This window comes from Falco rusticolus, chromosome 4 (assembly GCF_015220075.1).
Source record: "Falco rusticolus isolate bFalRus1 chromosome 4, bFalRus1.pri, whole genome shotgun sequence".
Classification (NCBI taxonomy): domain Eukaryota; kingdom Metazoa; phylum Chordata; class Aves; order Falconiformes; family Falconidae; genus Falco; species Falco rusticolus.
Genome location: NC_051190.1, coordinates 110,902,740 through 110,974,828, shown reverse-complemented (window position 1 = coordinate 110,974,828; position 72,089 = coordinate 110,902,740). Strand labels below are relative to the sequence as shown.

Below are 72,089 nucleotides of genomic sequence, written 5' to 3'. Positions count from 1 at the left end.
GTTAGCAGAGCTCTGCATTTCACAGGGAAAGTCATCGCACGAGCCATTCACAGTGCGTCATGTCCCGTGCACCAGAGCAATCTGGTATCCCCATCAGCCACCAACAGCTTGGACACTTGCTGTGTTAGTTCAATGTTAAAACTGAGGTTAGATCAGTGTTCTTATTGCTCCTAAAAAAGCCTCTTGTTCTCCTATTTTTTCCCCCCCTTAAACTTTCTTTTCAGTGTACTTAACTAAGTTTTTACTTTTATGACTGTTTGCCAGTGCAAAAAGCCAGTCAAATGTGAGTCATGATGCTAGTGCAGCTAGTTTGTCGTGATGGAGTAGCATGGTTAAAAAAAAATTAAGGTTTCAAAAGAAATAATAGTGCATCTTCCTTGTAGGGGAAAACAAAAAAACCCCCAAAACTACAACACAGAAACACATCTGACAATAGATTAGATTTGTGTCTGGAAATACCTTTTATCTACTCACAGAGTTGTCTCCCAACTCTTTCTGAAGAGTAATAAATTTAAATTGATCTGGGACAGCTTGACTAATTATACAATCAAACTTGCATCTGTACTCTGTATTTCTCAGCTGAACTAATTTGAAAGCAAAATAGGAATCAAAGAAGTGACCGTTGTGCATAGGAAAGAACAAATAGAGTTTAAATCTTATTTGCACTGCAGGTGTTTTGAGGTATTGATTTAAGTGATCAACAATCTATATTTGTTTTAGGGCAAAATGACATATTCTGTGACATGTCACAGGTCAGATTCTTCTGCTGTGATTTCTAACCTCAGTTTTAAATACTGTCAGCATCATCTAGATTTTTTTTAAAAAAAGGAGAAACTCATCACCATGCCAATTGAACAAAAACTGCTGTATGATTTAAATACCTATAGCTTCATCATTTACCCAGTTTTATGCTTTCATTTTGCTAAGCATGAGGTTGGTGATTAAACTGGTGCATAATTATTAGCAACAGAGGGCCTGTTGTCAGATCTTACAGTTTTCTGACCAGGTGCAGGCTTCTCGGATTCAGCCGGAGCCTGTCTGTCAGTTTTATGAACAATCCAGCAAAATAAGTGACTGATTTCCTGTTATCATCGCAGAGGCAGTTTTCAGCAGATTAACACAGTGAACCTCCGTTTCTGAATAGTGTAATGAACGTTCTGATGTTTGCAAAAGCAATTTTTTTATATATAGACAAGTGTATAAAGTGTGAGTGTAAAAGCATGAACAATCTGATCCTGGTATCTGTCTCTCTAGCTCCTTATCTGTATCCTTTTATTAACGTCCAACTATTTCACTCTAATGTCAAAGTCAATCAAACACTTTGTGATAATGCAAACAGAACAGAAGCGTGGCCTGCTAAATTAATCCGGTGTGATGAGGACTTCAAAAGATTAAATTTCTTTGCTCTGTTTCTCCAGCACACTTTCATGTTCAAAACCCAGATGGCTGGTTTACCAAGTGTTTGTCCAAATCTCAAGTTTAGGTAGGATAATGTAGACTGTGCATTGAAAAACCGAGTTTTTGCATCAGCTCGCTGCAAGGCCAAGCTCGTTTTGGATTCTGAGTGTCTTTGTGGGGCTCGAATCTCATGTCTCTGCTGGTGCTGAGGTGATGGCTGGCTGACTGAACGGGTGGATGCAGGAGCTTGCCCTGTAGAGCAGGCAGAGCCCGGGCTGATGCTTTGTGTCATTCCTGACGAGGGGCTTGCTGACACCCTTCTCTTCTGAGTACATCCACCCTCTGTTTTTTGTACTAGCTGCTGCTGCAGTAGTTTACCATGGGCGTAGGAACCAATGTAGAGCAGGAGCCCTGCGGCGCAGTGTGGTGGCAGGGTACATCCCTGGGCACATCCCTGCGCTCAGGCTCTGACCTCTGAAAACTGCCCACGCTCCTCCTTGGCTGGGCGGTGCAGGAGCCATACTCTGTGCGTGCAGCACCGTGCCCAGCAAAAATGTGGCATCGTGACTTGAGACGTAGCAGGTGCATATGACTTCTGACCTGGAGCTCCTTTGTGTCCTGTCAGGTAACAGCAGACAGCCCTTGCTCCAGAGAGCGGTCACCAGTGTGGGAAACTGCACCCAGCTGGGTGACCACACAGCAAAGAGAGGATTCAAGCTGTAACCTCGGTCTGGACAAACTGTTTTTAGAAGATGAGGCTCTGTTCTGCATTCTTCAGTGTACCTTCTCTTTTGCCACTTTCACAATATAATTCACTATGTAGTTTTGCTATATCAGTCTAAATATACGTATAGAATAAGCATCTAATCTAAAAATAAAGACAGTTCAGCGAGAGGAGAAACATTTTGTCAATGTGCTTTTAAAGTGCTATTCTGCCGCATAAAAAGTACCATGTTGGAGAAAACAATCCGTAAACACTGTTTTCCTCTTTCACTATATTGTACTGTAAATTTGTTAGTGGGCTTGACATTTTTACCCCTCCCTGAAAATATTCATCTGCTGTACCAGTACTGGAGCTTTCAGCTTTTGATGCTGAGGCTTTCAAGTGCATCCTATTTGTCTGTGCAATAGAAACAACTAACCAGAAACTCATACACAATAATTATACACTAACAAGCCTGTTTATTCTTAATCTTTGTTCAAAACATGTGCCCTGTTACTCACAATTTTATAAACATTTTAAAAACGTCATAAAAGCAGCCTGATTGCACTTAATGCCTATATGCAACAGTATCAAAGCGTGGGCCACCTTCTCCATCACTGGAGGGAAGCACAGCGCTGGCAAAGGTGAGTAAGACCCTATGTAAAAGCCAAGCCTTGCAAGTGTTGAGGGAGAACATGACTGGACTGAAAAAAAACGAGATGTAAAGACAACTTTAAATATTGATAAAAGGGGAGGAAAAAGTTGAAAATTATATATTTATTAAATGGATTAATATTTTATAAACAATGACTTAGATTCTGATGGAGGTAATTTTAAAACTCGTATTTATTGATCAGCCCAACTTTTTTCTTGAAAAACAATGTCACATTGTTAGTTTTGTGGTGTTGTCCTAATATCACAACTTTTTAACTGCCGGTACTATTGGAAACTAGTATTTGCATTTAAACAAGCCTTCCTTCTCCGGCAGGAACAGGAAACCTTCCCGGTAAGAGTGCTTTTGCACGGCTGTAGCCCTTTGTGAGTCTCAGGTATCTTTGCAAGCCCAAAAGAAATTAAGTCACAAAACCGGGACTTGCACGTGGATCTGGACCTGGGAACGTGGAAATGGGTTTTGCTTCTAAACGAAATGCCTATAGCACCTTGATCAGGGAAATATATGTCAGCTACGATTTCTACTTCAGCTCGTCAGCAACAAAAAGATGGATGAGCAGTCTAGTCTGGGAGCTGGGAGAGATTTATACCTTCTGGTGTTCTCTTAAATACTCATGTTTGTAGTGCTTCATAATTTTTCATATAATATCCTTGCAACATCCCTCTGAAGCCTAGAAGAGTCATGAGTCTCACTTTACCAATGGGAATCTGAAAATAGGGAAGCTAAACCCCTGTGATTTGCATCAGGCAGCTTGCTTAAGGGCACAGAGGAGGTTTGGGGTGAAATGGGGAGGGAAGATCAGCTGTCCTAAACCCCAGGCTAATGCCCATGTAACTGGGCCATCTTGTCTCCCTGGGAAACTGCTGGATCTGGCCTTTGGCTCTAATTCATTCATATTACAGCCAATAATATTCACCTCTAACCCAGCAGCCTCTCCTGGCCTACGCTGAGAAGACAGGCTAAACATTTTAAAAGCCCTGGAAGAGTCTGCCCTGGCATAAGAAGCTTCGTGATCTGCTCACAGGTAGCTAATCCTCAACGTAGCTCCATGAAGAGGGTGAAGGAGAGGAAAGTATTGGTTCATTAGAACGGGAAACTGGGTGCTCCAGTTTTCTTCAATTCTGTCTGAAGCTGGAAGGTTACAGACTCAAGGCTAACTTCTCTTTAAAGCCGGTGAAGAGAGGTGAACCTCTAACTTGGACGGCCCGCACCCTCTGCTGCCTTTCTCCATGTGGCTTTCCTGGCTCACTGCGTGGCTGGGACGGGGTCCTGCAGCACAGACATCTCGGTAGCTGAGTTCGGTGTCTACACGAGTCACGGTGCCGGTGGTTGACGTCTCTTCTTTGACTGAGAACTCAAAGTGCAGTTTTCTAATTCCCCTACCCTCAGGGCTCCATCAACAGCAGGCAGGCCGGTGTCCTGACTCTTGGGAACACGGACATCGCACCTTGCCACAAACACCTGCATTACACTGGTGGTGGAACGGGAAAGTGAAGGCATTGCCTTGCATGTGCCTGAGCTGAGAGAGCAGAACCTTCACTTGAGTGTTGCCAAACTTCTGATTGCTGACCAGCACCGTAATCCTCACACTACAGCATTTTCTTTCCAAGGGTTACTTGATGCGCACAAAGAAAATCTGTAAATACTTTAAACCAACTGTTGAAAAAACTGTACCAGGTGCTGGAGCCAAAAATAGCTGGCTCTTAAGACAGGATGACTATTATTTGTATTTCAAGGCTAACATTATAAACAGAAGATTTTGGTCATTTCTTGCCTAACAAATCTGCCTTCATCTTCATTTCTTCTATGGTTATGTCTTGAGAAAGGAAAGGAGGGGAAAGCGGGAAGAAGGAGGGATAGAAGAGGTTTGCTGTTGGCTTGAACAATTTTAAAGGATGTTTTCACTTCCTCTGCTTGTTTGCTTCTAAGAAGAGATGAAACATAAACAGTCCACTTACTTTTACTGACTTGAGCCAAAATACCAGGGTAATTGTACCTGAAAGCAGAAGGGGTGACTTCACACAGTTTTGCAGGCAGACACACCTGCTCCAAGCAAGAATCCATTCCTGACCTACTTCACTCAACACCAAGTTTTAAAGAGCTGATTAGAGCAATACTTTATTTCAAATATGTCAGCTAGTCAAGGCTAAGTTTGCCCTTTCTAGTGGTATTTTTTTGAGAGGTAGGGCGATACTCACAGGTATTATCAGAGGTATGTTTTCTTCTCACTTTAAGCCAAAAAAAAAGAAAAAAGAAAAAAAGTCCTTTTCAAAACAAAAAGGCAGGTGGCAATTTTTTCTGAAAGACACCATCAAAGAAACAAGAAATTCAGTTTTTATCTCTTAATGCCAGAAAGCGAGTGAGGTTCCATTTGGGTCAGATGTATGAACTCCCTGACTGGCACAACAAACAGAAATATTCGATGGATTTGTAATTTACCCTAGAAACTGACTGCTCTGATTGAAAATAATGATGTCTGACTGTGCAGGGTCAGTGAGTTGGCCTTTGTTAATGCACAGCTAACCAAGATCTACCATGCACAGATGCTGGAAAACCAATTAGCTATTCTAAGAAGCACTGACAGATAAAATGTCCCGATTAATCACACAGAATATGCGTATTCCCTTATTTCTGAAACTCCTGTTTGAAAATGATCACTAATAGTGCTGAATGAATGCATTTAGTTGCTGAATATCCCAGCAGGGTTTTTTTAGAGCCAGATATAATTTGAATATCATTTGATGTACGAATCCTTAGGAAAGAACATAGCTATGCATATAAACTGATGTCAAATATATTTATGCATATGAAATGTGTATGTGTAAGCAACAAATGAGGCTTGCTTACTCTGCTGTATATCATAAAAATCTGAAGATTATTAAATTAGAATGGCTACATTATGCTAATTTATTTTTTATTAGCAGCTTACTAGAACATTTTACTGCCGAATGTACTGTTGTTTTCCTATATGTTATTAAAGCAGACATACTAGTATGCTAATGCATTAGTGTTTCAATAATTTAAACAATAGAGTTTTATCTACCCTTCAGATGACTTGTTGAACTAAAATTTTATTTGTAAGAAGACTTATGTTACTCTTTCAGTACAAGGATACTAAATGCAATAAAGTCTCTTATTTTTCTCCACAGAATCAACAGGAAGCACATGGGAAATATTTCCCCAAAGTGAAATCACGTTCAGTGTTTGGTGAAGTGTGTTTATTTATGAAGCTAAAAGTGAGAGAGATCAAGAAGAACAGGTAGACGAGAGGCTGACAACCAGCCAAGGTAGCTCGGGAAGATGCGCACACAGTGCACATCTGGGTACAGCATTTGAGGATCCCTTTTAAATGATCTTTTTGCCCAGAGAAGACAGACAATACAGGCCACCAGAAAGACTGCCCATCCTAAGGAGGGAAGGCACCTATTAACCATTCATCCATACACCAACACTTCCCACTTTGTCTCAGCCTTCCCTCTCCGGCACACGTCCTTTCTCAAGTCAGGAGGAAATTAAAACCAGTTGCGGCAGCCCCTGGGAAGGTGAACTTCCATTCCTCTGCTGCTCACGAGTTCCTGACGCGACTGGAGGGAAGCAGCACCTGCACTGTCCTGCTTTCTGCTGTACCTCCTCACGGGCTCTCTGAAAGGGTCACCCAGAGAGCAGGGGCTGCACTTGGTGTCAGGCTTGGACCAAGCTTCAGAGAGACACTGTTTGGGTTGCAGATTTTTGCTCTCCAGCCACTTGCTTGGGATCAAAGTAGGTAGGGGACAGCTAAGACAACGATGCAGAGAGCTCCAGTGGAAACATGTTGATTAAGACCAGACACCTGTGTTTTCTTCTCTTTTCTCATGCCGAGGATTTGGCCATTCATGCATTTTTCTGTGGACATCGCTGAAGCACCCCATTTCTCTCCTTTATTTGAGCTGAACCTGGCGGCGCTGGGCTGCCATCCAGCAAACAGCTCATGAACACTCACTAAAAATACATGCTGGTATCATTATATCCAAAACCATCTGTCCTGCAGAGACTGTTGTGCAACAGAGTTTTCAGGCTGCCAGTTGCTGCAACCTTGGAACCAAACTGTTGACATTAAGAAGTAGATTGAAGGGTAACATTCAGTCCAGGGAAGAAAGCACATGGGGAGCCTGTGGTTCCTACCATAGCCTCCCATTCCACAGGTCTCTCAGAGGAGCATGGAGGCCAGGACGGGGAGCAAGTAGATATAAAAAAACTTAAACCTACCTCCCTTCCATTCTTGCAGGCTGCCTTTCAAGGCCAGCCACTGAGGATACGTTGAGGGGGACACCCAGCGTGCAATGGTAAGAGTGAAAGGACACCCATCGTGCAAAGCTAAGAGTGAAAGCAGGTTCCTGCAGCACCAGGACCTCAGCCTTGTCTTCATTCATCTTGCAGGTAGATGGCAGGATGCCACTGCTCATGCTCTGTGTGTCTTAATGAAGTGTCACAGAACTTGGTTGGGGTAAACATTGCTATAATGTAAACAGCTCTCCATCCTGGAAGGGGAGGTGTTTTGCAAGCGTAGCTGTTTTTCAAGCTATTTTTTAACTATGTGGGTGTCCGAGCTATGAGGAGGATGAAAAAAAAACCCTGAGAATTTAAGCAGGTGCACATGTGCCTCTGTGCCTGGTAATGGTTTTAAGATGTTCATGAAGTGATCCTTATTTTTGTTCAATGAAGGCCTGTTCTTCGTATTTTTGCTATATAAAACAATACACAACATGAGAGAAAATGTATTCAATTATGCCTCACTCTGCCTTAACATGAAATTGCTTAGTATTATCTCTAATAAACATAAAAATGAGGAAGGAAAGTACAGATTGCTCTGTGCAAGGTCTAATTTTTTGTGTGTGCATTATATTAACTATCTCTGCCCAATTTTGTGATAATAAAGCAAATAAGGAAAAAGCCTCAGCTGAAAACCCCAGCATATAATCAGCAATTACAAGTGGGTAGTGCTTCATTTTAGGGGTTTTTATGGTCATTATAAATGGTAAGAGTCTTGTTTAAATATTTGAATATAATTTCCCAGAATCAGTTAGGTACCCCCATTGTAATGGAGGTACTGATGGAGATGTCCGTGCACTTACCACCCTGTTTTTTGAGATTGTGGCCTCTGAAATCTGTAATGTTAGTTTATCATCTGCCTCCTGCTTTCAGCCGCAGGTGGATAATGAGATCCCAGGGTGGCATCACTAAAGGGGAGATCAGTTGACCTGTAGGAGCAGTGATACTTCTCCTATGGGGAGACTATAGCTTTATCTACATCTCCCCAGACTTCGATTTAGCAAGAGACCTGAAGGATGTGACTTACTCAAAATTACTCCCTTCCTTAAAAATGGGGGAGAAGGTTTGACTAACCCACACTGAACTAAAACAAGGAGATTCGTGTGCTGCAAAAACAGAAATAATAAAGTTTCCTCCCTGTTTCACATTTACGTTTTCTAAGACTTAACAGACCACATAGAGGTTTATAGACACTTTTAGCCTAAAAAAGAACTGATAAAGAAGTTCTCTGAAGTCTGAATGGAATATAATTGCAACTGACGACCACGTATGTTCTAAGAAAAGACTAGTACGCAGGGCTGGATCGGTCCTCAGACTCACAGAGCATTAACAAACCTGTCCAGATTCTGAAGGAGCTGAACCACACCTTTAAATTGCTACCAGTTAACACTGTGGGAATGGATCACTTCCTTAAATATCATAGCCTTTCTTAACCATGCCTTAAGCATTTAAGAGGCAGTACTATTAGTCACAAAATAATTATTTGTTAATTGATTTGGTAAAATTCTCGGCCAGGAGGTAATTAAAATGCTTGATTGGGCTAGGGAAAAAGTGCAGTTTCTTTCTACAAAATGTGGAAGTGTTACAAAGAAAAAAATATTTTTATTCTTGGTCAAAGATAAAGAGTAAAGATGTCAAAAAGGATCTGAAAAAGCCTGAAGAACTAGCTTGTGCACAGTAGGGAATCATGGTACTTTCATGCATCCAGGAGAAATTTTACACTGTTTGTGCTAAAGTGTGCATATATAAGCCCACACCTGTGCAGCGTGCAAGACTAGACAAGGTTTAGGCAAATTTAATATGACTAAAGTTGGTTTTGCCTTTGTATTATTGATAGAGTCTAATTGATTTTACCCTATATTGACTTTGTACCTTTGTATCTTGGCTGTATTTTTGCTTGCACCTAAGCATTTGCAACACCAAACATCCTGAATTGAAGCTGAAAAAGGCCATCTGCCTTCCGGGCTGGAGAACACCTCTGGCTCACCTCATCCTCTGTATGCTTCATGAAGTCTGGTACTGCTCTGGAAGTGTCCCTTCCTGGGGGTTTCGACCACCTACTTTTCAAACAAATTCTTCCTGGTGAGCACCAGTTCAATGATCATTTTGCTCACATTAGCCGTTCTGCTGAACACTGCTGCGGCAGGGGTAAGGGAGGCTTTCTCTGTAGGGGGGGCTGCAAAAAAAAAAAAGAAAAAAAAAGTTAATCAAGCAGAGCCAAAGGGAAGAAGTAAAAAGTGTAACTGGATTGTGCCCATGCACCGAAACATTTAGCACAAAAGCTGAAAAAAATCTGCGCATTGACTGAAAAGACTCATACCTGCAATGTATTTGGAACTGGCAAAAATTTCCAGCTGCTCCTCATAAAACGTTTTTGTTGGTGGTTTATAATCTGCGCATTCACTTCCTGCATGACAAAACCAGAGACATGCATATGAGAAACACACAGGCATTAAGCTGTCTGGGTTAAATTCATCCTTTGTGTAATTCCATCAACGTTTCTCTGTTGGATTTGGACCCTCAACATTCACAGTAAAATCTGGATTGAGTTGAACTTGCATGAACCAAGCCAAATTTGTAATTACAAGGCCTGGCAAGGAGTGTGTCTCTTTCCCACTTATTCTGTATTTGCCATTGTTAACAGCGAGTGATTGCCTCCGTTATTCTCACGCCAGCCTTGAATCTACAGAGAATTCAGGGAGATGAGGAGCTTGATCTGAGAGAAATTGAAAACATAAGGCTCAAATTAAAGCACTCTGCAAATAAAGTGAATATTTTTAACTATCAAAATGCAGGAAGCAGTGGGTGGCAGATATTTTTCCTCCTTTTAATTTGACAGTTTAGAATATCACCTATTGTTTTGTGAAGGAAATTGGTACATTTAGATTAAATCTTGAATTATATACCACACAACAGTCTTAGATGTGGCTTTGCCTTTTATTACAAAGTGCTTCTATTAAGAGTTACTCCTCTTACTGCTTCTTTTTTTTTTTCCCCATGATTCCTGTGTCCACACCCTTTCTGCAAACATCATTTTATACATTTCACTGCATGTACATTTGATATTAGATGCAAAAAATGTTTTTATAATTTATAGGCTGGTTTTGGTTTCTTCTTCTTTGTTTATCTACTGCATGTTATTCTCACAGGGCTAGCAGCATTTTCCCTTTCTTACATGCCTGCGCTATGAGAGTGTTGATAATCAGGATGTAGGCTTTAGCATCCAGCATTCACAGTTCTTATAATGAAATTTGTAAGGGTGAGTGCCCCATTGTAGCCCCACTTTCCAGGGAGGGCTAAACCATCTTGGGGTCTCGGGAATCACTGAAACCCATTCCGTGGCTTTATTCCTTTCCCCAGGATGCTGTATCACCTCGTTGGGGTGGTAGATTGCTGGTCTCCAGCAGCTCACTGCTTCAACAGCCAATAACTTCATGGTTACCGGCTTCTTTTTCCGATAAGACTTACAACATTCTGCTGGTGTCGCACTGGACACTCCAGCTCAGCAAGCCTTGGCACAAACATTACTGAGCCTGGTGTCAGTGCTGACCTCTGATTTCTTGTTTCAGGCTCTCTGCAAACTCAGGGAGATAGCCCCATGCCAGTTACACTCAGTTTTACCCTAGAAATAGGTAGTAAGGGCAGAAGTACGTCCTAAGGTCTGACCTCTTGTGTATGACAGGCTGTAGGACTCTCAGAAGTTGATTTATGTTTGATCTAGACTACTGGTTTTTGAACATTGTCTTTGTTTAAAAGTTGCCATCGCTAGAAAATGTGCTTTGAAGATTCTTTTCTACCAAAACCATATTTTGCATTTCGTTTCCATTGTAAGTATCTCCAGCCTTAACTTTCATCTACTTGCTTTTCTTTGCTAAACTGAATAACCCATTAGCAAAGTTGTATTCCCTCGTAGGTACTTACAAACTCATCAAATTACCTTTCAACCTTTTCTTTCATTAACTGAATAGATTGAGTTCCTGCAGCGTTACTAACAGATGCTTCCTCTTGTTCCTTAATCTTTTTTTCAGGGCTGCCTTGATCCCTCTCAGTTATCAATGTCCTTTCCAGGACATGATATTCCAGTCATGATTACATCGATGTTCAGGGAAAAAGCGGGACCAGCTCTTGGTCTTTTTAGGAGATCTAGGGCTCCTTTTTTGGCCACAGAACTGAACTGAGAACATATGTTCCTTCCTGGGAGTTATGTTCCTGCTTGGATGAGTTCTCATACTCGAGGGACGCTGTTTCTCCAGAGTCCTCAGGGATGCCCTCCTTCCTTTCTTTCTAGACTTATGAACACCAGCTAGCTGGTCTTAATACCATGTCTTTTCTTCTGTCCACCTTGCCACGTGGTAAAATTTGGCTAAGCATTGAATGTTTACTTTTACGTTCCCCATTTTATGCATCTTCCTGCTTTCTAGGTATATGTGGGAGAAAGCCTGTGTGTATTTTTTCATGTGCGGTAATATCATACATCAGCCCTGATGCAGCATAAAGCACCATAAATCTGTCTGCATCAGCCATCTATCATCTTCATTATATACTTCTCACCCAGCCTTTGTTATCTACAGATCTCAATGATGACTTTATGCTTCCTTCTGCAGCTCAGGCAAAAAAGTTAATTGATGTAGGACTGGTTCCCCACTGAACCTCACTGAAAACACACATCTTTACAGCGACGTTCTGCTATGTAACCGCTTCCCAGTTTTAATCCATTTAGTGTGTGCAGTGTTGGTTCAAAGCAATCCTAATCAACCATTTCTGCAATATATGGTACTGACTGCATAAAATGTCTTGTAGAAGCCGCCCAAATATAGTGACACCATTACCTCCATCAGCCGACTTGTAATCTCATCAGAGAAAGATATCAAGTTAGTTTGACAGGATCTATTTGCCAAAAACCTCCACTGAGTGATGATAATTATACTGCCTCCCATTTATTCCTTATTAATTGGGTCCTGTATCAGCCATTCCTTTATTTTGCTTAGGAGTGATGTTTGTCAGTCTGAGAATCTTGTAATTACCTGAGTTGTATCATTTGTTCTCTCTTAATTATTATTTTTTTTTTTAAAAAATACTGCCGGTATGTTACTTTTTCTCATCTTCTGGAACCTCCCCAACGTTACAAGAGTTATTGAAAAATCAGCACTGATGGTCTGGAGGGGTTTTCACATAGGCCCTTTTAAACTCTTATATGCTCATTTTGAGAATTAGTCTATAAATATGTCTAAAATCAGTAGCTTTTCTTTGACGTCCTTCTGATGCACTGTTGGAGTGAAAATTGTTTCATGATTTGCTTATGAAATGATCACATCATCTGATCCTTGGCCAAATAAACAACAGTTATTTATTGAACATGTCTGCCTTTTCTGGATTATTTTTGGCAATTTTATAATTTCCAGTTCCACTGTTAAGATTCCTTTTACTCCCTTTATGTTCAAAATGTCTTTCTGACTGTGGCGTATGATACGCGGACTCCGAGAGCAGATCGAAGACATGAAGACACTTGAAAACACCTTGAAGACACTTTATTAAAATCAAGTAAGCTTTTTATACCTTTACAGGGGGCTGACATGTCAGCCTGTAACTATGCTCAGCAATTTTCCACTCTTGGCTCTTTTTTCTATTGCAGACACAGCCACTTAGCAACTCCCTTTATCTACAAGGCCACAAGCTCTGCAGACTACTCCGTATCTTAAAGTTTCTCTTCCTGCTCCCATGGCTTCTTTCCAACAAGCATAACTGTGTCTCTCTCCCAAGGTTGGTTTTCGCTCACTAACGCCATCGAGCTAGCTCGAGAAATACCCGCATCTGACTATTATTAGCCCTATTTACCATAGAGTTGCATCCTTTTGCTTCACTTACCAGTTTTCTTGTATTAAAGTTCCTGGCTCATAATCTATATTCAAATCTACATAATCATCCATTGTCTTACTTTCGTTTGGGTTTTTTTTTTTTCCCCTGCCCTTAATTGTGACCTGCACTTATATAATAAGCAAGAATTGGTTTGTAGCTGGTGTGGTCTTGAACATCTCCAAACAGTGATTCACATTTGTCCCATTTATCCTTTCATGCCCAATGATTTGGACTCATGAGGGCTAGCAACTTCCTTAAAAAGTAATCCCAATGAATAAATAAAATAATAAATGAAATAAACCCCAAGACTTCTGAAAATGGTAAGCTTCCAAGAAGTGCCACCTGTCAGAGATGACCAGAACAGAGAGAAGCTGTTTAGACAGGACTACTCTGTTGTAGGGATGAGAAAACAGTTTAGCTGTGTTTTGGCACCTTGTCTCATGGCCAGTGAATGGTCCTTGATCACTGCAGTTGCTAACACAGATGTGGCCACTTCTTCTGTGTGGCCATATGTCATTTTCCTGCATGTTCCCACCTCCACAAATCGTGGGCAATCAGCTCTCAAAGATGAGCTCAGTGGATCTCAAAAGGCCTGACTTATTCATAGGGACACATCCAAGCTAGCTAATGTCTGAGGAGAAACTCTACAGTGACCATGTCCTCACTGTTCCAGTATGGCAGCCAGAATTTATCTCCAGAAATGTATGTACAACTTTAAATAGAAGACTTGTTTTTTTTAAAGGCTTACTGTTTGTTTTTTTTTTTTTTCTCTCTATCTGTTTGTAAAATAAGCTTAACGTTGAGACTTAAATCTGATGTGGTTTCTCTGTCAGGTGGGTCCTTCTTGGTGATGACAACAATATTTATACTACCGACATAAAAGCAGAGACAAAAAGCAACAGGGAAGATTGCTGCCTTCTTTCCCCTTTCCTGGGGCAGATTCATCAGTGTTTCATGGAAGTGTCTGTGTAGGTGATTTTATACTTTAATAAAAGTTATGTGGATCCAGGCTGAACCCCAAGGAAGACAGCACCTTCCTGGGAACTGCTAATTAGGCCCAGGCACAAACTTCTGCTGACATAAATGATGCAATAACTGGTTTAGTTTTAAGAATGAAAAACAAACCCATTCGATTGTGTTAGAATTGTTCAAAGAGCCTGGGATTTCAGACAGAGTCAAAAATGACTACAGAACCCAAACAAAAAACCAAGGAAAGCTGGACCAGGTGCTAGCAGTTGACTGCCCAGACACCATGGCTTGGATGGGTGCGTTGAGATGCTGTCTGTTGTGTCGCAGCTCACTAATATTAGAGTCTGAAAACAATGAGAAGAAAATTATTTTCATCCTTACTCTCACACAGATATTTTTCAACTGTCTTCTATGATAATTTTTTAAACCATTGCAAACTGCATGCGTTATGCTTTTAAAAAAAACCTTGCAAAATAGGTAATTCACGTAAGAGATGTAAGACTGACATCCAGACACTTTCCAAGGGAGAATTATTTCTTTTACAGCGTGCTCTGCAGTAGCACTATTTCTTTTCATTTAGTGGACACAACTTCTTCCCTATGGAACTGGATTTTTGAGAAGAGTAAGCACACCAGCAGTGCTGAGGCCAGCTGAGAGGGATTCTGGAATCACCAACAGGCACCACTCTTACACTAGACCTACCACAATGTAAACCTGGTCATCTAGAAACCTGAAATCACAGGGAAATTGCAGAATGCCCTCAGAGCTGCAGGGAAGAGGCAGCTCCTCATTTGAAGTGACTTAGGTTTAGTCTGTTCAATGTTCATGCTTGCAGAGACACGCAACACAATGTGATGCTGGTGCCCACCCTGATGTCAGGAGTAGTTTTAATTTAGCAAACTAAAAATGCAAAAGTTATACTGTCCCAGTTCCACCTAAACTGAAGTTGAGGTGGGGTGTGGGTGCCTAAGTCACTGGGTGAGGTTTGGAGGCTGTGTGATTCCTGGGGGACCACTCGCTCAGGCAGCAACAGCTTCAGGAGGTGTGCGCGGAGTCTCTAGTCCATGAGAATGTAGTACAGCAGGGGGTGACTGCTGAACTCCCACAGAAGACACTGCAAATTTATTTGCTCACAAGGGACTGCTCAGTCACTTTGTTTTAATGGGACAATGGGTCTGTGTTTTTCCCCGGCAGATTAAACCACTCAGAGTCAGCGTTCCCACTCCTGCCAGGGCTCTCTTTGCCAAGGGTGTTCATCTCCCTGGTTTTAGTCACTCCTCTGCCAAGTACAAGACCAGTGCTTTCCAACAGGGCACTGCAGAGGTGGATTCATGGCTGTTGATGAGATGCTTGGATACTTTGGTAACGAGGAGCACAGAGAAGCCAACAGACAAATACGGTTTCAGTGAAACACACCCAGAGTGAGTCTGACCTGTAGTAGCACTGTTATATCAGCAAAGCTGCTGATAAATGAGACTTTGGGAGTCCATCATGGGAATAATATGTCCGTAAAAGCTGCACAAGACTAAAAAACCTCCCCAGTCATATAGTGATGCCACACTGTAATGAGGTTGCCACTTTGGATGGATCTTATTCAGTAGGTAACTGGACTTGGGTTATATGACACTTCTTCAATCTACCTAGAAGGGCAGGGACCAATTCTACAAATGTATGATGTTTAGAAAACATGTAGAATGGGGCAGTCAGTGTGCAAGAGTCTCCTTTTTGTTTGTTTCCCATACTGTACTTTTATCATCCATCTCATGACTTGGTGGGCATGTTAAGATCTTCTGGAGGCAGAAACATGCTGAAAACACTGGTTTCAAACGCAGTAAATGCTAAGATTAAAGGTTCACCTGCAAATATATCAGAGACTCTTTTTTAAACATAGCTGATGGCAGCCCTGCCCCTGATATGAGCTGAGCAGGTGGCCACACTAATTAAATAGGCTAGCATGTCCTGTTGCAACACATTTAACACTCTTGCCATTAGTAGTTATATAGCCTGGGTGGCAGATGAATTAGTTTGGTCTTTTCCAGCAGTGAAAGCAGCTATAACCCCAAGATAAGCCAATGTTACCAAAGGTTTTCCTGTGTGCTTCAAACTATGTGGTTGGTTTAGGGGAGATTTTGGGGTTTTGTCCCTGTATTAAAAAAAAAAAGAAAAGGTTTAAATCTAAACCCTGGGAATATAAACTCAATAATAATATCATCACAAAAATGCAAAAGTAATGTTATATTAACTTTGCACTGCAAGGTCAGTACATTAAAAGCTGATGTACTAATTCGTCACGATGCAATAGCACTGCTGAGTTTGAGAAAGTTACAGTAGGGATTGGTTTGATCTAACACCTTTAAATAGTGGATCGTCTTTTGAATGTGATCTGCGTGGCAAAAAAAATAATTTTCTGGAAACTTCTGAGAAATGGGGAATTGCTCTGAACAATTAAGAGCATAAGAAAAATACAGAACAGATAGCCAAGAAAATGCCAGAAAATCTTTGCAATATATTTAGTGATTATGTCAATTCTTACAACTAGAGAACTTTTGGCTGGTTTTAAAAATATCTACCAGGTCTGCTATGAAACAAACAAATAACATTTGGGGAATTGCACTGTGCAGTTGAGATTTTATTTCTCAAGAACAACACTTTAGTGGTTCCATCTGAACATACTGAAGTGTGCAAAAGATCACAGGTTTGGCCATTTCTTGTATATCCAGAAACAGATGTACAGATAATTTCACAGACACGCATACTTTATATGGTTGCAGGCAAGTATTGTGGGGATGGGTCCCTTAGAAAAATCTGATCTGTGGGTATCTTGGGTGACTTTCCTCCTCCTCAATGAAATATGCAGTTCTGCACTGACTTTTTATTCTATGTGACTATTTATTTGACCACTTTGATACCTGTGTAGAAATTATTATTGTGCCAATGTATTTGTTGTGAATGAGTGCTGACTCTTCAGCAGTGAGGTGACATTCTTCCATTGCCAGGCGGGCAGGAAATTGCTGGGGGGGTGTGTGCAAAGTGCTGGCAAATGACAGCTTAATCACATCAATTGCTTCAAACGCACATGGGCAGCAAATGGGAATGAAAGGACCAAGCCTATATAAACAACAACAGTGCTATCTCACATCCAGACCTTTCAAGATTGAAAGGGTGGACACTCTGTGTAGCAAGGCTGTGCTTTGCCAGGTGCATTTTGCAGAGCAAAGGCTAAAAGCTGTACCAAGATCTTCTCCCGTGAAGCTATTGCTTGAAGCTTCAAAAAATCTGAGGAGGGTCAACACCTGATCTACTCTCTTCTCTGTAGTCCACTCTTCCAGCTATCAGCACAGCCCTGGTGTTGTACGTGTAGCACATCTGGCAGCATGCTGCCCTTGGCTTCCAGCCTGTAGCTGATCCCTTCATCTGACCCATGCTGATGCTTCCCAGAATTTGGTTCCTATTCAAGCATCACAGCTCTTGTAAAGCCCTTTGTCTTTTCCTGCTTTGGGTGGAGGTTAGTGTAATGCATAAAGGGAGCCAAAAGTTTCTAAGTCTGTTCCTTCTCTCATGGGAGAGTGTAGAAAGAAAGGCATTTCCGCACGATCTTAAACTCAAACAAATATAATGGGTAACTCCGTATTTCCTTCTGCAGTCTCTTAGTAGGCAACAATTAGTAGGTGAGGCTACGGACAGCACAGCAGTAGGATGAGGGGGACCATATCACATCTTGCTTAATTGCTTCTATTTGCATAAATAATATCACTGCTAATTTTAGTAAAATAATGTATGATATTAGTAAATAAGAACATACTGTCAAAATGCAAGCAAAGAAAAAGGAGTAAATGGACTTAAATCAGGCAGAATCCATTTTCAGTCATGTTTGTTGAAGGCGTATTTTCTTTTATTTCAACAGGACCTTTACTTAGTGCCTGACAGAAGGTTGTGTGAGTGGATTAAGAGACAATAAGAACTAAAATATGAAATAGATAGTTTTAGTAGTGTGGAGAACTTTAGAAGGTATGTTTCAATACTAGAGTTTGTAATCCATATTCTTGTTATGCTTGTCATATACAACAAAAGCCTGCCCTTAGTGTTACAGCTGTCGTGATCTTTTGCTCCAAACTGCACCAGTGTGCAAGGAAAAAACCCCACAGAATAATGGATAAACATTTCTTTCCTGATGTCAGAATTATTGAATTAGTGGCTGAATATGGAGTTTATTTGATGGAACTCATCCAGTTAGCAGGAGTGAAAGGTGTTAGCTAGGACACAGTCAAGCTGCATAAGGCCAGTGCACAGTTAAGGCCATTTGGACATTTTTTGGGGGGAGTGTATCAAGACATTTCCATGTGTCGCTGCCCTGTGAGACCAGTACAGTTGGTACGACACTATCTTAAGTGTATGACCCTTTCCTAAATCCTAGGCCTGTAGTATTTCAAATGTGCATGTCAGGGTATAAACAAAGGATGAGTTCTAGTATGGAGAACTGTTGTGGTCCTCTGTGGCATCCAAGCACTTGCAATGGCAAAGGATTCCCGGTCACCAGTGTGCAGGTTGTTCTTCAGTTTCTTTGACTGTGCATGACTGGGTAGTCTATGATGCCTATATTTTAAGATGACAGGGAGAGAGGAGCATCTCCTGGTGAGTTCGCAGTTGTCCAGTTGTGATGGACATCTATCTTAGGTGAATTGCTCTGCAGCCACCAGTTTTTGCTTTTTTTTTCCTTCTTTTTTTCCCCTCTTTTTTTTTTTTTTTTTTTTTTTTACCATATGGAGACCCTGGACCAATTCTTAAAGCAAACGCCCACTCTTTGGATAGCTAAAGCCAGCAGATGCAAATCCCATCCTGTATTACTCTGAAATTAATCAGTCACCCCTGTCTCCAAGTTTAGATCTGCTTTTAAAATGTGCTGCAACTTTGGCATCCAAGGTTTCCCGTGCTGCGTGCCATGACAAGTAATAAAGCATTCAACACATATAAAATTATGAAACCATACAGGAGAAAGTTAACTCTCAGCTGTGTCGATGTTGCAGGACAGGAAGCAAAAGTGATTCTGATTGTGCTTGGACTGTGAATCTGCTAGGAAAGAAGATGGGATTTTTTTAATATCCACATTTTAAGCAGAAGGATATTTTTCAGCTCCAGTGCTTTGAATGTAGATGAATTCACTTCTGTACACATTATCAGTAAGTGGTAATATTCTGCGAATAAACACACATAGCAGGGTTTTTCAGAAGCCTTTGCAGATGTCTTTCTTCTGTCTGCCTCTGATTTACTCCCTGCAGGTAAGATGTGTGACAGTTCTCCATGTAAGTGTGATTGGATTTCTTCAGTCCTTGGCACAATCCCATCAGGCAAGCCTTTGTTTTTTCAGTTTCAGGCAGAGTCACTCAACACAATCTCACAGTGTAGCCTTTCTGGACTTCTCTCACTTTCCCTCCTAATTCCCTCTTCACCAGGACTGAAGTCAAGACGTACACTGAAGCTGAGAGTGGTTAATTCTAGTAATTCTGGTTGCCTTTAAGTCATGACAGCTTTGGCAACTTCGTCATCTTATACACATGAAAAACCACTTTCTTTCAGTGTGGAAAATTTTTGTTTCTGATATAAAGCTTGATTCATTTGCTTTAAGCCACTGTCTTCTTGTAAGCTGTTCCTTACTGCCTTTGGTCTCAGCAGTAGACATGTTGCCAGAGGTAGCGTTCTGATCTCCATCATACTAATCTGTCTTTGTTTTTCTGTTGTCCTGGGGGAGTGGGAAAGGGAGGAAGGTAGAGCAAAACAAATGTCATTACCGTTGCAAATACTGGGTTTGGTTTTGTTACTTATTTGAGTATCGTTGTGTTTCTGTCAAAACTGTGCATTGTACTGTGTGTCCTCAGGACAATTGCTGATAACCCTCTGACCTTGTTGCAGCATTTCAGAAGTCTCTCTGGCTGTGTTTTCAGAAAAGAAAAATAACAACTTTCATTATAAGGTTCCAATGAACCCGGGTTTTATTTTTCTGGTTTCCAGTTGTATGTTGCTGTGATTGTGAGTCAAATGCTTGCGGGCCTTTGATGTGAAGCTATGAACAACATCGCTTTAAATAGCAAAGAATGTTCTTGTATTGCATCTTGGGTCTGCAGCTCACAGTCAAGTAGTTGTACAGGAGCCATTTGTGCTCACCAGAAGTAGTTCATGTCCAGGAGAGCTCAGAGAGCATGGCATGTGTCACGCCACCGTGGCACGTAAAGGCACTCGCCACCTTCGTTGAATACCACCCATCTCCCTGGCATCAGCGTTGGGCTTTTCTGGTGCTGCGGTCAAAGGTGGCACACAGGCACCGGAGGTCACATCACAGTGCTAACAAGAGGACGGTGCCAGCTGATGGCTTCCATTCCTGTCTGGTAATCCACAGCAGGAATGCTGTGGGACTGCCGCGGGAGGCTGGTGGTACTCCAAGTTTGCTACGACATACAAAACCTCGACTTGGTTGGGATGTCCCTAAATCACAGTTTAACAGAGGTTGGGAAAAGAATACTGGGGAAATAGTGTAACATTCTATTTCTGTTCTGACAGTCTTAGGAATCTGCTTTTAGATGCCGTCGAGGGTAAGATATACGGGCTTGTGGTTTGATCCAATCGCTTTTTCTTCTCTTTTGTATTTTCGTGTTGTTTGTACTCAGCCAGAGCCCTACCTTTTGGTGGAGTGTTACGAACCTGCTTAACGCTGGACTCACAAGGATGCCTCTCGAAAATGGTACTGCTGCTGAACAGGCGGGAAGGGGTGGTCGCTTCAGGGTTAGAGGGTGTTCTGTTCGACTCTTACCGGCGTGTACAGGTGAGTATGAGTACTGAAACGGACACATAAAAGTTTGGAAATGTGGGTACCATGAGACATCAAAGCACAATGAGAAGCTGTTTTGAATGTATTGCTAAGCAGACTGAAATCAGCAATACTGTAAAGTGTGTGAGAGTCTGATTTTTTGAGATTAACAGCCCCATTTTCTGTCCAAATAGTTTCAGATAAATTCATGTGAGTGCTGAATAATTATACACCGCTTATCTGACTGAACTTCTAGTCCTAAAGATTCAGCATTTCTGGAAGGTTTGCTCAGCTGTGGAAACCTTTAGTGAGACATTTTAACTGCAAGAGCACAGGCAATATCAGCTGATAAAATCTGCCATTTCCAGGTCTCTAGTAAGACATAAATCTTTTCTTCCTTGGGCTCCAGTTTTTAACCCTTTCCCTCTACTAGGAGATTGATCTTGCTTTTGTATTTAAAACAAAGACTATTAATGGGCTATTGTGGAATGTTAGTTTAGGATCACTGATGCACACAACAGCGAGAAAATGATATTATGTGTATTTGTAATAATAAAGAACAGCTTTAATCCCATGCCTACCACAGAAAGCATGCTATAAATAATATTCTGTCCCAAGTTAATCACACTACATTTCATTTTAGTTAAGGCAAATATCATGCCCCTGTTTAATGCAATTGTATATATTACCATTAATAAATGACCTGAATTTTCTTTCACATTTATGCTGTTTGTAGAACACTATCATCTTACTTTTAATATGTTGATATCTTGGAAGTCTTTCCATTCTTAGTGTAGTCTGAAATTTGTAGGCTAAACAGCTGTCTATTGAATCTTTAAATGTCATGACACTAAAACACAGGCAAAATTTGATTGTAATGTTCCTTTTCACTTTTTTCCTATTGACGCTGTACCTGTCATTGATACCTGCTCAGGGCTTTGAAATGCCCTTCTTTCTCTCTGTACGCAGTTAAATACTCTTCAAGCTCTTGATTGCTTCACTATAGTGTAGCCAAGAGTCGCATATTTGCAAGCCCATAATATTTGGCAAATTAAAAACGTGGATATCTAAGTACTGCCATATTTAAGCTATGCCTGTGCCTTTCTGCTCTCTCCCAGGCTGCATTCTTGAACTCCATTCTGTTCTTCCCACCTTTCTTCATCAGCTCTTCTGAGTCTTACTCATTTCTTTCCAACTACCCTGGCTGTCTTCTTCTCCGCCTTTATAGCCCATCCCAAAGCTGCTTGTGGGAAGTGCAGCTCTGCCATTTGCCAGAATATAAATGCCTGCCTGCTTTATGTGAGGACAGTAACACTGGGCAGGCATCCACATAGAGTTATCATCAACAGGCATCATCAAAGATGCAGGAGACCTTGACGCTGGAAACCACTTGTAAAACACCCATTAAGATCACTGAGATCCAGGAACACTTTGTCTCCCTGATACACCGGAGCCTATATATGTGTGTAACTTTAGGTATAGGGTTTCTTTTTTCAATTTATGAACGTTACATTGGGTTTATACTGATGATCATGTTATGTATCCAAAATATATTTTATCTATGTTAAAATGTATATTTTATGGTAGCAACTGGATGAGCCTGTATGGATTTTCAGTGTTTCAAAACAGAAGGAGAGGAAATTTTTGTAAGAATGTAGAGAGTGGCTCCAAACATAAAAGTTTCTGGACTCAAGAAAGCTCTGAGGTGTATGCTTCATCTTAAATGATGAAATGGAGCATAAGCACACACCTGGAGCTGAACCTCAATACCGTTACAGAAATAGGCACTATGGAAAGCAGGGTGATCAACATTTTGGCTCAGCGTTTTGAGTTTCCCAAATTAAATGCTGGAACTGTGCAGAAAGAAGTGTTATTCTGGAGGTGCAGTGAGAGTGGTAAGGTCTGACATCTCATAAACCTTTTGGCCACTCAGAATAGGGGCATGAGTCCAAATTCAGCACAAGCTGGGAGATGTTACTTCATCCAAAGGTAAGACCCAACAGATGAGTTGATTTGGATTACAGTACTGTGGGCAAGAAAACCTCTTCCCAGACCCTGCCAAGCAGCCTGCGGTCTTGTATGGGAGGCAAATTTGATTCCTCCTCATGCATAAGTGAAGGCTTCCTTCACTCCTCAAGCTGTGAAGCAAACTAAACTGACTGGTAGTATGGTCTGTGCCTTGTTTTGGTGGGGAACTGGTGCTCCAGACCCAGCGTTTCGTAGAGGGACGTAGCAGGTGTGATTCGTCAATCATTTCCTTGGAGGGAGCAGCATCCTGCTCATACCTCACCACTAGGAAAAGAGCAGGGATTCATCCAGGGTTTCTGGAGATGCTGACAGCCGACTGCCGTGGTGGTGGCCTGTGCCAAGACGTGGCAGCATGACATGTCAAGCGATACAGACATACCCACGATGAGGGAATGTCGTTACCTCCTTATAGCCCAAGTAAGCATGTAGATGAGAGACTTCATGTTTATCTTGCTCTGCTTGCTAGTCTTATTCCTCTTTCTCTGAGCTGCCTTGAAGGTTGATAGTGTAAAAATAGTGGCAGAGCAGCAATCTCACTTACAAGTGGTGAAAGAGTTTAACGGTGAGAAAGTCACCTGCAATTCCTGTGAGCTGGTGGGAGATGGCTGTGGCAGAATCAGGCTGAAACTGGTGAGAGCTGTCAGTGTGGCACACCTTCCCAGATGCTTCAGTCCCCAGTGTGGTGACTGCTTGTCCCCTGCACCCCATAAAAGCTGATAAACTGGATCAATGCAAGTTTTGGATTAGGCAGGTTATTGGATTCAGCATGGCAGATGGAAAGTGTTGGAAGCACAGTCGCCCTGGAGGGCATTTGCAGGCATCAGGCTGTCAGATCAGCTGCTTCTGTTGAGCCAACGTGAGGGCAGTGCGAACACGGAATGCGCAGGATTGCTGCTGGTGGGAGGACAGGGAAGGCAGGGATGCAGTGAGGCCACTGTGTAAGACGTGATGTCACCCTCTGCGCAGATCTGCTGAAATTAGGAGCTCGAGTTGCTGGCTGTGGCATGGAAAATTATTCACACACATTAAATTCTTCACTCAGGATGTGATAAAAGGCTGCCTGTAATCTTGCTGTAAGGTCTGTGGCCAGTGCACTATGGAGTCATGAGGATTTCAAAATATCACTTGATGTTAAGAGCTCTGGAATTTTCTTTGCTTCCATGGCTTGAAATGGATATAGTCTAGTGAGCTTCCGCAAGACCTATTTATTTGCTAGGGTTTGTTTTTTTTTTTTTTCAGATAATGTTGAGATTCTCTTTCTGGAGTGATGAAAATGGTTTGCTTTTGTGAACTGAATATTGTTTTTCAGAATCTGCTGGATTATTATTAAGCCAATAACTGCATATGATAATGACTACAGAAATTAACAACTACATTTACAGTAACGTATGTACAATATAATTTTAGAATATGCCTTGAAGCTTTCTGTCAGTATGTCTAATGTTCTTACTTGGGTGATTGTTATTTTACCTTCAACCTGAAGTAAAAATAAGATATGATCAGAGTCATGATTTGTCATTCCAACTGGAATTAGTCATTGGTCATCAAGATGCTAATCAGATTACCTGTTTCTAAAACTGAATTTCACTAATACGTATGAATAGTTTTCAACTCCACAAAACTCTTCAACAAATTCTGAAACTTTGTTTAGGTTGGATTTGTCCTACCCAGCGTCAGGCACTCTGGTGCTCAGGTGTCTGGTCCAGCCTGGTTGCCTGGGCTGCTGCTGCAACCAGTGGAGGAAGGTACGGCGCCAGGAGATCCCCACCCTGCTTACCTCAGACCTCGGTCGGGCGAGGGATCAGCTCACTGTCAGCGTGCCCATCTCTCCCCGCTGACTCTGGGCCTGGATAAGTTCAGGGAAACATGTAAATCTGGCACTTGGGCCGGATCAGACCCTGTAGTCCCATGTTGCTGGGAGAAGGTGCTGTCTCCCGGATTCGGAGCGGTTCCCTTGGGCCAGGACAGCTGCTGGAAAGGCTGTGGTGATCCCATGGCATTGGTGGGCTGTTTTCTCTGGTCTGTGGCTCAGGCACAGAAATAAACCAGCATAAAGTCACTTTAGAAAAGCCGCTCGGGAGGTAGCCCCGGGCAGGGGTGCAGAGGGTCTCCCCGGCAGAGTGGGCACGGAGGGAGGAACGATTTCACCGCTGCGGCTCTGCTGCCAGGCCCGGGCAGCTAAGCCTCAGGACCGACGCTTTCGCTAAGCCCGATGTCAGAGCTTGGGGCACCGGTCTGGCGTTTTTCGTTGCCCCGGACGGTCTCGCTTTCTCGTGCGGCAGCATCCCTGCTAAGGAGCTCGAGCCTGGGGCCGCTCCGGCGCCGCAGGAGCGGGGTAAATCGTTCCCCACGCTCGCTCCCCCTCCCCTGCCGGCGCCGGGCGGCCGCGAAGACGGGCGGCCGGGCCCGGGACACGCGGGGCCGGGCAGGGGCTGGTGCAGGGCCCGGGGGCAGGGGCCGGCTCGGCCCGCGGGTGGGATTTGCCGGGGCGGCGGGGGCGGCGCGCGGGCGGCGGGGGGGCAGCGGCAGCGCCCGCCCCCTCGGTCCCGCCCGGCCCCGCCCGGCCGGAGCCGCCGTGCCGCTGCCGGGGCAGGGGCAGGCGGGAGCGGGGCGGGGGGGACCGGAGCCGGCGAGGCGTGATCGCCCGAGGCCCCTCCTGCCTGCCGGGGAAGCCTTAAAACACCCCGGCGAGGCACGGAGCCCCGCACTCGGGAGCCCCGACGCACGGGCAGAAGCGCCTCGCTGAGCCGAGAGCCGCTCCGCTGCAGCCGCCGCCGTGAGTGCCGCGACGGGGCGGGCACGGGCACGGGGGGAGCGGGCGGGCCGGGCTGGGGCGCGCTGGGGCGGCCGCGCTGCTCCCGCCGTCGGGGCAGGTGCTGACAGCGCATCCCCTCCCCTCCCCTCCCTCCCTCCCTCCCCGCCGTGCAGATGCAGGGCACCGTGAGGCTGTGGGTGTCGGTGCTGACTTTCGCCCTGTCGCTGCTGGTCTGCCTGGGGACGCTGGCAGAGGCGTACCCCTCCAAACCGGACAGCCCCGGCGAGGATGCCCCCGCAGAGGACATGGCCAGATACTACTCGGCGCTGAGGCACTACATCAACCTCATCACCCGGCAGAGGTAGGCAGAGCGGCCCGGCCGGCATCCCCTTTTCCCACCCCCCGGGCTGCCCGTTTCCTTGGCGAGGGTCAGGGGAGGGAAGCGGGGTGCGCCTGGGTGCCTTGCCCTGCCTCCCCCACTGACACGGGGAAAGACTGTGGTGCACAGACTCCTTCCCTTTAGAGAGTGACAGCCACGCACCCCTGAGTTGGCTCTGGGTCTGGAGCTGAATTTCCACCACCCAAGTTGGCAGAAGGGGCAGGGGTTGATGCTGCCTCTGCCCTCTCAGCCCTCTCTACCCCTCGTACAGCCAGGCTGCCAGGCAGAGCATGAACTACAGGGCAGAGTGTATGGGGAGACACCCCCCCCCCCCCAAAATAAAAAAAAAAAAAAAAAGGGAGAGAAAACACACCTAAGCTGGGAGCTGGAGAGAGCGAGATAGGGCAGTCGGAGCAGTTTCCCACTTCTGTTGCTGCCACTGACTCTAGTGAAGACTTTGATGAGGAAGAAGTGTCCTTCTAGCCTTGCTGAGGAGTTGTGCTAATCCAGGTGCTTTGTGGTTTGCCAGCTACTCGATGCAGCTGCGAGTGCTAAAAAGCCAACTAGTCCTAGCAAAAACCCTCTCGAGACCACTAGCAAGAACCCAAGCTCAAGGTGAAAGGGAAAAGAGTGTGACCCAAACCCGCCTGGCTCTGAACTGGCTTTCTGGGGATGACTGTGCTTTTTAAAGTAGAGGTAAAGGCCCAGTCTGGAAAAAGTGCAAATTATTATCAAAAAATTGTTTTATTTGGGAGCATCTGTCCGGTTTAGACTGTGATGATGTTTCCCCTGAGGTCCCTGAACAGAATGTGACCCAGAAGAGCTTTGACATATTTATCTATTTGTTTAATATCAAAACCAGATGAGAGGTCTAAACTTAGGCTTTCATTTGCCCCTCTAGAAGTCTGAAGAATTAAATTAGAAGGCAGGCTGTTGCGTAAGCGAGAGCTTTCCCGCAAACCCATAACATTGCCTGCCAGTGCACTAATAGCATAACACAGATGAAGAGGAAGATAAAAACACAGATCTTCAGCCTTGGACTTTTAAAGCAATATTCACAACTTGTTCATGTGTAAGGCATGCTTGTGTGTGATAGTCTGTGCTCGGATAACTTTTTGTTTAGATTACAGCTAAAATAATCTGGTCCTCTGCTGCCTTTTCCCCTTGCATGTGGTGGGATCTCCAGGCCGATCTCTCATCTCTTCTTTTGTTTCTTTCATCTCTGATTTCAAAGGTGGTTCCTGTCCAAAACCAGGTCATGTTTAAAAACAAGCAAACAAACAAATCCCAAACCCAACAAAATGAACCTTCTCATCTGTATTTAGCTTCCACTACTGATGTGTGCCATGTATGTTTGCTTTAACATTGACTGTGTAGCTTTTTTTCTGTAATTTCTGGGGTGCAAGTACAGAACTCAGAAATTGCGACTGCTTTCATTCTTCTGTGCGGATTTGGGTTCTGAAATGAAATTGTTATTGCTGTTGATTGATAAAACAATGCAGAATTTAAATTTTGTTCTTCAGATTTTACCTAGATTTCCCACCCACCCTCTCATATTTAAAGGGAACAGTATTGACCTGGAAGTACAAGAAAGCTGGCAGAAAAAACGCACCGCAATGGCAACTTCATGATGTGCATTTTAAAGTTGACTACATAAGTTATCTAAAAAAAAAAAAAGTGTGTGGTGAATTAACCATGCAAAGATAAAGCAATTGCCTCCTCCGTTTGGAAAGCTTAACTGAGCTCCTGGGGGTCCTGTGTTTCAGCAGTGACACAGTCACTTGCAAAATGAATCAGTAACTTTTGAAGCGTTTTGGACCGGTCTAAGGGCAATCATTTGGTCCGTTTCAGTGGTTGTGCTCAAAGTGTGCTTTCTTCTTACAGCTTTTTACCTCTGCTTTTTGTGCGTGGTGCTGCTTGGGAGCCCTGTAAGGGGGGGCAGAGGAGGGGTCCGGGGGCTCGCCCTGCCCCTCCGGAGGCTGTGTGAGCCGGCAGCGCTCAGCCTCTCACCAGACCTGGTGCCTGCAGCCTGGTCGCTGCAGCTGGTGAGATGGATCAGGAAGAGCGCTTTGGGAAAGGATGAGGAGATCAGTGCTTTTTTTCTCTTCAGGTTCATCTGTCTTGTCTTGGTTGATGTTTCTGTGATTATGAATAACCTGGCTCATCCTCCTGGCTTCTACTTCTGGCCTAACCCAAGCATTTGAGTGTCATTCCCCTGTGATCTACTGTGACCCATAGGGTCTTCACCCCAGCTCCCATGAAGGTTCTTCCTTGCAGACCTTCTTTCTGTTCTTCTCTTTATGTGGCTGCTTTGCTCCCCCTCTCCTTTGAGGTCCTTCCTCTTCAGATCCATCTCACTTAGCTTCAGACATCTGTGTCCATCAGCTTTATACCCTTTTGTGGTTATCTGAGGGAAACAGGTAGTTGTGGGGCACAGGTCACCAGGCCTGTTTCAGGCTTCTGATGACGTCTCTTGTTCCTTACGTGCCAGGTCTTTATAACTTAAAAGAGAGCCTAAGGTAACCAGCAGAGATGCAGACTCCTACCCTGCAGATGTCTGTGTGTCTTTAGTCTCACCTCGGTTCCCAAAACTGTCCTGTGGTCTTTGCCTCATGCCCCTCTACTGCACCGTTCAGGGGGCTTTTTTCAGAGCCCATCTTTACTTGAAACATTCCCTTTTGCTGCTTGCTGCTGCCTGTACTCCCTCTTGCCAGCAGGCCCCCTTCCTTTCTTGTACCTCGTAGCTTGTTCGTGGATCTGTGGCTCTCCTGTGCTGCAGCAGATCAGGAAGGCCCTTCCTGCTGGAGCTTGAACTATAGGCAGGGCAGAAGATACCTGAAAGTGTGTCTGACTTGGGGAGTGCTGGTGCTCCCGCTTCATGCCAACACCTTTTAATGGGGAAGGGGGCAGATCCTGAGACCTTCGGAGGGGTTTTGTGGCAGTTTTCTGAATCTGACCCACAAGATGCTTTTTTGAGGTCCTTCAGCTCCTGTCGCTGGCCTTGGACCGGTGGGGTTTGCCTCCCAAGGCCCAAGTTTTCATAGGAAGCTTTGAGATTTTGCTAAGGCTGAGATACGAAGTTCCTAGTAAGAACAAGTGTGTTCACTCTTCAATCCCTCTGGCTTCAGCTGGAGCTGTGGGTTATCAGCATGCCAGAAAAAAGGTTTTAATGCCTCAAGCTGAGCATAAACCCCAACTAGATATTTTCACAAAGCTTGGAGCCTCACTCTTTTAAAATAGCAATGATATTTGATAAAAGTGTTTCCCAAACAGCAAATAAAGACTCAGCTTTCTGTATTCACGTGGTCTCAGAGCTGGGTAGGGAAGGCAAGGAGCAAACCATGAAGCAGCTGGAGCAAAGATCTCCCAAGGCATTTGCTTCAGTAAGAAGGGATGGACTCTGTCCATGACCTCTTTTTAATATGGCTGTGGCATGGTTCTTTCCCAGTGGCAAAATTACAGAGCAAACGGGAGGTTTAGGCACCTGACATAGGAAGAGTGGCCACTCCTTGGCCAGCCCAGTTGGTCACAGTCAGCGATCACCTTGCATGCAGCTTTGCTGTGTGAGGACATGGTAGGTCCATCCAGCACAGGTCTAACCAAAGCACAGAAGGGACTCCTATAAAAGATGTCTCTCCAACACAGTCATCTTCATAATTTGACCAAATCTCTGCACTCCAGGGGGTTGCTACCTACTTCTTATTCAGACAAAACTTTCCGAGAGATTAGTGGGAATTTTGCCCAAGTGTGAGTTGTTGGAGCAAGTTGTTGATTTGTTACATCAATTTCTTTAAGATAACAGCAAATTGGATTCCCCCTTGGTTGAAGTCCAGGTCACATCCATGTTAATCAGAGTAGGGAATTAGAAAGAAATAAATCCCTTTGTGGTGATGGAGTGTGAGGTATTTGATTCAGCATCATGCTTGATTGCGTTATTGTAATAGCATTTTACTATGTCTGGCTGGTTCTTTTCAGATACCTGCTTTCAGTCAGCTTAGATTAAGAAATTTACTTTAAGTTTCTGAAACTGATGCTTTATCTTTCTGGAGCACAGGTGATGTACTAAAATGATTACGGCAATGTAAAAAATACAGAGTTGAATAAAATGATTGAAAAGTGAGGTATGTTTCCACTTCCCAGGAAGTTATGCCATCAACAGGCAAAACTGCTAGCTTTTTAAATATAGTTTTGGAAGGTGGGGTTTTTTTCTTTTAAATTTAGATTAAGTCATTGGAGAAACATAATCTTGATAGTAATGGATAAAATGTAAGTCCTTAATTACACATTTGATTTCTCTGGAATCAGAATTCCACTCAAGAGGCATTCACAAAGCTTTTATCTGTTAATGTACTTTGTGATTCAGACTAATTACATAAACAAGTTACAAACCATGATCTTAATTCTTTCCAACCAAGGAGCGTTTGCTTACAGTTACCACTCTCAGGCTAATGAATCCTTATAGTGATGAAATGTCTGCCACGCTGGCTGCTCGTTGTCGCTTCTGTTCTCTCAGGAAAACAGAGCAAATTCTTTCCCAAGAACCAGGAACTGCAGTACTTTTTAACTGTTAAGCAATGTATAGTACCCAGGATTTCAAAAAACAAATTTAAAAAAAAAATAATGGAAAGACAGCTGCTGTGTAGCGATACAGGACAAAGGCAGCCAGTGATATCCCATTTAACAGAGCTCTGAATCGGGAGGCTTTCTTTTCTATAGACATGTAGTTCAAGAGTGGTGATTACCTTGGGTAGCTTAGTTTTTAGGACCTAATGCGCTATGCATTTAGCAGCCCCAAATGTAGTAGCTATCTTAAAAAATCTTGGCCGATTACTTGGCAAACAGAGTTTTGTTTTCTATTAGCTTAATAGATAAATTCCACTCTTCATTTACCTAATTTCTGATGAAGGATACAGTAGCATCTAAACCAAGAAGAAAGTTAATGAGATAATGGAACTGGGTTTGTAGGCAAGAATGACATGCTGGGAGGTCACGTCATGCACAGCTTCCTGCCTCTTCCTTCATGCTCACATAAGATGCAAGATCCTAGAGTATCTAGGAACAGCCATTAAATTGAGAAATATTTGATGTTTCTCGATACTATGATGTAAAATGATTATGGAAAAAATATAGAAAAATACAGAAAAAATTAAAACTGAAGAATGAATATTTTCTCACATGGCTATGTCGAGTTGAGTCAAAGTACTTGCTGGAAAGCTGTATTTATGTCTGCTCTAGTCATTTTTTTCTGAAAAAAATGACTAATGGTTCTGTGTCTAGTCTTCATTTTTAAAAACTGACATATAAAAAAATAATTTTTTTTAAATCTTTCCTTAGATATGGAAAGAGATCAAGCCCAGAGACACTGATCTCAGACCTCTTGTTGAGGGAAAGCACAGAAAATATTCCCAGATCCAGGTATGTATGAATAGGTTTTGTGGAGGCTTTCGCTTCTCATTTAGATTTAACAGTTTCATTTGTTATCAGTAAATATGTTTCACGGGGAGAAAACATATGCCACCAACAGCTGGGTAAACATGTCCTTAAAAAACATTAATTCCCTTTTTGTTAAGAGCTAGCACCACCTATGAATGCAAGAAATGCCTTACTGGATATAATATAGCCCGAACTCCTCGTTTCCTGACTTTGGGAGCACACCATACCTGCTGTTTGGAGGAGGAGAAGCACTCCCACAATGCTTCCCCATACTGGACTTTATTACACAGAATTGTGTGCCAGTGCCTGATGATGATTCCTTACATACTGGAGCACCAAAGCTGGCATATTTCTACTCATTTGCTGCTCAGACTGGTTCCTCTAAAGATGTGCGAGTGGTAAATACGCACGCACATAACTTACGCACAAATGCACGGCAGTGACTGGTCTTTAAAATACAGTATTTCACATTGGTTTTGTACCCAATATTTTACAAAGGGGAAAAAAGGCCTTTATATTTCCATTTGCTCTTGGTTTGAAATAACACTGGTATTTCAAGCAACAGTGGGGTTTCAAATGTGCATGCTGTATTTATCTAGTTGGGTAATGACACTTCAGCTATAATGTAAGATACTGTAATAGTGACTACAATTTACGCAGCTGAAAAGTAAGTATGTTAAAAAAGTAAGATGCCAGGGGAGTTTTGGCTCATGAAAGAAAATACTGGGTTTGATTTTACTCACAATCAAGCATGAATGAGCTCAGTTTAAGCCTTCACTGATAGCCTGAAGTTTGCTGATAATACTTCTACTGCAGAAATAAACATTTTATGCAGTAGTCATCTCGGGAGTCTACAAGCAAATGCTCTGCACTTTCATGAGCTGTGCAAAAGCTCAGTTAGACTAGCTAAATACTTAAGCATAATAGTCTGTAGCACTGAACTTGGGGCATGATTTTGTTGCTGAAAGGTGACCAAAATTTCTACTGCCATCAAGGGAGGCTGTCCACAAATGAGACTTGTGGAACTTGTGCATAGAGAGACCATTGACTTATGGTTTGATGACTAACCGCAGCTGTGGGGATGCACTTTTCTCTGCAGATGCTTATGTAAAAAACTGCATGGAGCGCAGTGAAATGTATTAGACTATTTTCTGTTTGGTAATGACAAGGCAGAGCCCTCACATAATGGGAAATTTCCGCTGCCGTGAATTTGAGGCAACACACAGGGTAGCACAAAGTCTTAATACTCTCTGTTATTTTCACCCCTTCATAACAAAACTTCATGGTTGTTATTATTATTGTTTCAATAATGCTATTTATAACACACCAGGGAGAAAAACTCATGAGCAAAATAACAAACTAGTCTGCATTTAAGATCAAGAATTGATGAGAAACAGATTTCTATTTCATACCCCCTGTAACAGCACTTTAAATTGAGTATGGTATCTGTCATTCATCGATGACAGTTATGGGAGTACTGGGAACAATGACGTCTAGTTTTCTAGGATAAAACCCTGTATCAATTCTGAACCCTGCTCTAGCTTTTTCCTCCATGTGAGGACATAATTAAATCTCCTTTCTACCCAGCCCTGCGTTTCATGGCACATAAGGAACTTAGTATCTCTGAGTTACCTGTACCACTCTGACTTGGTTGAAACTGTCCAGAGGGTTTGAAAGCTGGTGGGGAAGTTAGGGGAGCCATGCAGGGGTGGGACAGCTGGACACACAGCAGACATGCCCAGGTACAACACAGCTGCCTAAGCCTTCCTCCTGGAGGAAGAAAGGCTGGATGAATAAAAGGCAGGCTGGTATTATTCTAAACTTAAATTAATGAGGTAAATGTTTAGAAACAGTTATATAGGCAGCCAGTTATGGAGCAGATGTAATTTGCGCTCAGTGAAGCAGTGATGAAGAGACGTATTTCATGAGTTCTCGGGAACTGAACTTTGTAACTAAACACTGAGGTACTAATAAACAACTTAATTGTATTCAGCTTGGCTGGCCTGGTTTGGCATTTCACTTTTGCTGACTAAAATATGCCCCAAAGTATTTTGCAGCCTAGGTGTATGACTGACCCTATGAAGAAAGCTTAGAGATTCTTACAGAAGCTAGTTAAAAAATAGGAAGGAATAAAAAAAGAAGGCACCTTAACCTGAGTACAAGTAAGTTCTTATGACAAAAACAGGATGTGGCATGCTTCTGATCTTGTGGAGTCATGAGAAAATATTTAATACTCAATAACAGGATGCATCTCTCTTAACATTGCCTCTTTGAAAATTAGGATACAGAGGGAAGTAGTAGTCTAGGCTACATTTGCAGTCAGTCAAAGGGATGGGTATCTCCAAAATGAGCCTTCCATTGTAAAATGGACAGGGTGTTAACTTCCCTCTCAGGGTGTCTGTGTCACAGTCTCCAGTGATTGTGGAGGCAGACTAGATGTTTAATCAAGACTAGATGCCCAACTTTTAGATGGGAAGAATTATGGCAAATGCATTTACCCTGGTGCATCTCCATGTTCTCTCACCTGTTGACTTACTCTCTGTGTAGCCAGAGCAGCTGTTCACAAGCAGAGTACCTCTGGATCAAATCCTGCCCTCAGCGCTTTTTTCAACACATTTCAAATATTTGAGATTGAGCAGTGGAATACCGCGATAGTATTTTAGGATGGTGGTTGTGAACCTCAGTTTTGTTTGAAGGTGCTTACAGCATGACACGATTTTGTTTGGCTCGGTAAACGTTCTTTGGAAATTGTTTACTCCTGAGTTAGAGTAAAAAGTGTCTCTTTAAAAGTATTTGTATTTCAACAGAACATAGTTTTTTAGCTGGTTTTCATGAAGTGCTACTTGATGGCATAAAGCAGTTTTGCAGTGAGTTTCAGTGGTGTAAAACACTGCACCAGGGCAGCAGTATGGAGGGGCAAGTTCTGGTACCAATGCATAGACTTTTGGCCATCCATAATGCCTCTGCTTTGATGTATTCCTTACTGCTGCTATTATTAAAATGAAAATTCTAGGTAGTTCTAACTTCATATTTTTCAGAAGGGGTTTTAAAATGTGTTTAATGTTGTTGTTTTGTTTTGTTTTGTTTTTTATTCATAATGTGTATTGCAGGTTTGAAGATCCTTCAATGTGGTGATGGGATTTTCTGCACACCGTCAAAACTTTTCCTAGTTTTCAGTTCATACTCCATGCCTATGAAGCAAATCATAGCGTCATTCCCACTGCATGCAGCCATTGTACTGAATTCTGTAGAGTTTTTCCATCCTCGTATTTGTATATACCTATATTTAAATAAATTATTTGTGCATTCCAAAATATAACATACTAAATGAAAACAGCCAACTGTGTCATTGGTATAGAAAAGAGTTGTTTTAAACTATTATAACTGAATGATAACCTCCCTGCAGTCTAAAGTAGTATGGACAACAATAGTGTCACAGTTATTACAGCAATTAGTGTGTAAAGTAAGATAAAGACATCATTTATTATGGCCTCAAACTCAACTCAGCTGCTTGATTTATGCAAAACTGTTTAAAATAATTTATCACAGACTACATAATTTAGGAACATAGTTTTCTGAGAGGCAATTTTTCAGCAGGACCATACTAAAAACTTACTTATTACTTAAATTAACATATGCATTAAAATTAATAGCGTTTTCAAAATACAAAGGAATAAGTCACTGCTTAATTCTGCTAACTCCTCAAAACTGGTTTGAAGCTTGGCTGTAAGCCTGAATTAGGAATTTTAAATGAAACAGATGTAATGTCTTCATTTTGCCAATATGCAAAGCAGCAGGAAACAATATCTAAAGTAACTCATAAAGCAAGACAAATCTACAACTGCTTGTGCCAGAAAAGACGTGTCTAACGTTGCCTAAGGCCTCGTAAAGGAGCACACCGATAAATCACAACCCTTTGGGTACCTGTACTCTGAGCCTCTCTCATTTGGAGTCATTCGTGGTTTCTGTTTCTACCACAAGAAGGTAACTGGGACAGGGACAAGGGGAACTGTCTTTGGCTTTTCTTTTTTTTAAATTATTATTATTTTATGAATTTAGTTACTAGCCTAATGAGAGATTTAGACACACTCTCAAAGCTTTTATTCAAAGTAACGTAATGGAATGGTAGCATGTTACCCTTGTTCTTAAGCGCTTTTAATTCACAGATATGTATCTTGCAGTATGGTCAGGAATGACACTGGGCATGACACAGATGCTGGTCCTTGGTTTCTGATATTTAGGCACAACTTCTTTTATTTAGATACTGTACTAAATGCTGCTTAATAAAGCACACAAAAAGTTCCAAATTGGAAAAGAATCAGCATGAAGGTTTAATGTGTTTACATTTCCTTCCCACTTCTCAAATGTTTCTGCATGGCTGTTGCCCCCAGGAGAGATACATCAGTGCCAGTAAGTTCCAAATTTCTAAGAATGCATGCTGGGTGTGTTCGCAGTGCTACCAGCTTACCAGGACTGGCCAGCTTTTGTGGTCACACTGTCTTCAGCAAAGCATAACGTATTTTTCCTTTTCATGAAACACTTGGGTGTCATTGGAATGGGCAAATTTTGCTTTCAGAAGCAATATTTTTACTTACAAGCTTGATGATGTGTTCCACAGTGCTACACGTGAAATTGTGGGGATTAAGGTTAGTCTAGTATTACAAAAATGTTTGGGGTTCCTGGTATAAACCATTGCCTCCCAAGGGAGTAAGTGACAATGTTCACAGGGACTCCAGGATGGCCCCAGGTTGCTGGGACTCGCAGGAGTTCATCAGCCACAGGCCAGAGCGTGCTGGTTTAAAGCCCACATAAAATTCTGCTTTGAATAATGATTAAAATGAAAATTGGAAATTAGTGAGGTGTCTGCTATATAATATCTCTAATTCCTGGTAATTATTAGTATCTATATATACATATTAATGATTGTGTAAATGATAAAATCAGTAGATGATAAACCAGACTCGTATTGCTCAACACTATCATTACAAATGTGCCTTAGTGGAGAAAGAGAGTTAAAGGAGAATTAGTGCATGCTAATTGCTCACGCTGAGCTGTTTCACTCAACTGCCTGAGTTTTCTTGAACTTCAAGAACACCCAGAAAGAAAAGCTAGACAAATATAAAAAATGCCAGATTTATTGCCTCATGAGCTGTCAAAGATAGCAGCAAGGAAAAGCACTCACACAATATTTATCTACCCACACTTGCTCTGATTTTCTTTCTAAAATCTTCCTGTGTTCTCCGGGGTAGACACAGCGTTGCCGTAGCCAGCGTGCTTAGCACTTAGCTTCGTTCTGTATTTCATATACCACTCTTGTCAGGCCAGGACACTGAAAATATTGGATCAGCTCTCCAAATCACAGGACAGACTTAAAAAATGAGCTGTGAAATGAAGATAAACGCTGGATTTGTTTGGCATGGCTGCTGCATTTTGACTTTAGGGTTAACCTTTCCATCTTTTTCTCTCTAACCGTGAGAAACAGAGCCTTGCTTCTAAAACAGAGGCTGAAATTTATGTCAGAATCTGAGGAAGTGCCAGGAAAAACAAGAAGTGAGAACCATAAAAGTAGGCGATAGTATTTTCTCCTTTATTTACTGCGGGTTTGAAATCATGAGGAATGTACACAGATGGGTGTAAAACATTTAGACGACAGTCCACCTTTACCTTTGGCAGTTTCTGTAACATATGTCACAGTTATGACCAACTTTGATTTAACCAAAGAGGGGATCTAGATGATCCCATGTATCTTCTAGGAGCGGAAATTCTCTCTATCCTTTTCTGTCTCCATCCCTAGAAACCTAGCACACTGCGATGTTTTCAGCTCTGAAAGTCTTCTGTGCCAAAAGACACAAATTCCCCAGTCCTTCTTGGAGGGGTATTTTCCTTCCTCCCTAGCCTTGGAGTGAAATGTTGTCCCAGTGACTGGTGTTGGACCAAACTGGGACGGCGTGGGTGCCCCCTGCCCTCCCGCTGGCCGGCTGCTGCCCCCTTCCCTGGTGAAGGAGCTTCCTGTCAAGCTGAGTTTTCATCATTTGTCATCCAAGATGTGGAAACCCTGCCCTGGTGGCGTGAAGAGCGCATGGACAGCCTTCTGCAGGCAGGGCAGCTTTGCTCTGCCAGACCTCCCCCAACACAGGGGATCACGACTGCTCAGGGAGGAGAAGACTTCCCCACTGCAGCCTCCACCATCACCTGCTGGAAGATACAGGGAAGCAGGGAGGTGCTGGTGGTGTAGAGGACATGGGCACAGTGGATTTGGGAGGTGGGGGGCTGTGCTGGTGACATTGCGGTGGCAGCCAAGGTGGGATTGATCTTGATAGATGTCCCTGAACCCAAACCAGACCCTGGATGTAACAACACAGGTCACCCCAGGCAGTCTGCTGCCTGAAAACATCAAGTGCTGCCCCTAACCATCGCCTTGTGGTGGGGTGGGGGGTTATAGTTGGCAAATAAACACTGTTTCGGCTGCAGCATCAAACATTTTCCATAGTGGTTTGTGTCACCTTCCCATGCTCTGCTGGCCCCTCGGGGGGGCTTTGAAGCTGAACTGACCGTCGCTCTGTGTTTCCCGTGGGATTGCACCCGCTCTTGCGTGGCCACACGACCTTCAGGAGCACTGACGTAACACAGGATCCAACGCTGGATCTTTTGTCCTGTTCCCACCCTTGTGTTATTACCTGAGGTTAGCCACTAAAAGTCAACAAGCATTTTAAAACAAAATTCAGCAGAAGATAGGCCAGAACTTATTGTGACAGGGTCTCTTTTTGTCTTGTGAATTTTGCCTGTGAAAAGCCAAGGTCAGAAGATGAAAAAACAGCAGAGTACCAGGAATGAGCAGCCGTGGCTTTGTAATGCAGAAGTTGAGAGGAGAACATGCCTCCTGCACATTTCCAAGCCAAGCTATTACAAGATGTGAGTGCTCTTCACTTCCCTTTGTACAGCAGCTTTATAGCATCCCCTCCCTTTTTCCCCAGAATGCTTTTGCATTAAAAAACTACAAAAAACCCCCGAGTACAAATAAATTCCTTTCAGAAAGGCTTTCATTTTTCAAGTGTTAGAAAAAAAAATCTTATTAGGAAATATTTCCTAGAAGATCTTTTTTTCATTACTTTGTGTTTTCCCTTGAAATCAAAAGCATTCCAGTTTTCCATTATTTTCAAGGTTTGGTTCAGCGTATTTTTCTCTATATGGTAACATTGTCTTCCTTCCCACTCCGCACAACTCAGCTGTTTCACAGACTTAAAATAACTGTTGCTGGATGTTGATAGTATTCTAGTGATATTCAGCAAGGTATTTAAATGAATATTTTCTAAATTTAAATCCAAAACTAATTTCATGGTTACTTTTTTTTTTAATCAGAGTCCAAATCTGTCTTGAGATCTGCACGATGTGTGTCTACAGATAAGAAAAGGTAAAGCTTCTCCTGGGACTGCCCCCATTCGTAGGTACACCTGAGAAACCTTTCATGGGTGTGAAAGTGTAGCCCTTAAAGGAGATGTGGTTTGGCAAAAAGCAGGTGGTTTATATCGATCCCCATGCTGCCATCTAAACCAGACAGATCTCAAAAGCAAACCTATGGCAGCTATACAGTAGATGGGATGGGTTGTGTGTGTGAACCAAACAGGTGGATTCTGAGTAAAGGAAAAGGTTTCCATCTGGATTTCATTGAAGTTAGAAAACTAAACGCAAAATGCATCACTTGAAGACAGTTTATGAGCCTGGGATACTTCTCCAGAGCCCCAGGGTTATAAATCAGTGTCTGGCTTCCAATCAATAATTCACAAATTCTGGATTATCACATCACAATTTAAAATTACGTCAGATCTGGCTGTTTAATTTTAATATTTAATAATGGTTTCCTGTTAAAAATTATCAAAGAGTAATTTAACACACACAGTAATGAAAATTAAAAAAAAAACCACTCTCGTTTTGTTTTGGTGAGTTAGTACCCTGAATGAGAAATTGCTATTGAGCGGAAATTGCCTAACTAATGGAGTAATTGATATCAGACCAGTGTATTTTATTTATCTGGCTGTATTTTTATCAGTCATTTGCCTACCTGTATTACAGTAGAACCTGGAGACTCCAGATACGGAGCTCATTGTGCTCCAGTCTGTAGGATTATAATAAAAAAAATATGCTTAGACTGGGGAGATATTCCATCCACACACAAAGAGAGAAAGTGGGAGGAAACTTGGGGTCATAAATGAATATGGTAAGTAGGTAATAGTGGTCCTACTGGACCTGCAGCCTTGTCCTTATAGACTCTTTGATTACAACGGTTAAGAATGTGCTATAAAACTGGTAGGGCAACGTTATCTTGTTTCCAGTTAATATGTGTGTTTGCTAAGCTTTTCCTTATCTAAGTTATTTGCTTTTCTGGAACGACCTGATCTTCGCCAGGCCCAGAGACCTTCCAAGCTGTATTTCTATATTGAACCTGGACCTACAAGCAGCTCCCACCTGCCTATGATGGACACGCAGCTCCAGCCTTGCTTGCTGCAGACCATGAACTCCCACTAAGCTCTGACTAAATTCAAAATTTCAAACCTACCCTAAGCCAATCTAGTCGTGAAGGTACAAGGTGAGCCGACCACTCGCTTCAACATCAGCCTGGGGCCAGGCTGTCAGTGCTGGTTACAGAGAGTACCACTACCAGACTGTGGTGGTAAATGGGTATACTCTGAACTGGAGAAACTGGCTGGTGATAACTGTTGTGCATTACTGGTTTTAGCCTATCCTGAATTTATTACCTCTGGTTGTTTAAAACTAGTGCTGTTTTTAGAGTTTGCGTTAAGGCAGGGCTGGACATGCATTTTAGACAGGTTAGTCTGTAGTGTGTGATGGCAGACATATTTCTTGTCCTCGTTCATTAGATGCTCTGCTGTGCAAATGAAATGCTCTTCACAAAGGGTTTTTGGGTGAGGGGGGGAAGAGCAGGGACCACAGGTGGTGTCTCTGCCTGGAGCTTTATAGGGGGCCAGCAGCCAGGTCAGATAATGAGGACAAGAACAGCAAAACTCCTGAACTACCCTGGGCTTCCACAAAAGAACACGGACCAGAGAGGCAAAACCACTTGTGTGCCCAGACATGCAGATGGAGGACCAATGGGTTTTGTTTTAAACACGGTGCCTAATTCCTAATGATCCATGACTGCTTAAATGCATGGGAAAATCCCATGGGCCACCTCAGGCCATATGATTGCACCTGAATTCACAATAAGCTTTGTGGGTTTAGGATCCATGTTACAGACTCTCACGCAGAGGCTGGCGGTCAGTTCAGAAGGTTTCAGACTTCTTCCTTAATCTCATTTTCCTGTGCACTGGATAGGGGGTCCTGGGCTGTGGGCTGCTTGATGCTGTCAATGTCTCTGCCTTCCAGGTGTGAGTCTCACGGTGCCTAATTACCTTTGGAAATGTGGCTGGAGGCATCCCACCTTCGAAAAAGTGGAATTGGTGGGAACAGGACAGCCATGAGGTGTCCTTGCAGATACAGCTGATGGCGACTAGTAGTGATGAAGGCTCTAACAGCCTGCCCACGGCCACTTTCCTGGTAGGCTGTAAATCAGCAGCCTCTCCCAGAGGTACAAGAGTGTGGAACACCCTTTGCCAAGGAAAGATGTTTGTATCAATTAAGAACGATGGTGCTAAGTAGGTGACTGGCTCTTTAAGAGATCTGCCGTGTTTGTCTTTCCTCAAGTTCCTGTGTCCCATTTTTAAGCTTCTTTTCCTTTAAAAAGCACCTTTTTAGTTTCTGTTCTTGGTTCTCTTTCTTTTATATGGAAGAAAAGGAGGACTGCAATTTGATGCTGTTCTACATTTATGATGCAAATTATTCTCATAGCCAGGGATGATCTTACTGATTTTATCCATTAATTCACTCTACCATGTTTCTGGTGATTACCATGGTTCAGTTGTCTTCCCCACTGAAGTCAGCTGGAAATAGTGTCTTCCCACACCCTCTTTCACAAATCCTGTTCCATCAGTAATGGCACAGATTATTATTTTTAAAAAAAACCAATTGCTCTAGTACTTGTTTCACTACATTCTAAAACTTGAAGGCAGATTCTAATTAAGTCGTCTAAACTAGGAGATAAACTTTATTAATTGAATATTAATAGTCCAAAGGCTTAGACACTTTGTGATAGGGTCAGCTTTTTCTAAGTAGCAAGAGTTACAGTTAAATAATCAGATTAGTCAGAAATGTTAACTTGCTTTTAATGCATTCATATTTGAAACATTTTAACTTTGACTTTGCTTTTTTTGCTGCTTTCAAATCACCAATCAGAAACAGCATAAAATTACTGACTTTTGAGGGAAAGCTTTGCATTACTGCACCACGGCCTTAACTTAAATCTGCTTTTAAAAGATGAAATGCATTTAGAACTGCTTAAAAATGCATCTTAAATTGGCTGCCTTATCTGTCTTAGCCAGCAGTACATTTTACATTTCTCTACAGGCAAATGGTGGTACCCAGGCTCGCCACAACTTGGCATACATCAGAGTGTCTGTGCTTCAGCACTCATGGTGACTGTCACAATAGCCTGCAAGGACTAAAATATATTTCCTGTACTGTGAGTCAGACCTGGGTGTTAATAATGAGCTGCATTTAAGTGAGAAAAAAGCATTTTTCATTTCATTTATCAGTTCTCATTTACCAGCTTCTTAAAAAGAAATAATAATCCAAACCCCTGAAAATCACCTGCAACAAAAAAGAGATTCAGCCTTATGTTCTGTCAAGAAAATGGGCTGAGACGATGTGCTGCTATATTTAAATGTTCTTAAGCATGTTTCTCCCTGACCAGGTGTTGCTCCAGGCACTTAGTTAATGTCACTTCTTGTGTCACCCTCCTTCTCTCCTCAGACTGTTAACACCTCCTTTCCATCATTTGGTAGGGAACCTACTTCAAAACTTTTCAAAGGGCATTGGCTGTCCTCAGGCCAAGTCACACAGAAAAATGTCTGCAACCCTAGAGCAGAACAACCAAATGTGCAAAAAATACGAGGCCTTCCTCTTGAAGCGTACCTGAGGGTCTACAGGTATATTTCTGTTTTAAAATGTAGTTAAGGTACCTTAGATTGATGTTTCTCGTTTCCGCATCAGCTGGATATTACCCAAGCGAGGCTGGCTGACAGGCATTGCATTTACCCAGCGCTCTGCCTTCCCTGTTCATTGCCACATGGTTGCTAACAAAACGAGCAGGTTTTATATGGAAAATGCGTACTTCTAATGCACCTTTTAACCTCTTTTAATGTTACATCGAAGAAGGGTTGTTCATGTGATTTTGCTAGCCACACAGGTTTGTATGCTAAAGCCCTGTTCTTTAAACCTGAAGTACCTTGTTGCATACACAATGCAGTAGGGTGGGCTTTCCCCTGGTGCTGTGACATCCCACTCCCCCACCTGCCCCCCAAGTTGTGCCTCTCTTCTGAGAGCTCTGCTCAGGCATCTCCCTGTCAAACTTGCAGCGTAATGACAGTTCCCATTAATTGATCTACTTAGATAACATGAGGCAAGGCTAAATCAGATAGAAAAACTGTCATTTGGAGATATAAGAAATGAACGAATTATTAAAAAAAAAAAAAAAAAAAAGGAGGAATTTACTATACCTCTCTGGTGAACGGTGTGCTATATCAAGCAGTAGTTAGGGACCTGTGTTTGCCCTTTTCACTATGGTGGGAAGTGGCTTATAAGGTGAAACCTGAGTTGTAATGGTTGCCAGACGTAGCAGAGAATCAGCTCCTTGCTGTGCTGGGTCTGCAGGAGGTGGCTGCCTTGTTGTCTTATAGCAAGATTTTGTCTTAGTCTCCCTGTGGGAATTGCAGATTTCAGGCAGCTGGCGCTGCAAAGGTACACAGATAACTCTGATTAATGCAGGTTGCAAGCAGCTTTGTGCAATTCAGAGTGAAGACTGTAGCGGGGGCTGGCAAAGGTCCACCGAGCTTTAGTACAACACACAGCCCAACTCTGACTAGTAACATTGCTGGCCATGGAAACCATGTGAGCAGAAACCCACTGGAGCTCACAGAGAGGTAAACAATTATTCGAACAAACCATTATGTCCTGTGATTTTCGGGGAGTACATGTCTTTTTGCCTGTGTAAACTCAAAGGGGGGACATTTCATTGAAAGTGAGTCAGCAAATGGCAAGATGTAAAAATTAAGATGAAATTAAGATGTATAAATAAAGTGAAACAAGACTAAACGTGAACTGGAGTTTCATTCTCAAGTGGCCCCTGAGCCCCTGGCAGGTCTGAGGGGCAGCAACAGGTACCAGCCCCTTCCCTGCCCCTTTCCCCCACTTTCTTCCTCCTCCTGTGCACTTTACTTGGGCCACCAGCACCCGGGTAGTACCAGTGTCTACGTTCACATGAATTTATGAAAATCATGGGAATAGAAGAACATCACCAGTCCATTAATCATTTTACCTTCCTTTCTCAGCAGCGATATATTCCAGCTGCATGTGAAGGAAACCGAAACGTGCACCTAGGTGCTCAGGCAGGAGAGGCTTGTAAAAAGACCTGGCCTGCTACTTGCTAAAAACCCTTGAATTTTAATTTTACGTAATGAATGTGGAAAGAGAGAAAAGGGAGCTGATTCACAATTTTTGGGTGGTCAGCTGGAAGACAAATGTTACTATTCTGCCTTCTTCCCCCTCCTGTGTATGCTTTTAGTCAATTATAAAGAAAGGGCCCCAGAAATTTTTCTGTATCAAATCCATGCCAGGATGTGAGAGGAAGCTGTACACAGCTCTCACCCCACCAGAACGGCTCAGCTGGCCAAGCCTGGACATTTGGCGGCCAAATTGGGACCACTGCTGAATCCCTGTGGTTGGTCTGTAATAGTAATACTGATGCTTGTTCTCACAGGTTGGATGCCTGGATTCTTTGGGCTATCCTTGCCTACAGTGTGGAAGTAAATGTCACCAGAAAAGCTGTGCTGAAAAGCACAGAAGCAAAAGCCACAGCACTCCAGATAACCAGTACGTGTCTCCGAAAAAAAGGATTTCTTCCACGGATCTCATGTTCCTGGTTTTTATGCTAAGAGAACGGTATGTAAAATAATGGGATTTCTGCTTTTTTTGTTTGTTGTTTATGTTAGCTTGTTCACTAAAATGATTTTGTACAATAAAGAATAAAACTCCAGTGGGATCATTCAGAGTCGGCTAGAGGGAAACATATTGGCACACCTCGGGGTTTTTATACCTTTTTCTCAGTCCATCTAGCACAGCCCACTATTAGAGACAGCACTAAATTCAACTGACCGTTTCCAAGTCCTGTTGTAGCAATTCCCATCTCTGTCTAGGTAAGCAGTTTCCTTAATACTGTCTATGCTCTCTGTAAAAGGCCCTGCTTGCTTCCCATCTCTGCTCTAATAAGTGCTGGTTTGAAAAGTACAGCTCAGGAGAAGAATATAAAGCATAAACCTGACCTCTCACCGGGCTGTAACATAAATGGCACTGGGAACATTTCTGTGACGGTGAGATGCTTCCAGAAAAACTGGTGTAATGGCATATAAAAGCCACTTTATAATAATTCTACGTGCCCTCAAATATTCAGCACGCTGCTGGACCCTAATGGGTATGAACTGCGCGGCATGCTGTGGAGATCTCCTTTGCAACCTAAAGGTTTCGGTAACAGGCTACTTGAGGTTTGTATTTAAACCCCCCCTTTTAGGGTTTTTTTGGGGAAGTACCTTTTACGACTTCCAGTTTTAGACATTATGGACTTGAATTTCACCTGCACATCAGTGCTTTCTCCTCTCACATTTTTACCAGGGACAGCCCAACTTTCAGCAGAGGCTGGACCTGCTCTGCTCAGCGCCCTAGAGCGGCTCCACGCTCAGTGGAGGCAACAGCTCTGCTGCCTGGTGGGCTCCTGAGCGCGAGCGTCAGAGGCACAAGAAGACAGAGAATGGAGAGGGGTGGAAATTTCTATTTCACTCCTCAGTCCCTTAGCTGGCCTGACCCCTCAGGGGCTGCAGAAAGAGGGGGATTTCAGAGGAGCAGGGTGGAACAAGGGGAGGAAGGGGCATTTCCCAGGGTGGGAATTGTTGGAAGAGAGACCATAGACCTGTGGCTTGTTTGCCAGGGAACTGTCAAAGCTGATAGAGCTCCCGCCCAGGCAGTGAAATGGTGAAAGGCAGTCTAGTAGGGAGCCAAAAGTCAATTTGGCACAACCTCAGGGTGGGTGTAATAGAGGCAGCCCATCAGTGCCAGCTGGCACTGCGCCACCAGTCAGTGCTGCACGGGGCAGCACCAGGCGCCCCGCAGGGGGAACACTCCCCCCTTTCTGGCTACAGTATGGCACATCTACTGCCACAGAAATAATTAGTTCTAATTGTCTTTATGCTCGCATGAAGGAGGATTTTTTGCAAATCCTCCCATTATTATCAGGTGCCTGCCTGAAAAATATGATGCAGCCAGTTCACAAATTTGAACACATTTGGTGGTGACGTTGCTGTGAATGATGTTAACAGGATTTGGATGTTACACCTCACTGGTCAGTGAGTGGATGGCGTATTTTGGCAGATTTACTCACTTTGCTTATGCCCCTTCATGAAGAGGATCTGATCAGATTTTTCTGCTGTATTGTTTAGAGGAAAGCTCAAAGGGAAATACTTGGAGAGTGCAATGACCTATTAAATTGCCTGATTTGTGGCTGCAGCTGTTTCCCTTGTGTGAGCGCAGGCAGGAGTGGTGATTCATACATGGGAAAAGATCACTCTTGCATTTAGTTTGCTGTGAACTGCTCTTTTGTACCCTCCTGCACACTGGCACTGTGGCACTGGCAGGTTTGGGGCTCTCAGCCAGAGCATCTCGGTGCTGCAGGAGGAGCACGGCCATGCTCAGGCCTTGGAAGAGCTGTTTCGAGGCTGCAAAGGACTCATCAAAGCTGCAAAAAAAGCAGTGAAATACTGGGTTTCTGCTAATCAGGTTGAGCCAGGAGGCCAGAAACATGCCTGTTTAAGGAGTATCAAGCATGTTCCTGTGTTTTTAAATATGGATCTGGAAATCTATTTCCAGAAAGGCATGGTGGGCCCCAGCCTGTGCAGCCTGAGCATCGCTGCCTGTGTGCAGCTCCCAGGGCAGTGAAAGTGGGGTGGGACTGGGAGGTGTTGATGAACCCAGGGCAGAATTTGGCTCTGAGGTTTGCAGAGTACCAGACTGGTACTCACCCACCTCAGATATGCTTTTTTATGCAAAACAATGAACATCGTGTACCAAGGCACTGTCACTGCTGGAAACTGTGTAAATCACAGGGCTCTACACTCCCGTAGTGAATGGCAGAGGATGTAGGTGACTTACAAGGACATCAGTAGAATGGCAATCTTTAGATAACTTCTGGAACAAAACCTAAAAACCACTAAAGTACTTGAGGCAAATTATAACACCCACCTTACATTTTAATGCCACCTTAAACTGTATTCTGCATCAGTCAGCTGTGGGAGGAGATGACATAAACAGACAGTTAATGTTTCTTTTCACTTGCCAGTTAAGATTGAAAAATTCGGTCACTGAGCTGTCTTTTTCTGACATTTCCTTAACAGGTTTACACTTTGCAGAGAAATTGCCATCAGACCCCATGCTAGAGCTGTGCTGCAAGCAAAGGGGGGAGCCTCTCCGCTTTCCCGGGTGGACCGTCAGCATTCATGAGCACCACGTGTATTTCTACTGACCGCAGAGTTCCCTGCTTATTGTCTGGGGCGATGTGTTTCACCAGGTATGGTGGGAGCAGGGTTTCTGAGGGCTGGAGAAGGGTTTGCTCTCCCCTGGTTGGCGCAAGCAGGGCTTCTTCAAGACAGTCCTGTACTTGGCACCATCCAGAGCTGGACAGGGCCAGGAGAAGACCTCTTATAGCATCAGGAAGCTGTGCTGGCTGGTGGTTGCACCATTCTGACATACCCTTCAGGTCTGTTTAAGCTGTGTTTGTACTTGAAGTATTCTGTAAGTGCAAATGACAACCTGTGAATGGAATACTTGAGTGTGCAATGTTTTCTGGAGCAAACCCCACCTTCCCTCTGATGCCTGTCGTGGCACAGACTCAACTGTTTGGAAACTCTGGGTTGTCTCCCATTCTCCACTTCATGTCAGGCACCTAGTAGTGAGTTACACCAGCACTTTTAGTTTTTTGAGCAGAACTCTTTAAAACAGTTTTGGTTCCATGGCTGTAATCTGCACTGTCAGCAGTGACTCTGTGGGTACTGACAAGATAAGCTCAAGATACATTGTCTTACAGGAGGTGGGTGGTGGGGAAAAAAATCTGTGTTTCATAAACATATTTGGATAATGGCATTTACCCAAATCACCTTCGTGTCCTTTCCCACTCCCTTCTGAAAATGCGAGTGTTAACAAAAGGAAGTCTGCTATTTTATCGCTGTTAGGATAACCAGATTCCTGACTTTTCAATCATAATTTAGATTTTTTTAAAAATGTCATACATACTGACTGCGATTGAATTTCTGCCAGAATTTTATTAGGTAGTTGGCTCAGCACTTCTCCCAGCAGCGAGTGACTGAGGAGAAAATGCAGCAAAGGAAAGAAAAAATAGGAAGATGGAAGAAACAAATAGGAAGAAAAGGAAACTGAAGCAGCAAACTAAAAGGCAAATAGTTTTTTTAATAGAAGGAGTGTGAATCACAGCCCAGCATCAGCTTTACAGCTCAGTTTCACTCAGCTAAACTATGATCCGGGTTAAAAACCCAAGCCTCTAGGTGTGATATGGATCCGCTTTAGTTACCCTGCTGCAGTCTTCTCTATAGACAGTCCTCTTTTTATTTAAAGATCTTACTCCCAATCATGAATGTCTGACCTAAACCTAAATCAGAATGATTTCAATCAAATCTATTCACAAATCACTAATTACATGTACTGAAATCCGGGTGTGTCCTGGTAGCACCGTCAAGCAATTCTGCTCCTCTATGGCACAAGTTCTCCAGTTCCCTTGGTAGAACTGGGGCAAGCTGCATCCCACAGTTGGTGCTGTTTCAGCTGATCTCGTGTAAGGGGGGAGAGATGAGCACCCTATAGTGAGGTGAAGCAGGGAGTGGACGTGGACTCGCAGCGTGTCAGGGCTCCTGCAGCAACGGCCCGGCTGCACGTTTGTGCCTGTAGCACATCGGAAATGTGCAGCAGCCCCTCAGCCACATCAGCGTGCTGCAAGCATGCCCAGTGGTTACCAGGGACCCACTGGTGTACTTAGGGCACAGCAATTGTTCAGTTGTAACCAAAGTCACTCCTTTTTGACTGAAACAAACACACTCTGGAAAGATTTGCTCTGGTCGAGCCGTGCAAATTTTCCACAAAGAAAAAGCAGAGAGGGGTGTGCAATAGCTTGTCAGAGACGTAGTAGCCTGAAGAAAATTGAATGAATCTAAGTAAATAAGCTTGATTACTACCTTTAGCATTGCTGTAAATAGGTATTAAAACCTCATAGTGAAGAAGGGATAAACGTGTGCATGCGTATATCCTTCACTAGAGTGACCAAAGCCAAGATGAAGCCCGGCCAGAGGGCTGCAAACACAGATGACCACAGACTGATCAATTTAAATGCAACCTGGAAAGAAACTGGTTTTAGAGCATAATAAAAAGAAAATGCGGCTTATTTGTGCTAATGAAGCCATTAGTCATACTATCAGAAAGGTGTATCAGAAAGAGTGTTAGCAAAACCAGAAATCTCCTTTTGGAGGAAACCGTATTTTTTAAAGGGTAGTAAGAAAAAATCAGGAGCCTTCTTATTGTGATCACGTAACTTGACCACAGATACAGCTCTGGTAACAACCTGTGACATCAGAATTGTACGTACAGGACTGATCATTTAGCTGTGAAATTTCCAGCAGCATTTTCAGAGAGTCTAGTCATGACGTCCTTCCTCCCCTTCTCCCTGACCCTCTCTGAAGAGCAGGGCAGAGCCTGAGATGTTGCAGAGTCTGTGTATATGTACCGGTGTGCAAGCATATGCTTTATATACGTATATATCTGTATACACTCACACTTACATGCATGTATGCATGTAAATATTATTTTATTGGCATTTAAGGGACATATCCTTTTGCTTCTGTCTGGTCTTCCCTTGTTTGCTTTTGGGTTAGCAGTTAGCTGCTTCCATTCCCCTCCTCCAGGTGCAAGAGAGGAGGTTTTGTCTGGCAGCAGAAAGCAATGGCAGGAATACTCAGCAGCTCTGTAGATGAGCTAGAAAAGGTGGGCTGTTTTCATCAGCTCTGCATTTCCCGAATTTCCCTTCCTTCCCTTCCTTTCCTTCCTTCCCTTCCTTCCTTTAGGTGTGCTCTTTTAACTTCTATTTTTTATTCTTTAGTTCTAAAAAATTGAGTATCTCTTATTGGGGGGGGGGGGGGAAGGGTAGAGAAGATATTCATAATAAGTAAGAAAAAGTATTAATCACGTTATTCTAGGAAGTCAGACCATAAATCTTAATATTTTCAAAGATCACTTAATCATTTTGTTCCTTTCCCCCTGGAGGGAATCAGATTACTAACCACTTCACTGCACCCTAGGGCTGCACAGCTTTTTGTCAGTCTCTTTATGGTTAACCTGTCATAATATTGATTTTTAGCAAAACTATCCTTTCTGCCTTACTTTACTTTGATAAGCCACAGAGCCCTGTAACTATAGCTATCTTTAGATCATTGTCTAATCTTAGTATTTGAAATTGAGTTACTACATCTAATCAGTTCTTCCCAGAAGTGCTGTACTAAAGCCATGCAAGGGTTCATTAAGAAACCCACCTGACTTCAGATTTGCCTCCTGAGGGGTCCTCTCAACCCCAAAATTTCCAACAGCATTTTCAGAGAGTCTAGTCATGACGTCCTTTCTCCTCTTCTCCCTGACCCTCCCGGAAGAGCAGGGCAGAGCCTGAGATGTTGCAGAGCCTGTGCAAACCGGGGGTGGGGTGGGGGGGGTGTGTGTGCACACTGTGTGCATGCCAGGAGCAAGCAAGGGGGGCCACTGAACTCCAGGAGCCCACGGGAGGAAGAGGTGGCAACACCAGGGACCTACACCGGCGATGTGACGACTGTGGGGGACAGTCAGCTCCACTGTACAGACTTGCTTGGATGCAAATATGCAGAGAGTCTGGTCTTGACTGGGAGTGACGTGTCCATGGTAGCCGGGCTCCCCACAATACAGCTGAACCCCTACATCCTCCAAGCAGCTCAGCATGGACCGCAGGAGCACATCCCGCAGGCCAGGCCCTTGGCCTGATCTCAACTGCCCCCAGCTGCTGTGGCTTTCTCCTTCCCCTCTGAAGATCACACCCACCAGTTGTGATCCTCACCCCTTGTCCTCTGAGCGCCTGCACCGCGGTGCTGCACCACCGGGTCTGCTCTGCAACCATCCGGCAAGGACTCAATGCATGCTCCGAGGAGCAGAGCTGTCTTTGTAGCACGCTGCATCCTCTGCAAGGGACAGTTTGCCTCTGCCATGGGCTGGAGGACAAGGAGAACATGTCCTGTCAAGGGAAAGATCTGGAGGAGTGGATCTCCAGATGATGGAGACAAATCTGGAGCAGAAGGAAACTCCCTCAGTCTCAGGTCACAGGGCTTACTGGGAGTTGAGTGGTGTAGCTGCCCGCTGCTTTGTCCTCTGCGATGCCCTGGCAAAGGGAGATGATCACGGTGCCCAAGTCCTGCCCCAAAACCAGCTCAGACACTAAGATGAGATCTTGGTTGAGGTCAATATGCCAACCAGGGCACCAGAGGCACTTCAGGACAGCCATCTCCAGCCTCCATGCCATGGCTTTTCACCAGGCTGATGTATCCTCCCCCTCTTTTCCTTGCCCTCACATGCATGTGCACGCTCTACCAGTCAGGGACCCCTGGCCTGGGGCATGCATCGGCACAAGGGTCACTTTGCTTCACCTGATGGTGGGCCATAAGTGCACAGGCTGGCAAAGAGTTTTGCCAGATGAGATCCATGGCCTTCACAGGCCGGTCCTTTTCAGGTGGTGTATGCCCAGGGACGGCCATGAGCCTCTGGCCCAGCAGGAGATATTTCAGTGACACCATAACCTGGGCCTTCATGTCCACTCAGTGACCACCGCTTTTCCTGTGGCAGTTACTTCGGGCTCAGGTCCAGCCTTGGGCTTTTTCCCCTGGGGACCTCCTAGGACAACATCACACCCATGATCTGCAGTTTCTGTGGCCCCGTGACGTTTCTGGGTCAGGGATGATGTTCTGCAGCACACGTGGTCTGCACACACAGGCGTGCATGTGGACACTCTTCTCTTCCACCTAGTCCTCTGAGAGAACATCTGCCTTGTGCACACTGGCTGCAGAGAAGCAGAAAGTGGCACGATGGTCTGTCATTCGGGTTTTATAGAGGCAATTATGGCGATCCTTGGACGCCCCTACTGTGTCGTTACCATCCTAAGCTTTGCTTTGGTGGTTTTTTCCAAGGGTCATCTAATTAGGAGTAACAAACTTGTACACCAGACAAAGGTATTGCATCCATTCATCACCTTGTAAACATTTCTGATTGGAGTATGTAGTTCTTTATGAAATGCTGGTGATTAGGTCCAGATAATAATCCCTCCAGCCCTTCAGAACAGTCATGCAAAATGTTAATTAAAAAATCGGTGTCCTCGATGTAGAAAAAAAGTAGTTCGGGTCATGGCAATTAATTATGTTTCTCTCTATTCCCCAAGCAGTTTTTATGGCTGTGGTCTGTGAATATTAAAAATAATCTGGTGATGAGAGACCAGATGGCTAAGGAGGCTGAAAATGGCATGTGTTGCTTTTCACTTGAGGATTATGAGCTTCATTCAGATGTTGTTGCTTTTGATGACTGTTGAATTGCCTAAATGAAACGAGTTGGTGAACCACAAAATTACCCCAAACCAGGCCATAATTTGCACCAGTGAGGAAAAATTCCCGAGAAGACTGGGAAGGACTTAAAGAGGTTTATAGCTGGTTACATCTGGCTATAATTAATGATTCTAGGCACCACCTTATTTAGGGATTATTATACATTTTCAGAATATGTTATCTTTGGAGTAGTTACATTATTCATAACTTTTCTAATTATCTCCATATTATTCATAATTATTTTAGATTACTCATTTCAGTTATTTTCATTTTGGTTATTTCAAATTATCCTAATTATTTTAGCAATAATAACACTTCATCTTGGTTTCTACATTGGACTAATTTGATGGAAAGACGCCTCTAACTTTTGTAAATTTTGGATCAAGCCCTTAGAAAGCAGTATGATTTACACAGTTTATTTCGATTACGAATCCTTGTGTATTTCTTACAAATATATAAAATCCCTCTCCTTTTACAGGAGTTAAATATATTTGTGGAGGTATTACCCCGTTTGTGATCCTCTTTTCTTCTGGGAGCTGCAGTATCCAATGCAGAGTCCTCAGTACTTCGTAGGGAAAATGTTTTTTAAGAAGATAGAAGAAAGAGTGGAAGAAACCACTCTCATGCCAACGGTATCAAAGCAACAAAGCTGGGTTCTGTAACACAGGGAATGGGGCAGCACAGCACAATTTTATGTTCAGACTTAGCCCCTTCATTATTGAAGAGAATAAGGCAATCCCAACCTCCACCTTACTTCCTTGTGGCACTTACAGCCTTGTAACCACCCCTGTGACTATGGCATTTTGTGTTTTAGTGCAAGTTCCTAGAAGGCTCTTCTGTGCTGCAAATTGATTTTAATGCTCCTTCCATCAATTTTTTTTTTTTTTAAGCTTAAAGCCTATGCCCTGAATGGGGCTTTTGGAGGAACCTGAGGTTCCTGCTTCTGTTCTCCCACTAAAATTGCTCCTAATGAAAGAAGAAAGGGGAATAAATTGCTCCAAGGCAATTCCTTGCCAACAGTGAAAAACACTTTTCCAGAGGTCCTTTGCCACACAGTTGTCTGTGTTAGTGAATACTGCACCTAAAAGGACACTGGAGAAGACCCTTCCCCTGCCATTGTACGACCCCTTTCCAAAGACCTCTGCAAGGAAAAGCCTTTGAGAAGCATCACCCTTCCTTGTCCCTTGCAACCTGAATTGTTCTATGATAGTATGAAATGAATTTAAACCACTGTTGATGGCATGTGCATGTTTCAGGGATGTTTGAAAAGAGGCTTGCTGGTCACTCCAGGGTATCCTGCTGAGCGTGAAGAGATGCTCCCCGCTCCTTTACAGAAGTGACAGTACCTAGTCTTAGCCTATGTGGCCTCCTTGCTGGAAGCAGTAGAAATGCCTTGATTGCAGGTTTTGAGATGAGCATTTGAAATGCAGGTTTAAGATAAGCAGATCTGAAGTGTGCTGGAGGCTGGTCCCAATTCATCGCTGCTTCCAAGCCAACACCCTGAAGAAGTTTTATTTAAAGCTGGCTGCTAAAAACAAAGCACCATTTCTGGACCTGTATGTTTTCCCCGAGAAGCCAGTGGCAAAGCCTTCATAGGCACCACCCTGTGAAAAAGTCAAAGACAGCCGGCAGATGTTTAAATCATTCTTCTACTCTCGTGTGAACAATTCCAACAGGCACAGGCAGTCTGTACAGTAGTAACAGAGAACTAAATGACAAATATTTTTGCCACAGTACCTTTGTATTTGGATGAGAAACATGATTATGAAAAAAAAAGAAGACAACTAAAGAAAGCTGCTTTTTGTAGAAAGAAATAATAATGATGAAAGTATTAGAGATTGGAACAACTGTGTTCTCCTGTTTGTAGGACCACCATGCTCTTATCACTTTGGAAAGCTGTTTAGGTTGAGATTCATGAGGTGTAATTAAGACCCTAAATGAGATGCTTAAATGAAGAGCATAGTCACTGAAAGCCCCTTTTATTTAAAAGACCAGCTCACGCTTTCGAGCTGCCTCTCTCTGTACTGGTCATATAGTGGTCAAAGGCCTGATGGTCAAGAAGGTGATTCCCAGCCTCTGCCTCTAGGGACTTCAACTGCTCATGCTATCAAATGGAGATGGGGATTTTTTTCCCTATACCACAGAGGTTTTGTGAGATTTGGAATTTGTGAGGCATGCCTGAACGCCTCAGATCATTCCGTATTGATTATATGATTCTCTACTTAAGCCATGACATTTATCTATAAATTTATAGATGTAGTACTACTTCTTTTCTCCCAGGGCTGATATTTAGTACATTTAAAATAACAATCCTTCATGCAAAATTAGTACATTTATAAATCCTACAAATCTGCTTTGACTGTTTTCTTTCTTTTCCCTTTATGAACACAAGGCCAGCAAAGCACAGTACTCTTGTGATGTACCTGCTGCTAGGTCACAGGAAGGTCACACTTCTGCAAAAATGTCCCATCAACACAAATGCTAATTTTCTCAACAGAATTGACAATGCACATGTCATTTTGCAACTTCATGTATTATGTAAAGCCTGTCATTTCTCAAGCTGTGCTGCTGCTGCTGTTTGATCTGCTGATGTTTGATAAACAGTGAGGACTTGTTACCTCTTACATGGAGCTCTGGCTAGTCAGCAACGACAGGTAATCAAAAGGCTATAAAAGACTCACCTCCTCTTGAGTAGACCAGCCTTCAGGAGGAATGAAACTTGGGGTGCCAGTCTGTCAGGGCTATTTCTGCCATCTGGCAGTGCCCGTTGCTCAAACACCAGTCGTCTTTACTCCTTCTTAAAATTCAGAAGGTTCTGGTCACTCCAAAGGAGAGGAACAGTCCCTTTGAGACTTGCGCACACAGCTACAGACTGGATGGGGGGCTCCCAGTTCAGTCCAAAAGCTGAATCTGGCTACAAGGATCAATCCTGCCAGCAAAGAGTTTGCAACTAATTGAAGGTCTGAAGTGCATCTACACAAACTAACTTTTTAGTCAGGAAGAAACTGTAAGGCATCCAATCTGTTCACTGACAATTTCCATGCGGAAAGATGTCCCAGAAGAAAGTTATTTTCAGTAGCAACTTAACCAGCTCCATTTTCAAGAGGTAAACCAGAGCTATATTCCTGTTGTGATAGTATATATGACTCTATCACTAGAAGAACAGATTACATTTTTTTGTTCCCACAGTATCTGTAAAGCTGGGTTCATACCTACTTCTCATGCTTAGTTAGTGAGTACATAAAGCAGAGTATGCATGACACTGACAGGTGAGGAGGTATAGGCCTCTCTGTTCCTAAAGACTTCCATAGAATAGGTATTTTTGTTTCCTTTTTTCTTCTGCTCCACTTCTGATTCTGTTGTGTCAGTAGGATGCTCTCAGGATTCTTCAGATTTCAAGGACAAATTTTCTTTTTCAGTGGCCTACCTGAAAGTAACTTCACGGCTCAGTCATTGTAAGGATCAAATTCTTTTCAATTAGTGGTGACAAGGAATATTTTCAAGATCTCTTAGACCAGTCAAATCTCTCCAAAGAATTAATCATCGAACTACAGAAGTCAGAGGCTGGTGGATGTTTTCCAGTACATGCTATGGAAAGCAGTTCCCAGTACATGCTATGAGAGTTGGGGTTGTCCAGCCTGGAGCAGAGGAGGCTCCAGGGAGACCTTACAGAAGCTTTCCAGGACCTAAAGGGGGCCTACAAGAGAGCCGGAGAGGGACTTCTTACAAGGCCATGTGCTGATAGGACAAGGAGTAACAGCTTTAAACCAAAAGAGGGTAGATTTCAATTGGATATAAGGAAGAAATTCTTCACTGTGAGGGTGGTGAGGCACTGGAACGGGTTGCCCAGAGCAGCTGTGTATGGCCCATCCCTGGCAGTGTTCAAGGCCAGGCTGGATGGGGCTTTGAGTAATGTGGTCTAGTGAATGGTGTCCCTGCCCATGGCAGTGGGGCTGGAACTAGATGATCTTAAAGTTCCTTGCAATCCAAACCATGCTATGGTTCTATCAATCTATGAAATACTCATCCTCTGAAGAAAGCCAGAACTAGCTTTAATGCCAAGACAGAAACCTAGAGCTAGCTATGATCCTATAATGCAGCCTGTTTTCTTCCCACAGCTATGAGAAATGATGGCAGATATGAAAAAAAGTCTTTACAGAACAGACCATGTTTGTGTTTAGTCATCTGTAGTCTTTGTTCCTGGCAGCTATAGCCATTACTCCTGGTGTGACAACAGGTATTTGGATGCCTCTGGGAAGTGGATTTATACCTTTACCTGGTTAAGGTGCCACCTAATGAATTACCAGATTTGTGCTAGCGTGTCTGATCAACAGTCAGGCCACACTGATCAGTCTTGTTCCCACTGACACCAGCAAGGACACAGCATGTGCAGGATCATGACTTAAAGCAAGAGGTTCCTTTCCAACCCTTCCCCCATGTTCCCCTGCAGGCTGTGTTTCTGCTCCCAGGACCCTGAGCACCTCTGCTGCTCTGCAAAGGTCTCTGTGTCTGGATTCATGGCTGGCATTGATGGAACTTTCCTACTCAGGCTTTGAAGAGTGGAAGTTCATGAAAAGCCTGAGTCTGGAGGCATCGCTGGGTGTCTTGGCACCTTCCCAAACACCAAGAGAAATTCAGAATCACACATGTGTGTTGTGGTTCAAAAGCTGTAGCCAGCTCCTTGGTTTCGGTCTACTGTTAGTTGTGGCAAACAGAACAGCACAAAACCCAGGAAAGATACCATCAAAGGAAGACTTCTATCTAATCATCCTCATTTGCTGGCACTCCAAAGAGACAAACAGAAGCTATAAACTTTCTCCTTAACCCTCCTCTCCTCCTACATGCATTTCATTACCATTCAGAAAGATGTTCCATCATTTCAGAGAGCAGGATCTTAGGCACCATTGCCGGAGGCCAGCTGAATTAGTCTCTGTCTTTCCTGCCCTGAAATCTATCATCTGCTCTATTTATTCTCAGAAATTTCTCTCAGATGATCCTGGTTTGGCAGAAAGTGAACTCTGTGTAGGTCTCAACTGCAATAAAACTCAGTTTCTTGTACCTCAGAGACAAAGAGCAATTTTATGACGGTGGTTATTTTTAACGCCAGAACAGAATGAAGGGTGGTAATGCCTAGTAGACTTATGAACCTGAAGCTTTTCCCTGGTTCAGAGTCAGAATTGACACCACCTCAGTTTTCCTGACCATTCAAGGAAATTTGTATCTCTTGGCCTTCAAAATGCCTACTTCATATACTTATCTAGGCACCTTATCAGAAATATCTTTATTTCCAAGTGGTCTATTAATTTTCTCTCTTTTGGACTCTCTTTGACTCTTCTCAGAAGAACATAGGGATAGGACAAGAGGAAAGGGACATACGTTGCAGTAAGAAATATTTCAAACAGATAACAGGAAGAAAATCTTTTATCATGGTGACAGTCAAACTCTGGAACAAGCTACCCAAAGAGGCTGTGAAATCTCCACTCCTGGAGATATTCAGAGCGTGGCTGGACAAGGCTGAGCAGTCTGATCTAGGTTGTTCTTGCTTCAAGTGAAGGATTGGACCAGATGACCTATGGAAGCCCCTTTCAACCTAAATTATTTTAGGTTTTGTATGATTTATACCATCCTTATCCACCCTTGAATTAGTGCCTCACTTTCCTGAGCTAGGTATGCAGGTATTTGTTGCATGGTGGCCTTTCAGCCAGCTACTAAACCCAAGGCTTCTCTGGGGCTGTGAAACACAGAACTGAGCACCTATATGACAACTCAATCCAGATGACACCCTAAACCTCATCTGCTGCTAAATTATCTGGAAGAACAGCCACCATTGCTTTGAAAGCAAGCTATTGCCTGCTGTGACTGAAGTGATGGTCAGTGTGGCCATTAGATAGCAAGCAGCAAGTGTAAATGTGTGAGGTCTCTGCTCCTCTGCAGAGAGGCAGTCAGCAGTGTTCTGCTAAATCAATATCTTACCTACTAGCCCATTAATTGGTGTAAAAATCAAATGGCAGGTGCCTAACACGTAAAAAGAATCCCTGGAAAGTCATGTCACTCTAAGGAGATGTTTCTCCACATTTGTGTCCACAAACATCTATACTACCAACATCTGAAAAATGCCACCAGGAAGATGGTGAAGGCTCTGTTACCTAGAAATGACATCAGCAGCTGGTGTTATAAAATGTTACTGATACTTCCTCATCCACCTGGGATGTTTCAAAGTGAGAAGTCTTTTCAGTTTTTGAAATTTCATCCCATATTTCAAGGAACAATCACTAAACCTGTTGCATTCAATAGTATTACTGTATATTTAAGCAAGTGGAGTGCACCACTCCATTAACTGGGAGACAAAAATATTAATCTTTTCCAGTTACCCACCACCAAAGCTACATGTACTGTAATTGTTCAGTTTCTTTCTGAAAACTGGAATTACCACAGCCTTGAAAGCATATTAGGATTTTTCTTCATGACAGAAATATGTTCTGTACTGTAGTCTCTCATAAGTTCTTATTGATACTTTCCTAGGAGATGGGATTTGAAACAAAATTAGATTGTGAGATACTGCAAGATTGCACAAAAGAACTTTTGTGACAAAAAAAAGATGATTTTACTTTTCTCTGTGGACAGCTAGAAAACATAACAGCCTGGTTTTGCAGTTTTTATTGTGGTACTCTAATTTTTTCCTGGTGGGTACACTAGAAGAAAAAAAAATAATTCTGAATCATTATTTTCAGGGTTGCATATTGATAGCAATGAAGCAGTCAGAGCTAACTCTGCCAGTATCTTCTCACCAATAAATGCCAGTTTGAAATGAGACCATGAGCTGGAGAGGATGGAATAGGTCCTTTGCTTCAGTTGCATTTCTCCCTGAACGCTGCTTTATGCACAGAGATAAAATGCACTTAAACTTTGCCTGATACGGTACTTTCTCTACAGGGCAAACCATGACCATTTATCCCTTCCCTGGGTGCTAGATGGCACCAAGCAAAGTAAAATAAGAGTCCTACTTTATGCTGTGTTTTCTGGAGATGAGAAGGTATTGTCAAAAGGAGTTGTAGGCTTCAGAATTAATTTTTTAGTTGTTATTTCAGCACAACACCCAGAAAGCCCCAGTACTGTTGAAATATTGCAGATTCTTAGTCTGGAATTTGGATAGTGACAAGACAACAGGTAACAAAAGAAATTAGCTTCTGCTGAGTGACTATAAACTAAATTTTAATGCTCTGCATCAAATTTTAAAGTATTTTGCTAAATCAGTCACATGCTATGAAGCAATATTGCATTGAGAAGAAGAAGAAAATCCATTTAGAAAGCACATAATGAGGTAAGCTTTCTGGTGGTGTACATTGCTGAGGAACAGAAAATTGCTGAGTTGTAAAACATTCATGAGAAACACAAATGATAAAGGTCTTGTTCAAAACTATAAGATCAGTGTTTCTATCCTGAACTCTATTTTTGGAAGTTGTTCCTTATTCCTGAAAAAAAAACATAGCAATAAAGATGGTAGTCCTGCAGAAGGGTCATTTATGGTTCTGGTTTTGGTTCCCATTAGAGAAATGTAAAGATTTATTATTTGGAGATCTTTTCTAATGAAATAACAAGTGCTCGATTTCTGATTATACTAGTACATTACCCAACCATCTACCAGCAGGGAATTGTGTTTAGGAAGAAATCTGTATGCGAGTATCACCCAGCATGATACCACAGTCAGCGTCGGTCTCCTCTGTGGCTCCAGCCTTAGAAGCTAGAGCCTGTTGGAGTCTCAGTAGCACCTGGGCTCCTACGTGGCTTGGTCCACCCTGCAGGTAGGGCTTGGACATCAGTGGCACTTCATGTCCATCAGTACTTTGGAGGGTGTTGGTGATGCTCCGTGGCTGATCTCAGGGAAACCCAGCTGGAAGGAGATGCCTCTCTGCAGGCTGACGGACAGAGTCTGCACAGCCTCCATCACTTCTAAAAATGAGGCATAAGCCACTCATGGTCATTTAGGACCAGATTTTTTTTCCTTAAAGCATTTAGGTGTCTTAATGTGGGAAATTAAGCTTCAAGGCCCTCATGATAAGCTCGCCAGATGCCTGTCTGCAACATCAGTTTGTGAAGTACCTGTAAAATCAGGCCCCTTGGCAGAACTGAAGAAACCTAAGTGAGTTTCTGATCTGGGACATGCACACTGTGACAGGAGCCATGTGTGTCTGGAGAACGTGCTCCTCTTTGGGACAACACCGCTGTTAGCATCAGAGAACAGTTGGCCTTACTGAGAAGTTCGTGACCTGACACCCAAAATTTCCTGCTACTTTTGGAATCACAGCAGAAATGTGTGGCTGACACAAGGAAGCTTTGGAGTGTGTGTGTGAGTGCCATGTTGATGGCAGAGCAGCGGTGAGGGGGAAAAGTGTCTAACAGAGATGCTGCAGGTGACAGTCTGAGAGTAAGTCTGATGCAGATGCCACCTCTGAGCTTGTCCCAGCGGTAGCATTGAAAAAATCTGCGTACATTCTTTACTTTGGCAGGTCACGTACATTTATTCTCATAAAAGTCTATTGTGCAGATATTAATATCAGCAGCTCCCTTTAATTTTTGTTGTAATGATGCACTTTTATTACATTAGAGTGACCTGAAACTGTGTCCTAGTCTCACAGATCCCATTTGCACAGCTTGCACTATAGGTTTAATTTCACAGGTTTTAGTTTCCCAGCTTAAAAATATGAACAATTTATGGAGCAAAATTAACAGTTTATTAGAAATATCACTCACTGCAAAAGTCTTAAGGGTAATTCACAGCTTTATGAAAGGTCATAATATAAATAATTGCTTGATGAATATGGACGATGTCTGTTTGTCATTAAACACCAACAGAGAGCTAATGCACTTTAATAGTCCTGCTAACTGCTATCTGACAGGCACAGAAATCACAACCGAATACAACAAATAGGCTGAACAATTGCTTCTTGCTTTTTTTTTTTCTTTACACAAAAGGTAAAGTAATGGCATATGTTGTTTTCTTCACACTTCAGTAGCGGTCACGACTTATAGCCCTACAAAATTTTGTAAACAATAGCTTGAATACTGCAATGCTGTTCTGCTGTTTATCAAACAAAATGTCACATTAATGCCACTCTTTTACATGCTGAAAGGCTGTGCTCACAGGGTGCAACAGTGAAAACTGTTATTCCCCTTCCTGTTTGTAGGGAACATATTCACAGTCCCTGGTGTAATCACTGTATTCATAATCCGTGCGTAGCGGTGCCCTGATCCAACTTCACACCACTAGGCTCTTGTGATCCACACCCATCTGTGTAGATCTCCACATAGGATTAGAATATACCGATTTAAACCTTAATCAAAGCAAAGAAGCCTTCTAGAGAGGTTTCTTTAATAAATGCAATTATTTTTGTTTTCATTAAGGGCTTGTTGTGTTTAGTTGTAACCAAACCTAATTATAGCACACTTAGTCCTGCCAGTGAAGATGAGGCCACGGTCTGTTGTGTTTGGGAATGGATGCAGAAGTGATAAAGGATGTTCATAGAGCTGGATTCCCCCCTCCAAAATGTCTGAGTCTCTTCCAGATGAATTCCTGCTGTACTTGGCCAAAGAGGCTAAAAGGTACTCCACTCCCTCACTCCCACTTGCCTCATAGCATCCACTCCAAACTCCAGGGATAATTAAACTGCCTCCTCCCAGCTGCCCCTAGAGAGGCTTTTCTACGGACCACAGACCTGTTTAGGTCTGCTCCAGAAACCCCTGAATCCCATCATCTCCTTCCCTACCCATCCTGAAAGGTCCCTGTAAAGCCCCCTCTCTGTTATCTCTAAGTAGGTCCCTGGTAAAGCTGACTCCGTCGTACACGATTGAGTTGCTGTATGTTCAGAATTTCCCACAGATGAGCTGCATACTTCAGATGACCTGTGTAACAAAATGAATTAGAAGGTAATCTATTTGTGTAAGAAATTATTTAGGCCAAGAGAAAATACGCGGTGCTGTGGCTCACCTGACAGGAAATATGGTTTTAAGATGTGGTAATTTCATCAGTCATGGTCAGCTCCTCCAGACCACCTGAGGCACCTAAATCTGATGGTGAATTGAGCCCTAAGGTGTTAGGAGGATAGCACTCATAGAAAACCCGTGAGAAAACAAATCTTTATTCAGGTCAGGATCTGACACATGTGCATGAAGCCACATAGTGACTGAGACAAAATAAAATCGCACATTAATTGCTTGCTGTCCATTCAGGGCAGTAAGTTGTCCAGGAGTACTATGGAAGAAATAGTATGTGACCTTGTAATTAAACGTTGTATCACGTTGATCATGCACAAAAACATGCTAAAATGAAGTAACACAGGCATGTCCTTGGTTTTGAAGTTTACTGGACTTTGCAATGTTGGCAGAACTTGCCCAGTGCAGTTTCTTGGTTACTGTGTGGCAGGTGTCTTAGGTGAATGTTTTCAAGTAAATAAATTTAACAAAGGAACTACTGATAGGAAATAAGACCAGTTATGGCAGGGACTTAATCTTTGTTCTGATGAGATGAGATTACGTTAGCAATCTGAAATAACATCAGGTAGAACCTATTTCTGTTTCCAGAGGCAAGACAGGTCCTATGGTGTCACGATAAATAATTATGCATGAGAAATTATGACTTGGTTGCAAACAGAATCCTTTGCTCAAACAGAATGAGCAGTTTAGGGGCAAGAGAGACATATGCTTTTAGTGAAAGGATTTTTTTTACATGTCTTTTCCATGGACCTATCCTGGGAAGTGACACTGTGAGGTGTCAGTGTGACAGTGAGGAATGAGCAGCTTCTCAAGACAAGAGGGAGGTTAAGCTTCTCTACTGGGTTAAGGAGTTCCTGCCTTTCCAGTTACTTCCTTACTTCTCCTTGACTGGGAGAGCTCAGCAAGTAATCAGAATATTTTAAAAAATGTTCTGACTCCAAGCTGTAATGTATTGCCCGTGCACAGCCCTTCTACACCTGCCTGCAGCTTTCCCCTGTGCAATGGTCAGCAGGGACTTGCAAAAGAGCCATTGATGAACCCTGCAGAAAGAGATTGCTTTGTGGGAACATGTTCCAGGGTATCTGATTTTAGTGACCAGGAGGAACTTACCTCTTGTTTCTTCCTATAAGCTTTCTGGAGCCTTGCACAACTCAGAAATTCCAGGCTGGCATTTCTAACCTTGACTAATCTGTCTGAACTGAATGGTTTACAAATATCTAGTTGCGTGTCTACACAAGCAGTGGAGTTAGTTACACAGTTGCCAGGGATGGCGTATGGGCACTGTGATCATCAAAGTATATTCCCTGGCAAGAGATGCTTGAAACAGCATAGGAAATTCTCCAGATGCTGTTGCCTTCAGTTGAGTGTACAAGAGAAAAGGAACCTCAGAATCAGTCAGAAGTGTTAGGCCAGGATATGCCAGTATTACTGCTATAAACACAAGATAAATACTTTGATAGAAATATCTGGCACATCAGCAAGTGGCATTGCCAATGTCTGCTTGCTCACAGTGCATGGAGAAGCAGGGTAATGGGGGGGCATGTAAGGATCCCACCATCGCCCAGGCTGGAGGACTAGAAACTTTAGCTGCTCTCAACTTCCAGATCCAGATTTTCGGGACACTGACGCTTTCCTTTTTTAATGTTCTTCTTGTGGTGATGTGAGTAGAACAACATTGTCTTCCCTTGCGCTTGTGATGAATGTTTTTCGTAGAAGTGTTTCAAACCAGTTCTAGCTGTATCAAACATTTTTCGTTGAAAACTTTCATACCACCAGTCAAAAGTCTTAGAGAGCTGAGCTTATGAGATTTCCTTCTGAGCAAGAGAGCATTCCCTTGCCCTAGGCAGTGTGACCTAGACTTGTTTCATTCATGATAGGTGAGTCTCTAAACTGTCCTTCAAAACCTCTGAAGACAGAGAGAGCCTACATCCTCATTAAGCAATCTGTTGAAGGCTTTGTTTCCCTTACCGTTTTTCCTGGTATCCATTCCAAATTCTTTTTATTTCAACTCATTTTTGTTTGTCTTTCTCAGGATGCACATGTGTTTGCACTCTATTTTTGGCTGTCTTTTGTATATTTGAGAACTGGTATCATTTCCCTTCAGCCTTCTCTTCTCTGGACTAAACAGCCTCATTTTCTTCAATCTCCTCTTATAGCATAGCTCATGCTTTCTAGACATCTTTTCATCCTCATCATTCTTCTCTGGTCCCTCTCCGGTTGGGAATTATTTTTCACTAGTGCTGTGGCTAGCTCTGTCCAAAATTGGACCCTTTTTACTGCCAAGTACAGACGGAAGTTTCTTCATCTGGCACAGACAGAAGTCTAGCTCACGTACGCCAGGATGCTGGTTGCATATTTTGCAACTGTGTGATACTTCTGGCTTGTGATCAGTTTGCAATTCGCTGTGAAGCTTGGTGCTTTCCTGCAGCGCTGCTGTGCAGCCAGGCATTTTTCAACTTGCATTTGGAGAAATAAATGTAGAACTTTTCATGTCCTTATTGAATTTTTGCCTATTGCTTTCAGGGCATTTTCCTAATTTATCGAGTATTGTTTTAAATTCTAGTTCTGCCCTCCTACGTGCTTGTAGCCTTTCCAGCACTGGTGTTGCTTAAAATTTAATAAAGTATACCTGTTAATTAATCATCTAAGTCATTAATGAAAGTATTGAATAATACTGGATGGGGGACAGATCCTTGGGGAATCTGGCTTGATACATCTGTGTTGATTGTGAACTACAGGTAGCTACTGCTGAAGTATGGGTTCCCCAGGAGCTATATACTGCTGGCAACATCTTCAGCTAGTATACATTTCACTCGCCTCTTTATGAGTCTGTTGTATAGGCCAGGGAAGAGAGGACAGTGACAGTGAAGGTACTAAAGCGATGACAGTGAGCGCCTCTCTCCAATTCACATGGATTGTTACCTTGTCATAGGAGGAAATAAACTTTCCATGATTTATTCTGGACAGGTCCATGCTGGCTGTCATTTATCTCCTGTAGATGGTTACAAGTTGCTTCATTATTTCCTCTAGATTTGGGAGAGGAAATCAAGATAAGCTGACCAGTCAATAATTTATTCGTCCCTCTTTTTCTCCCCTTTTCAGAGATAGGAACAGCATTAACCCTCCTCTGCTGTGAAATTATTTTATTATTATTATTTATTATATTTATATAATTTCATTAGCTAAGCTCTCTGAAGCTCTCTAACGTCCCTGAGGCTGCTCTGGCTGGGTCCCAAGGGGTTGCTTTGCCGAGTGGCTTCCCAGCAGAGGCTGTGGCCACAGCCACCCGTCCCTGCCCCGTTGCTCACTCTCCGCTGGGCACGGATGAGCAGGGAGCTGCACCGGGGACGGTGCCTGGGCTGAACCCCAGCCTTTTCTTTCATGGGGACAGGCCAGCAGGCATGCCTGGCTCCGGGCTGGAGGGGAGCCGGCAGGGACCATGAACACCCAACCTGGCTCCAGCGATGACCCCCCAAACGAAATGTGTGACTGGAGCCAATACCCAGCTGGGTATTTCTGAACCACTGGGTCTGAAAGCCTCTAACTTGCACAAACACTGGCAATCTACCCATTCCCTGCTGTAGGCTGATTTCTTATTTTCAGCTGCTGGTGTTAACTACATTAACTACCTGGTCCCAAGTGGCCTTTTTAGTGACAATGGATGATAATTTTCACAATGTAATCAGTAGATAATTTTCCTGCCCCATTACAAGTCTGAACGACTCTCGCCTTTGTTGTTTCAATATTATGAAAGTATTTTAATGCATTCTGTTTATTTGTGTCCATGGGGAGCTGTATCTTATTTTGCTCCTGAGTTTTTATAGTTCTGTTCCTGAACAACTGTCCTTTATATCTGCCCATATAATAATAACAACATGAGGTTTCTGGGAGCTTGCTTCCTTCCTTCCCTTGAGACTGCAGAAGAGCTTGTGGCTGGTGGTGCTGGTCTGTGACGGTGCCTCACAGGCTCCTCTGCCAGGAGGCAGTTTGCACGTCTGTTCTTCACGTAGCTTCTTCAAGGAGATGCCAAGTCCTGCGAGCTCATTTCCCTCTGAGATTCCCAGTAGGATTTTACTTACCTGCAATAGATTTTCACCCCTGTGACACCCTTTACAGGTCTTTCCAGTATCAGTTTCTCCCTTTCTTTTCGCAGGAGCTGTGAACTCCCTCACACTGCACACTGTTCTTTGCCTTCCCATTTCCATCCACCTCAACCACTGCCTGAACACTTAACTGTGTGCTGCTGGCGGGGCTGGACAAGGTGCTAACACACAAGGAGGTGTTTTCAAGGAAAAAAAGGGACTAGCTGAGACATAGCCAAGGACGGAGGTTTTTGTCTCACTGAAACAGAGTCAGAGATTATTTTAGCCCACCACTAGGTAAACAGATTAACTTCCAGAAGAGCCAGACAAAGGCGGATACACCAGAGAACGTCAAGTGGAATTCTCCCAGGTCTCATCTGGATGCATTGAAACTCAGACATTGCTGATGAATAAAAAGTGAAAGTAAGGCGGCTACTCCTTTCACTCCTTCCACCATTTGTCACATGATTTTATAAACATTTATACAATGCTGAACAAGCTTTCACAACTGTCTCCAAAAACAAGCACTTCTTACTGTTGAGGCCAGGACTACCGCACGCCAATAGCAGAATGCTTTGCTCACGGGGCTAAATGACAGATTTGTAGCTTACAATAAAACTGCCTGCAGTTTTATTGCTGTGCTGTCATGCATTTCAAAAGCTACAGTGGAGTGAACCTGAGCAATGCCCCAGCAACTACTTGCCATATTTACCTGATGATAAATGTCAGGTCTCTGTTGAGTTTCAGCAACAGAGCAGATAATGGCAAGTAAAAGAGCTTGGGTGAAATAGCATCACCAACAATCTGACTGTGTGTGACCCATCATATTTTTTCATAACGTAAGATTGTACATGACATCTGCAACCACTCCTGTGACAAGAGCTAAAGAAGAACATTTTCCTTCCATTCTTGTGTAACCAGGATCTTCAGGAGAGTTATCAGGATGGGGCCTTTTTTATTTGCTTTCTAAGTCTGAAGGCTTCAGGGTCACCATTTAAGCCTGTCTGCCAGTGATGGCTTCACAGATATTCACAAGGATTTTGCTGACTGTTTCAAAGGGACTGTATTTTCATTATTTTTGTGCCAAGGAATATTAGCACTTCTAAGCAAACAGCATGCTGTAAGGACTCTTCTTTAAAAACAGTAGCAAAAGCAAAACCTCTTAGTATCAGAACACTCACAGGGAAATCACAGGAAAAAAGTTAACAGCCCTGCAACATCCCGTCAACACCAACTCAAACCACCTGAATATAGACTGGCTCTAGTTGTGGGGAGTGGACCCAAGATACCAGATACCTGAACACCGAGGAAAAAGAAAAGTATTACCTTTTTTTTTTCTCAGTTTCCAGGACAGCTGCTATTGCAAGAAATAGTGCAAAGACTTTTCCAGTTTCTTGGCTTTCAGGAAATATCTCCTGAAATTTTTTTGTATTGATTTGTGTTGTTCGAACACTTCTCACTCATGCACAAGTGCAGCATCCTGGATCCATTATTGCAAAGTTTTTCAGGCTGTCTTAAATAATTGGCAGTCTCCAATATGCAAACTAGTTCTCTAGCATGATGGCTGCTGTGAAGCATTAAATCAAATATTTAAGATTTATATTGCTAAAGCACCCTCTAGTGGGGCAATAACAGAAGACTTGCTTTTTGCATAGACATGATAATTACTTTGCATATTAGAGAATAGCCAAGTGAAAGGCTGGACATTGGTGTGGAAAGGCAAACGCACTGCATCTTTGGTTTAGTCAATGCTTTTGCTGTCCCTGCAACACGCAGCGTTCACTGTGATACCTGAAAGGTGGCTGTGTGATTTTATTGCATGTAATCACAGAAAAATAGCATCATTTCGGTTAGAGACCTTTGGGGATCATGTCCTCCAACCTCCTGCTCAAAGAAGGTTCAGATAGATCAGGTGGCTTGTGGCCATTTCCAGCTGAGTTTGGAATATATCCACAACAAACATTGCACAACCACTCTGAAAATATTCCGGTATCTGACTATCAACATGGTGGGAAAAAAAAAAATTCTTTATATCTAAACAGAGTTTCTCCTGTTGCAACTCCTCTCTGCTGCCTCTCAGCCTACAGCTGTGCACCTCCAAGCATTCGCCATAGTTGCTCAGGGTCTTTACAATGCCATCATCTTGAAATATTGGAAAAAAATATTCACAGTCACTTCTGGGTATTGTTTGTTCATAAATGCATTCCTGAATGATGGTGTATCACTGGAGATAAAGCATGATACTGTTAGACGCAGTACTGCTGGCACAGTGAGGCAGATTACTCTCTGGTCTCACGCTGGGACCCTCATTCTGCAAGAACTTGATCCTGTCAAGTTATTTCCAAGTTAAGGGTATTCATTAAAAAGTCTAAGACATGAGCTTGCACTGCTGCTTGTGGGACCTCAAGCAAGTATCATACCTGCAAAAATTTGATGTAATACTTTACACTCTCTGACTAGTTTTGCCTCGCGGCTGGTGACATCAGGCAGTGGGGGTAGAAAAGCATTTGCTGAAAGCACGTGTGACCACTTGTCTGTGACAAACAGCAGCAGGAAGACTTGAAAAGGCACACACTGAGGTGGCACTGGGTGCTGCTTGAGTAACCAGTGGGAGCATATCCCTGAAGGAAACAAAAAAGCGCTGAGAGAGAGAGAGAGAAAGCTTTTGGGCCAAGCGCTGGGTGAAAGGGAGTTGGGGTTGTAGTAAAGAAACCCCTTCTCGCTCCCCTGTTCAGGGAAAGGGCAGTTTGTAGGTGATGTGTAAAGAAGCACAATGGCCTCAGAGAAGCTCATTCACTTTATTTCTCTTTTTAAAGGAAGCAGCTGTGAGGTCCTGACTGAGGCTAACCACTTGGCTGAAGGCAGGCAGGAGTGGGTACTCCAGGGTGCTCACGCAGCGTTGTGGGTGAGTGCCCAGCAGAGAGCACTGACTTCCCATCAGGAGTACAGCACCCAAGGGCTCTCAATAATTAATCTTGTTTTCAGGGGAAGGAGATGGTTATGGGCAAAAGCAGAAAGCAGCTGAGACATGCAAGCTAGGCCTGGAGAACCAGAAGGTCAGCATAGAGGGCAGTGGACCCCCAGCTGGTGGTGGTTCCTGCTTGCTGCCTGGCCCTACGCGTTACACGGCTGCGGCAAAGAGGTGAAGAGGAGGCAGGATGATCTGGCCCTACAGATGCTTATCCAAACAGGGAAAATTGTAGCAACGTTTTCCAGGCCTTCAAAAGATTTCCTAGCAGCCTAGCTTTGGATGGTCTCTCACCACGAAAAGGAAAAGGACAAATGGTTGTTTTTCCCTTTCCACTAAATGGCTGGTGACACTCCCCACAGTGTGTGGAGGGGGATGTGCAGCATAGCACTGGGTGTATTTTTGGTAAGAAGGCTGGCCAGCCACGCCATGGCACAATTTTCAGGGCACAGCTTAGTATATTTTTAGTAAATCAACAACATTGAGGTCTGCTGTTTTCTTTTGACTTCCCAGACTTTGAAGTTGCTGGGATCTGGATAGATGTGTATCCCAGGTAAGTGCTGATGCACCTCCCGGACCTCCTCCAGACCTACCTGGGGCCACAGTTCGTGGCCGAGGATGCAGCACCCATCCCTGCCCCTGGGCAGCTTTGCTCTTGCACCGTGCATGCCTGCTGCCTCCCCTGCACTGCCCGCCCCCACCGCCTGCCAGTCCTGCAGGATGTTTGGGGAGAGGATTAGGCAAGGAGTAATGATAGTTCTTTCAAACCGGCTGGATAAAATTAGACACATATAATAAGCGGTCAGGTGGCTAGAGGAAAGGAGCTTTGTTTGTGAGTGGTCAGCACTGCTGACATCCAAACTCATAGCCTCTGTATTTGCACACTTGCCTTTAGGCACCTCAGCATGAAAACACTGACCAGTGCCAGACACAGGGACTGAACCGTCCCTGGAGCTGGGATCCGTCCTCTGCCTTCCATTTCCACCTGCCACTGCTCACCCTACCATGCATTTCTGCGACCTTGCTTGGCAGGAAGGCCAGAGTCTCTGCAGGTGGCCAGATGCCAGGGACATCCATTTTTTCCAATTAGTGGAAAACAGAGGATGTTACTTCTACCCATGATTTAAAAATGGCATCAGAGAAGAAACCCATAGAGGACATCCGATGTCCTGGTCAATATGTCGCTGCTGGAAATCAGCAGTGCTCTTCTGTGAGCAACAGAAAACACTCCTTCCTCCAGAGTTTTTGGAAATCTTTGGCAGCAGGCTGGCCATCTTGGTGAGGGGGGCTTTAAACTGAAAGACTCGGGGGCCAGGGTCCAAACTGGCAATGCTCACGCCATCACATCCAACTGGGGAATAAGCCAGCAGTGACATATATTCCTTAGCTGCCTCCCAAGACGAGAACCAGAAGGCAAACCACCTCAAGGGTGTGTGTGGCTACGGTGGATCCTCTTGCACCCCCCTGGGAGACTTGCATGCTCGATTACCTCTCTGAATTGCCTGTACACCAACACACTCAGCATGGGGAATAAATAGGAAGAACTGGAGATCTGTGTGTGGTCACAGGGCCATCACCTCCTTGCAATTACAGAGACATGGAGGGATAGCTTGCATGACTGAAATGCTGTTATGGATGGCTACGTACTTTTTAGGGAAGACATGCCAGCAACGCGAGATGGTGGAGCTGCTCTGTATGTGAGGGAGCAACTGGAATGTATTGAGCTCTGCCTAGGGGTGGATGAAGAACAAGTCAAGAGCTTATGGGTAAAGATTAAGAGGCAGGCCAACATGGGTGACACTATTGTGGGTGTTTACTACAGGCTACCTGGTCAGGAAGAGGGAGTGGATGAGGCCTTCTACAGACAGCTGGAAAGACAACGCAGCTAGACACACACAGTCCAGGAGGTTCCTACAGAGTATTGATGCTAAATTTTTGACACAGCTGGTGGAAGAGCCAACAAGGTGAGGTGTGCTGCTGGACCTTGTACTAACAAACAAAGGACTGGCTGGGGATGTGAAGGCTGGGGGCAGCCTCGGCTGCAGTGATCATGAGATGGCGGCGTTCAGGATCCTGCATGCAGGAAGCAGGGCAGTAAGATTGCAGCCCTGATGGAGGAATCCCATGGGTTAGGGCTCTGGAAGGCAGGGGGGCCCAAGAGAGCTGGCTGATATTCAGGCATCAGTTCCTCCAGGCTCAAGGTCGGTGCTTCCCTATGGGTAAGGAATCAAGCAAAGGGGGCAGGAGGCCTGCGTGGAAGAGCAAGGAGCTTCTGGCAAAACTCAAACAGACAGATCATGGAAAAAGGGACAGGCCACTTGGGAGGAACATAGGAACGTTGTCAGAACATGCAGGAATGCGATGAGGAAGGCAAAGGTCAATTGAGAATTAAACCTGGCAAGGGATGTCAAGGACAAGACAGGCTTCTTCAAGTACATCAGTAGCAAAAGGATGACTAGGGAAAATGTGGGCCCGCTGCCGAATGAGGGGGGTGTCTGGTGACAAAGGACACAGAGAAGGCGGTGGTACTGAATGCCGTCTTTGCTTCAGTCTTTGCTGCCAAGGCTGGTCCTCAGGAATCCCAGATGCTGGAGGCAAGAGAGAAAGTCTGGAGACAGGAAGACTTTCCCTTGGTCGAGGAGGATCGGGTTAGAGATCGTTTAGGCAAACCTGACACCCACAAACCCGTGGGCCCTGATGGGATCACCCCCGAGCACTGAGAAAGCTGGCAGATGTTATTGCTGAGCCACTGTCCGTCATCTTTGATGGGCATGGAGAACAGGAGGGTGTCTGAGGACTGGAGGAAAGCCAGTGTCACTCCAGTCTACAAAAAGGGCAAGAAGGAGAACCCAGGAAACTATGGGCTGGTCAGCCTCACCTCCATCCCTGGAAAGGTGATGGAACAGCTCATCCTGGAGGTCAGCTCCAA

At 43.5% G+C, this 72,089-nt stretch overlaps 1 protein-coding gene across 1 annotated transcript; it reads left to right on the top strand.

Moving 5' to 3' along the window:
• The first annotated feature begins 25,334 nt into the window (after positions 1-25,334).
• On the top strand, positions 25,335-34,703 carry NPY (neuropeptide Y). Its single transcript, XM_037385510.1, has 4 exons — positions 25,335-25,510; positions 25,663-25,850; positions 31,203-31,283; positions 34,412-34,703. Exons 2-4 carry the CDS (start codon positions 25,663-25,665, stop codon positions 34,434-34,436), a joined length of 294 nt encoding a protein of 97 aa, XP_037241407.1. The 5' UTR covers positions 25,335-25,510; the 3' UTR covers positions 34,437-34,703.
• Positions 34,704-72,089: the final 37,386 nt, after the last annotated feature.

What these genes read in the sequence shown, in the direction of transcription:
- NPY (XM_037385510.1), top strand. Translation starts at nt 25,663, where the DNA reads ATGCAGGGCACCGTGAGGCTGTGGGTGTCGGTGCTGACTTTCGCCCTG. An exon ending in AACCTCATCACCCGGCAGAG is followed by an intron (nt 25,851 to 31,202) that starts GTAGGCAGAGCG and finishes ATCTTTCCTTAG; the next exon opens with ATATGGAAAGAGATCAAGCC. An exon ending in GAAAATATTCCCAGATCCAG is followed by an intron (nt 31,284 to 34,411) that starts GTATGTATGAAT and finishes TGTGTATTGCAG; the next exon opens with GTTTGAAGATCCTTCAATGT.